The following is a 60,948-nucleotide window of genomic DNA, read 5'->3' as shown; positions in this document are numbered from 1 at the left end:
GTTATACATCCTGTCAGTATCAAAGTACTGACTACTGAGCTGACGATACCTTCGAAGGCTGATAGTCCACAGCAGCAGTACCGATCCAGTGCTGAAAAAACTTAAAACAACTTATAAATTTCATTCGTCCGAAGCGGTTTTCTGGATTTACCTTCATCGGGAACGCTCAAGGTCGAATATTTAAAAACCAAAGGTGTATAAGAGCCGAAACGGTTGAAGAGCTATATGACGAAACAGGACATAAAAAATAATACTAGTAGCCAAAACCACCCCAGGTCAACTTTGCCAGAGGGAGTTGAAACCTTAGTTTCTTTATAGTTTTTAAATTTTTAAACCGACAATTTAAGAAAGGTTTGTTATAAATCCTGTCAGTACCAAAGTACTGATTATTGAGCTGATGATACCTTAGAACTATATGACCAAAAAGGACCAAAAATAATAGCTAAATCCGTCTAAGGTCAACTTTGGTTTCTTTATTATTTTTTTTTATTAATCGTTGGTAACATGTTCATATACGTCATTTTGAATGGCGCAGCATCTCTGACTTATCTCTGGCAAATGAAAACATTGATTTTCATAAGGTGAAGATATAATCTTTCCATCAGTTTAATTGAGGTCTGGAGTTGGCATGTCAGTAACTGCTAGTAGTCCTTTGTTAATTTATGTATCGTTGTCATTTTGCTTAGTTTCTTTTGTTACCTATTCTGACATCGGACTCTGACTTCTTTTAAACTGAGTTTTACTGTGCGTATTGCTGTGTGTTTGTTTATTCTATATTGGCTAGAAGTATAGGGGGAGGGTTGAGATCTCACAAAACATGTTTAACCCCGCCGCATTTTTGCGCCTGTCCCAAGTCAGGAGCCTCTTGCCTTTGTTAGTCTTGTATGGTTTTTTTTTTAATTCTAGTTCATTTATATGTTTTGGAGTTTAGTGTGATGTCCATTTTCATTGAACTAGTACACATTTTTGTTTAGGGGTCAGCTGAAGCCCGCCTTCGGGTGCGGGATTTTCTCGCTGTGCTGAAGACCCATTGTTGGCACTCGGCTGTTTTCTGCTCTTTGGTCGGGTTTTTGTCTCTGACACATTCCCCATTTCCATTCTCAATTTAATTCACGATTAGTCATGTTATACAAAATAGAAAATGAAAAAGTTACAATACACAAGAACAACAAATTAATTCCACAAAAAAGAACAACAAAACATTCAAATCTAACTGTTTCTAACTTCCATTATGCAAAACAAAATACAGAAAAGATTTTCCCCAAAGAACAATAACCGATTAGAACAGACTACCCAAAAACATCATAAGTAGACTTTCTTAAATTTTATATCTAAAAACATATTAATTAAATCTTTTGTACATTTTTTATATTCAATTTTCCTATACTAAAATATATAATTAATCTATGTCTTGCTGTAAGAAACCCTCTTGTTGCATAATCTCCAATCTGCTGATGAACGTTAAGTTACCAACAATCAATTTGCTGAAGTTGGTCTCTAAATAATAGATGTAGTACTTTCGGGTTATATTTCTTTCAACGGCTAACTCGTGTAGAGCGAAATGCCACATTTTCCCGATATTCATTTCAAAATTCCTTCTGCCCCCGACAAATGAATGGTCGCCACCTTATTAATAGTACACCAATTTGTGATATCTAAAGAGAGCATTTGAAGTTAAATGACAAATTTTGCTTTATAACAGGTAATCCATATACAATACATACGGCTGCTGTCTTTGAAGCTGCTGAAATGTAACTACTACAAGTATGCCTTCCTTTATATAAAAGAGGGGCGAAAGATACCAAAGGGATATTCAAACTTATAAGTCGAAAAAAAAACCGCAGATGTCATGACAAAAAACGAATAGACACAACAGTACACTCAACCAGGGGTAATCTCATGTGCGCCGCAAGGGTAAGCAGATCCTGCTCCACTAGTGGCACATATGCACCGTATTGCTCATGCAAGTACGTACCCGGTGCAAAAATCTAACTCCACATGAATATTAATTTTGCATCCCATATAGTCGCATCCTTTCTCATGAAAGGACTTTCTATTTAACGAAAGAAATCCATGTAACCATAATACGAAACCTCTCCTTATCTCTGGACTAAAATTTACCGAAGTGCAAAAATATTCATGTTTATGCTACATAACATTTTATGAACTGGGATAAAAAACAAAAATGTTTTAAAGATCTAATATTTTTTTCAAACCCTAACTGCTGCGCATGGAAAAAGGTATACGGCTATGGTTATTGACGAGAAGCTTTTTCTCAGGGTGATTTTTGGAGTCAACAGCGTTAGATAGAATTCAGTAGTTCTTACATTCGCCTTTTCACCTTCCTGACAAAAGTGACAATAGACAGTCAAGATAAACAAATATTTCAAAATCTGAAATCTCTTAAAAATATTTTTAATCTGGAGTATTTACTGCAAATAGAAGTATTTGTTCTGATTATTTACCCATACATTTTCGTATGACTACAGTAATGACGGAGACTTCATCAGCTTATTAAAGAATATCATTATTATGTAGTATGACTTGTAACAAACTGTGCCAATAGTCTATCTGTCCAGGAATCATTTTCTTTTGCAACTCTGCGCTCCCTCAGTAACATTCTGTCGAAAAATGAGAATAAATTTGTTAATGTGCTATTTCATATATAAGAAAAGAAAGACAATATATACTCATTTTCATTTTAGTAATTTTGGCATTGTACAAAGAGTCGTTCATGCTTGCTTGACAAATATCATAAACTGTGAAAACAACATTTTATTCAAAACGATTAAAATGTGAATAACGACATCTACAATTAAGGTTCATTAAAATATCAAACTCATAAAAGATACCAGGCATATAATTCAGTACGCCAGACACAAGTTCATTGGACCTCCGTCATGATTCTTTATATTATTCATCATACTTCCGACCGAATCAGACATGGATTATCGCTCCGCGGGAGTCCCGATTGATCTTGAGCTGCGTTTCCATTCCTTTTAAATATACAGTTCCTTGGTTTGATACGGCCGTGGGTCAAACCCGTGATATCTGCATTCATCCACCAAAGTGGTTGAACAATTAAGATATCCTTGTCTCCATTAACGGTTTTTGGCATTTTTACCTATTATGTCTGTTTGTTTTGTCCACACATTGTTGTCGGTGTTATGGAATTTTATGCGACTGTCATACAAGTGAGAGGCTTTTGGCCATACAGCCAGGTTCAATCCACCATTTTCTACATAGAGAGGTGCCTGTGCCTGGTCAGGAGTATGACGGTTGTTTTTCCTTTAGTTTGGTGTGTTTGAGCTTTTGATTTTGTCATTTGATAAGGGATTTTCCGATTTGAATTTTCTTTGGAGTTCGGTATTTTTGTTATTTTACTTTTCACCTTACCTGCCTAATCTATTGTGTTCCTGTTTCGGAGACCTTAATGTGGAGTGGATCAATAATTGATAGAAAACATCTCTCTACAATATTTATATCAGTGTTAGTACAGTTCGTGATATAACTAATATAATACTAGTAATAGTTATAACTATAATACCTTCTAATTAGAAAACATACTTTAAACATATAATTTAACGAACGGAGAAGGCCTCACCAACACAGCTAGGTACTACAGATAAGAACTCGTAATAATTGTTAAGAGTCTACTTTAAGGGTTAATTCTTGAATGTAGGATATATATGTAATTTTTTCACTTTCTAAGTTAAGACAATTTTTTATATGCATGTATCATTGTCTGGTTTTAACACGAACCCTTGTTGAAACGAAACAGAATCTCTGGTTTCTTGATGGTAGATTTCAACAAAATAATTTAACGAAACCATATTAATTTATAAATGTTATCATAGACAATTATCTAGTGGTATTGGTCTTTTTGTTTGTTTCTCATATTTATTGTTAAATATCCAAATTTCTTTGATTAGGATTCATCCAACTTCTTTTAAATCGTTCCACTTTTTATTTTCATAATTGGTATAGAAGGATTCTATGAAGACATCGAAGTCTGTTTGAAAATTTACACCACATTATCTTTCAGACCTAGTAAGGTAAATCAAGAGTCATATTTGTTATGTTTCGTTTTGATTTTATAAATAAAGTTTAGTAAATAATTGATAAACAAGTATTCTTCGTCTTGATAATTAACTACTTTACTTGGATGTTACTATAAGAACATCAATAATCAACATTTCTATAAACGCAATAGACGGTACTCAAAAATATATTTAGGATTTTTGTAGATGTAGCCCAGACAATGTTTGATGTATATTATCATATAAGAAATGTGATATCAACCTGTGCATCACTTCCGCCAATCTTTATTATTTCATATCGGATAGGGTAAAGTAAATCAACAGCTTTACTGTAATCGCCATCTTCAAAGGCTAAGATACCCTCACACAGAGGTATTCCTACTTCTGCTACAATCGTCTTACTGTCCCAGTCTTCTGGATCATTCCTATATCATAAAAATCATGGTAGTTTTACATATATTGTATGAACTTAACTTTTAGTAAACAACTTAACCATAGCTTACAAATGCTATGCATTTTAACAGGTAATCACTGCAAATATTCATTTATTTTTTTTCTATTTCAGTCAGATGAAGTGAGAAGACATTAAGAGTGTCTGTGGAAATGGAAAAAAAAAGATTTTTTTTTAAATATCATTGTTACTAGTACATTTACGTTCTAACGATATCTATGAATAACATTTTCTCATGAAATTCAATTTGGATCATGGTCTTTATATTGAAATTGTCTTAATTCTTTTACCTTTTTTCTTTATTCTAATTTGCTTATAATGCTTACTTTCCGTACTGCTTCAGAGACTCAAGGAGTTTGTATCTTTTACTTTTATCCTGATTATGACAACATGAAAGAAGGAGGTTTGCCTCTGTGAACATTCGTCCATGTGCATACATATAAACATCACAAGTTTCGTCTAATACTGACCAACGATTACCAACATCTACACCTACAAGTAGTTGAAAGAAGCTATCAGTTTCGGTTACTTTTTATAATAATTCAAACTATTCATGTCCATATTTGTTTCAGTTCGCATAAAGTTCGCGCCAATTGATGTTTAACAAGAAACAATTTATCAATCCAATATTTATTAAAATGAGATAATTTATAATCGATCAAACTTAAAAGATTGCTTATTAAAGCTTATATTTCATCAAACCAGTCACACCATTGTAGTATTTAAATTTCATTTTTATTAAAAAATTAAGAAAATGTCATTATATTTTGCATACCTTCCAGTTTCAATCTATACAGTAATCCAGTCGCATCAGTCAGGTTGAAATCGCTTTTAGACTTTTTTGTTCTTGGTCCAATCTAAATATTTGAAAAATATAATTCAGTTATCATTTCTTGGTTGCAATTGACTATATTAGAGTATTAATTCGTAAAAAAATACTTCAAACTTTCGCGCTGTTTCTAGATTTACCTTCATCAGGAACACTAAAACAGTTGAAAGCAAGGGATGTATTAAGAGTACTTAGAAACTCAAGTATCAAAATATAATATACATGCTCTAAAAGTGTGACATTGAAGCAAATTAAAGTACATTGACGTATTGTTTAAATATTATACTTATGATTTCATTTCATAAATGAAGAATGTAATGTATTAACTTACCTGAGTATCAAATATCCCAAGAGCTTCACTGAAATCACCCTAATTATAAAGAAATATATAAATAATGGTAATTTTTTGTTAAAAAATGCGGATTTCCATATAATAATAAATAACAAATAAAAATCATTGAGGGTTTTGTAGTTTCCCCCAAATCATAAGAAATGATATTTAGTAATAATATATTTAAAGACATCGTAGCGTTCGATACGTAGCCTGGGATCATTACCTTATCTCTGCTGCGCTGTCGAGCAGTTAGCCAAGATCCCAGACTAGTTAACTACTTTTCACTTTTAATTACAAATTGTTTAAAATTTGGTACACCAAACGCACCTTTCGTCTACATAAGACTACAGTGGACTTCCAATCAAAATAGTTGGAAGACCAAATCTATAAAGAAGTCAGCGAAGTTTGAACATGTGCAAGTTATATATGTAGACGAAACGCGCGCCTAACGTACAAAATATTAGTCCTGGTATCTATGAAGAGTTTATGTATAAACCTTTTTCAATACAAAACTTTTATTTATCCGTATTAAGATATTAAAATGTGAACATGATATCGGTCTTCAACTGAGTGACAGTGACAATGATAATTGTTTGAAAGGAGTTTTTCTCAAAAACTGTCCAGTATATTGGGATATTGAATTTTGAGTCTTCAATTAAGTATACTTGTTATTTGTTATTTACTAGTATATTATAAATCTATTGTATTCAATATATAACTTACTCTCATAATGACTTGGGGAAACATTTATAATTTCAAAAAAGAGGCGAAAGATACCAAAGAGACATTCAAACTCATAAGTCGAAAATAAACTGACAACACCATGGCAAAAAAGAAAAAAAACAAACAATAAACAAAACATAATAAACTAAATACTGAGTAACACGAACCCCACCAAACACCGGGGTAGATTTCGGGTGCTCCTGTAGGGTAAGCAGATCCTGTTCCGCATGTGACACCCGTTGTGTTGTTCATGTAAGTCTAATTCGGTAGGTCACATTCGGGGGGAAAGAGGACGGGACTGTGGCTCGACGAATGGAACATATCCGTCGTCATCTGGGAAACAATTATTCCATATCGGTCAACCAACTCGTAATGGCGTCCGTAAAAGTTTCGAAGGGATGATTTCAACTTCAAAACTTGAAACTCTCGTTTAAATAGCTTCCTTGTGAGCAGCAACCCTTTATCAAGGAAATCATGATAGGGAACGCAAACCTATATATATATTCCATATGCAGGCGCTGCTGGAATGTTGCTTCATAGAAATGGAAAGTTTACAATTGGGATGCTGAAATCATCTAATGATATTCATAATAAACATCAAAATTTAAAATAAGAGGCAACATTAATTTACCGATGTTTAAATCTGACAAATCCGCTTATAAGATACAAATCAAGCAAAAGAAAAACTGATGGATTCGCATGAACGACTAAAGGAGCTAGGCTGGGTGCGTCGACAATGTAAGCGTCTCATGATATGCAAAAATCGACCACCATAACAATCAGCAGTCAAAATGTCACAATCGGTAAATTTACAGATCAGATGGATTTTCTGTTAATTAAATAAAGATCAGTGACCGCGAAACGTATGGAATCTATATCATAAATTCCATTTTATCCGCAAGACTTTAAAATTAATCAAAATTATAGCATGTACTCTACACCGAACAGTAAGATATCACAAATCCAGAAAGGAAAATGAAAGTAATGACTGCAAAATTTTAAATATTGACAAAAATACTTAAACAGCGGTAAAGTTTATAAAAAAAATTGTTATTTGGACAAATTTTCTACAAGGATATGTATGAACCCTCAAGTTTGACATTCATTTATCTCAATGGAAGTGTTTCAAAACTTTCTTTGAGTAGTAAATATTAAATTACTCAAAAATGTCCATTTGTAATAAAAGAAGAGTTCCAATGCCCCCGCGTTGCATGTATTTTATCTGTCCAAGAGCAATTACTAAAAGAAAACAGTTTTCCCCCTTTATAATTTTTATAGATATCTGAGAGAAATGAAGGATTGAGAGTAAAAAGTAAAATAACAGAAATACAGAACTCCTAGGAAAATTCTAATCGGAAAGTCCCTTATCAAATGGCAAAATCCAAAGCTCAAACACATCAAACGAATGGAAAACAACTGTCATATTCCTGACTTGGTACAATGCAATTTCCGATATACTTAATACTTCCAAGGGGCATAAGTCTTTAAAAAATATTTGATTGGCACTGATTTTCTTCTGTGTCCAAGAAATTGCTGATATAAAGCTTTGATAAAAATTTTATAAAAATCTGGCAAGAATTGTACACGTGACAGCGGTAACAAGACCGGACGGACAGACGCACGGATGGATTTGGGGACGGACAGACGGACGGACGGACGCGGTCGGTTTTTCTATGTCCCCTGCAACACGACGTGCGGGGGACATATATAACATCGTAGTGGGTCTCTTAAACCGCAATCTCGTATAATCTGACCATGAAATGTAAAACATCATTACGATTACTAAGGAATTTGTCAAAATTTTACTGAAATGAAAGCAAGTAAAAATCACAAATTGCAGAAGCGCTTCTTTCTAAAAAGTGATCGTCACTTGTCAGTAATTTTTAGGCAGTTGTGTTGTATATCTGTGATGTATGTTTACACAGTTTTGGCTGCTGGATCCCAATTATTGTCACATTAACCTATTACGTCTGTTTGGGATGCTAACCCAATTTTGTCAATATTTTAACGGAGCTAAAAAACAACTGTCATACAAGTGGGATGTTTAGCTAGCTATAAAACCAGGTTTAACCCACCATTTTCTTCGGCAAAAACCTATATCAAGTCAGGAATATGGCAGTTGTTTTTCATTTGTTCAGTTGATTGATAGCGTTTGATTTGTCAGTTTTTATGGACTTCCCTTTTTTAAATTTGCCTTGGCGTTTTGTATTTTTGTTATACTTTTTTGCTTTCATTTAGAATACATTTCAAAAAGCAGCAATTCTTATATTTACAGAGCATCGAATTAATATATGTATGCTATAAGCATTTTAATCTAACAGAAAAAACTTCGACAGAAAGTGTGTACCGATTTGAAAGCAGTATCATATCGCGAGAAATAAATTGTACGTCATATAGGTGAAATTAGCTTAACGAGGATGCCGATTTCAAAGCATACAGCTTATAAAATATTTATCATATATAAATTATTATATATCATTATTTCTTATTGTCACTTTTTGCGGGTAATTGAAGCTAGTGCCTACAATATATGCTGTCAACTGTTTTTTTTTAAATCAAACATTAAACGTTTGCCGCAAGTAAACTAACAATGTGCAATAAAAGTGATTGATTGATTGTTGGTGTTTAACGCCACATTAATCACTACTGCCTTTATCGTTGTGTCCTGCTTTTATTGTTGGAGGAAGCCGGAGTGCCTAGCGAGACCCATCGACCATCGGTGGGAAAACTGGCAATCATAGTCATATAAAAATGGAGTCAAACGCATCTGTCACGTGCGGGGCTCGAACTCAGTGTAAACAGGCTAGTGATACAGTAGATGAACTACTTAAACCACTCGGCCGAGCCCCCTGAACAATTAATGTTGATTACTAACGTGGGTGGAACTCATAATTCTATCTTTGAGTTGCTTCTACATAAGTTGGTAACATAGGATGAAATGAGGTGATTCGTCTTACAGCCAATAAAATATCAGTATCTGTATGAATTGAGCACCTACTATAAATATTTCATACTTAGTTTGCAAAAGTTGTTAAATATTTAATACTTCTAAGTCTCATAGTTGATACAAGCACGCAGTATAATATATTTATAGCTGCAGGTGATAGGTACTATCATGTAATGAAAATCATAAAGGCTTTTGAAAGTAATATAAGACGCTAGGTAACAGTCGCATAACCTAAATAAACCATGGAGAAATAAAACTGATTTTTTAAATAGCATGGCAAGTATTTAAACCATAAATTAGACAGGTAGGTAATCATAGACAAATTAAGGAAAAAGTTGTTTACCGATGTTCAAGTCTCATAAATCGATTAAGAAGAGACATAACATAATAATAATCAAAACCTGAAGGAATCGCATGAACTCCAAAAGCAGCGAGAACGGTTAATTGTGTCGACAGGATAAACGTAACCTGCTATGGCATAATGCATGCATCAACCGCCATGCGAATCCACATTCAGTCAAAATGTAAAAATTGGGAACAGGGCACATACTGTTAAATGACAGATCATTGATACGACAAAACCGGTATCTAAAGATATAAGACTGCAAAACATATTGCTAGTATCCAAGCAGTCAAATAATTCTTGATGGTGCCGTAAAACTTATGTAGTGTCGATTTCAGTCGTTTGTCCTCATAACAAACAGGTTTAAGAGTAAGGATCAAGACAAACGAAAATTCTATAACTGTTGATTCTTGATACAAAATCACCATTTTGAAAGTGATTAATATGAATATAAACAGTATGAACAATACAGAATAAACTTCTGATCAACGATATAAATTCAAATATTTACCTTTTCTGCGTATGCTAAACTGAGATGCCAGTAGTTATGGCAGGCCAAATAACATGCACGCTATAAATATAAAAAAAATATGGACTACTATAGGTTTTAAAGGACACGGTCTTGTAGATATTTTCATTGAAGGTTAAAAACGGTGCTTGCATCTTTTCTATTCCCTCTCCTCTGTTTATGCTGAGACTTCTATATCATATATATGTGTCATTGTATATACGTAGTCTCAGGTTTACGTCAAGAGAAAAAAAAATTTCAGCACTGTTTGCATTTTAAACTTATATACTTTATACATTTTGTAATTTACTCCACATGTAGAAATGAATAAATTGTTGAACAGCATTTATTTTACATATATATCGTTGTTATGGATGCAATGAGATGTACACACCAATTACAACAGATTGAACAAAAAGTCATATATTGCATACACTGATGTGCTTTTATAGTTTATTCTAATGTCTATAGAAACAAAATATTACAAAAGCCAATTGAAAATAAAAACTTTTTTATTGTTTCCCAAACTAAACAAACTGACAGACAATTTTTCTAATCGAAATCATATTTGTTTTCATTTTGGTGTTTGATAACACATAATAAGGATACCAGTAATAACCAAAGATATTTGACAGTACAACAGATCACACAAACTACCAACATCCTACTCGTAATTGATGTACATATACAAACAAAGGTAAACATCCACCACCAACATCCTACTCGTAATTGATGTACATATACAAACAAAGGGAAACACCCACCACCAACATCCTACTCGTAATTGATGTACATATACAAACAAAGGGAAACACCCACCACCAACATCCTACTCGTAATTGATGTACATATACTAACAAAGGTAAACACCCACCACCAAAATCCTACTCGTAATTGATGTACATATACTAACAAAGGGAAACACCCACCACCAACATCCTACTCGTAATTGATGTACATATACAAACAAAGGTAAACACCCACCACCAACATCCTACTCGTAATTGATGTACATATACTAACAAAGGTAAACACCCACCACCAACATCCTACTCGTAACGGATGTACATAAACAAACAAAGGTAAACTCCCACCTCCAACATCCTACTCGTAATTGATGTACATATACTAACAAAGGTAAACACCCACCACCAACATCCTACTCGTAATTGATGTACATAAACAAACAAAGGTAAACACCCACCACCAACATCCTACTCGTAATTGATGTACATATACTAACAAAGGGAAACACCCACCACCAACATCCTACTCGTAATTGATGTACATATACAAACAAAGGGAAACACCCACCACCAACATCCTACTCGTAATTGATGTACATATACAAACAAAGGGAAACACCCACCACCAACATCCTACTCGTTATTGATGTACATATACAAACAAAGGGAAACACCCACCACTAACATCCTACTCGTAATTGATGTACATATACAAACAAAGGGAAACACCCACCACCAACATCCTACTCGTTATTGATGTACATATACAAACAAAGGGAAACACCCACCACCAACATCCTACTCGTAATTGATGTACATATACAAACAAAGGGAAACACCCACCACCAACATCCTACTCGTAATTGGTGTACATATACAAACAAAGGGAAACACCCACCACCAACATCCTACTCGTAATTGATGTACATATACAAACAAAGGGAAACACCCACCACCAACATCCTACTCGTAATTGATGTACATATACTAACAAAGGTAAACACCAACGAACAACAATGGTCTAGATAGCTTGACTTGAAACAAGCACAAACTGTTTTGGAGTTAAACTACTTTTACGTGTGCCCACATCTATCCCCTTTGCCCATCTAGATCAATTGTCGTAAAGTAAAGCTCACAGTGTAGCTATCAACAAGATAACCACTAACTTGAACATGGAAATACAAGACGCTTAATTTTGAGCGCTTCTATAGAAAGGTGGATAAGGTAGCCACAGCTGTTACGGAATACATTCAAGAAACAAAAAGATCTGTCATCAGACATTTTACTTATCACGAAATCTCATCATAAAATTTAATTGAAATCAATAGTATTTGTGAGAGTCCAGTAAGTATTTAAAAACCCCAGGATGTAGAAGATGCGAATTTCGACAATTAATGTATCTTCGGAGATGATCCAGGGCAAAATATTGGAAATTCCAAATCTAAAAACAAACCTTGAAAAGCTGACAAAACCGAAAAGGACCAAAGAAATAGTCAAAACTCTTACAAGGAATCAGAGCTTTGCATTATGGAGATATATTCCTTAATTTAAAATGATTAACAGAATTTAATAACAGAACATTTCAATAAAGAATATCAGTAAACTCATCATTTACAGACAAAGTGCCGTAAACAACTGTAATTTGGTTTGTAAATTCAAAAACTTTTTAACATTCAGACAGGAGAAAATTGTTTTACCTGAACATGCAAATATGTGTGGAAGTATACATATTATTCTCAATTTCATATTATATTTTCAAGAAATAATAGCTTACGCTCCAATCATTTTCTGTTGACAGGATGAACTCTATACCTTTCTCATGTTGACCTTGCATCAGATAGACATGTGACAGTGCATGCGTGGCGTAAGTTTCGTGTCGTTCTATTTCAAGACACTAAAATGACCAAAAAAGTTTCGATAATTGCATTAATTTTGTAATACAATTCAGCATGTTTATGTATCCAATGCTCTAATGTAACTTTCATCCTAATTAATATACGTTAATATGTATGATATGGGTTGCTTTCATATTAGATAAATAAAATACCAAAAATAAGTCCTGTGTCTCTATCTTTACTGGAGAACTTCAAAATTTTCATACCAACTCGTAATTATGAAAAGATTAAAGAGAGCTGAACACAAACAACAGTAAGGGACTATATTCCGTCTCATTCTACATGAAAAAGTATCTTTCTTTTCTAATTTTTCTTTTGACTGAAAAGGGGAATATACAAAATTGTTTTTACCCGCTTTGCTGTTTTCTCGGCAAGATCATAGAAGTTGTTTTCTTCCAAACAAAATGCTTGCCAGCTCAGGATGATGCTAAAATACAAACATAGGGAATTAAAATGTAGAAAATAATTAGGCAATTTACTGACTTTCAACTGATTAGATGTATGTTTCAATGTGTGTATTAATGATTTTACTATATTTAGCATTGGCTTTGTTTTGGCATTTTTTTACCTCTTCGGTGTGTTCGGTTAGAACAATTAACTAAAGGTTATCGTTTTACAAACAAATAAACGAAAGGAAAGACATACGGCCCTACACTGGTATACATGCTATCTAAAAATTTCCTGTCCAATTTTGAATCTGTAATAGTATTATGTTAAAGTATTCAAAGATATTTTAAGTTTGTTTGTTGAAAACTGACCACCTTTATCCTTTACGACTAGACTGCATATAATGCAGATATTAGTAAGTTAAAATTGTCACAATAGTATCGAAGTTTTTGTTCCAATAAACGGTTTTTTCAAAACGAAAAACAATTGTTAGAGCAACCAACGAAACAATTAATGTTTTAGTGTCATTTGAACTCCAATGAAACTGTAAACCCGGTCTTTGAACAAGTCATAATAAGGAATCGAACAAGACGGTGTAAATTCGGAAATGGCGACTTAAAATAAAACTGTTTTACCTATAACCAGGTGTGTCTTTTTTGTAACTGGGAAGTACTCTCGTAGTTATGTCCTTGTTTTCTTTAGGCATTCCCAGGTTAATCATCGCAAGGAAAGCTTGTCTAGATGCCAGCAGATCCGTTGGATAGTCAACCAGAATATCCTCCCACAGTTTAACAGCAGCATAATGTTTTCTTGGGAACAAGTATAAAATCGTGTTTAATAACATGCATCATTCATAAGCGCTTGTGATTAACGGTAACAATTTCAATGCACCAGATGCGCATTTCAACAATTAATGTCTCTTCGGTGATTCTTGAGGCCAATATATTTGAAAATCCAAAACCTAATACTAACGTTGAAGAAATGATAAAACCACAAAAAAGGATCGAAAGTATAAACAAACCCGGGTATGGAATCAGAACTATGCATGGGGAGATACATTCCTTAATTTAAAATGATTTCCAAAATTCTATAACAGCAAATAATCAAACATTATCCGTATTTTCATGCCAGTACCGAAGTACTGGCTACTGGTCTGGTGATACCCTATGGGCCTAATAGTCTAGCAGCAGAGGTAGCAACCCAGTGGTAGTACATGTAATAACATTAACGGTATGCCAATTTCACGACACCAGATTCGCATTTCGACAAAAGTATTGTCTCTTCATTAACTCGACGCCTAAATAATGGAATATTCAAACCTAATATAAACGAATAAAATAGCTGATAAAATAAAATAAAAACTACAAAAGTATAACCAGACCCGGGAAAGGATTAGAGTTATGCATGAAACAGATACATTCCTTAATTTAAAATGATTTCCAAATTTTATAACAGCAAATTTAGATAAAATACTACCTCTTTTTGCGTGCAGGTGTCCAAGTACTGGCCAACTTGCTGATGATACCCTTGGGGACTTATAGTCCCCCAGACAGAGGTATCGGACCAATGATAGTAATAACATTAACGGTACCAATGTCATTGCACCGGATGCGCATTTTGATTATTAATTTCTCTCCAGTGATGCTTGAGGCCAAAATAATTAAACATTCAATACCAAATAGGTACGTTGAAAGACCGAGAATGGATCAAAATTATAGCCAAAAGCAGATTTTCACATACCTATTATATATTAATATAAATATTTGTATGATTGCTTATATAATTATTTCAACAATGCATCGCAATAAATATTCGATTTCCGTCAACTTCATTGTTTATGTGTAATGCGTTGTACGTCTGAAAGAAGCATAATAAAGAAAACTCAAGGAGAAACGTGAATAGATCCCAAAATACTGGAAATATTCCTAGTTGGAAAAATAAAACAGAATAGATCAAGGAAACACTTCTCGGAGCTCCAGATATCATCCCTGTTTTTGGTGGGGTTCGTGTTGCTCGGTATATAGTTTTCTATGTGGTGTTGTGTAGATGTGATTGTCTTTTCGACGTTTTTCGTTTCTGCCATAATTTTGTAGGTCTCTTTTCAACTTATGAGCTTTGATATCTTCCGCCTCTTTTTTTCTCCGAGTGGGCTAGACGAAGCTTTTTTTTCCTCATTCAAACAACGAAACAAGATAGTCATTTTCCTCACTCAGTGAACGAAAAATGTGCGGATCTGACACAAGTATAGATAAATTGACTAATACCACAACTATTCAGCCGGTACATAAACTGCAAACGAATGAAGTCTTCATCCACGAAACGGTAGATTGATAAATAGTTTAATGGGTTGTTGGATGCTTAACTTCATGCGGCAAATAGATCCTATGTGTATTATAAACAAGAAAAAGGTAGCGATGTGATAATGCAGGATCATTAACAATCTTGATTTATACTGGAAAAAGATTAAAGGTTTTAGAACTTTGTCAATTAAAATTTAAAACAAGAGGCTGTCAGAGTGACAGCAAACCGGATTGTCCTGCAGAGTTCGAACCATGAACAGTTGAGCAAGTATGGACAAAACATTTAAGCTTAAAACAGCTCTGAATTTGGATTGTGATTGAATATTTGACACAGCATAGGTTTGTGACACAAAATGAATGTGGTCAAAGAACGGAAAAATTTGAAATCAGACATTTACCTATTATGAACCAATATCTAAAATCTAAGTACATTGTTAGAATCAGCATATCAAAGAACCCCAAGAATTAAATTTTTGATGAAATCAAACAAAAGTTTAATTTAGGACCCTTTAGACCTCAATGTGGTATTATCTAATTAATAATGAAAATAAATACAGGTTTAGAGTCAGCATTTCAAAGAACCTTATATATATTCAATTTATGTTGAAATCAAACATAGTTTTATTTTGGACCCCGATTTGGACCAACTTGAAAACTGGGCCTAAAATCAGAAATCTAAATATATGTTTATTAATATACAATATAAGCTTAGTTTTTAAAGGAGTTCGCTTCATCAAACAAAAATAATAGCATTCAGAAAATTAGTTTATACAGAATAACAAACAATCCTACCACAAAATTCTTCAAACAATTTACCAAAGAAAAGAAGAAGAAAAATCCAAAATTATGTCATTTATCATTAATACATTGTCTTTTAAAAATCTATAAAACTTATCTGTAATTATCTTCAAAATGTCTAATAATGAACAGTACATACTATACTTATACTGTCCTACAGAGCTTATAACAATCAGCACTTAGGAAACAGAAAATTTTCAAATAAACCTGTCACTGCAATTATAATTGTGTGATGGATATTTACCACATGCTAAAGTTATCTGATAACAGGTGAAAATTATTTAAAAACACTTAGTGTAATCAAACTTTATATATATAATTAATAGTTCCCAATATGTTTTCTTTCATTTGTCACAAACTAATATAGATCTGCAAATTATCTATCAATGCAACAACTTTATCTCCACAATGTAATGTAATGAAATATATCCTTTAATAAAAATACATTATTATCTAATTAAAATGATATTTGCCATTTCTGTTCAAAGGGAAATAACTCAATCATATAATAAGTATAACTTTTGGCTACTAAAAGGTCTACAACTCAACAACGAGAATAGCTAAAATCGTGAAATTGAACTTGACCTTCATTTAGTCACAGGAAACAGCGTATCAAAATTTGAAAAAAAATCATCAAAGCGGTTTCATGTTAATGAACGAACGCTGTTTGCAGTCGCCCGCCGTACATCCCCAAATCAATAACCGATTTTTCCTTCTAAAATCCGGTTAAAAATGTATACGCTTTATTACAAATTGTACACTGCATTTTAAAAGCTGGTAAATGGACAATAATAATAATGTATACGTGTTTGGTAATCAACAACAACAAAACAAAATAAACTGCTTCGCTGAGCGCAGCTGGATACGCCCGCAGAGGTCCAACCCTGAACAGTTGGGGCAAAAATTGACACAATATTCAAGCTTGATACAGGTCTGAATTTGGATTGTATTAAATTATTTGACATATTATAGGTTTCTGAATAAATGTAGTCAAAGAACTTGAAATTGGTTATATGAATTGAATTTATATTCAATTAAAGATTTCTTGCTGTTGCGCAATACTTAGTAAATCTGTTGTCAGACTATAAAAAATTAAAGTTCAATTAATTCTCAATGTCATATTAGAAATTTATGAAAATGTAAAGGGAGCTTACATCAATAGATATAAACAATTCACCAAAGTTTCATGAGAATTGCTGAAAGCATTTTTGAGTTATTGTCCAAAAACTGGAAAATCCCCCCTTTTTTAATGAATAAAACCCCATAACTCAGAAATGTAAAATGTAAAATTTATAAAATTCTAAACGGAGCTTACATCAATAGATATAAACAATTCACCAAAGTTTCATAAGAACTGCTGAAAGCATTTTTGGTTTTTTGTCCGAAAACTGGAAAATCCCCCTTTTTTTATGAATAAAACCCTGTAACTCAGAAACGTAAAATCTAAAATATATAAAAATCAAAAGGGAGTTCATGTCAATAGATATAAACAATTCACCACAATTTCTTGCAAGTTGGTGAAAGCATTCTGGAGTTATTGTCTGAAAACTGGAAAATCCCCCTTTTTTTAATGAATAAAACCCCATGACTCGGAAACGTAAAATCTAAAATTTATAAAAAACGAAAGGGAGCTCACGTCAATAGATATAAACAATTCACCAAAAATTTATGCAAATTGGTTAAAGCGTTTTTGAGTTAATGTCCGACATGTTGACGACGGACGGACAGACGGACGGACGGACGGACGGACTGACGGACAGACGGACGGACGGACGGACGGACAGACGGACGGACGGACAGACGGACAGACGGACAACGGTATACCATAATACGTCCCGTAAACGGGCGTATAAAAACCCAATAAAAAACGACGGTTCATTACTAGTAGTTGACAATATATAGAAAATATATTTAAAATAAACCTGATGGTTACAGTTGTGCAACAACAAAAATAAAAAGAATATGAAAAAAAAAATGAAAACAGCACGTTATAAATTTCATGCGTCCGAATCGCTTTTCTGGATTTACCTTCATCAGTAAAGCCCAAAGCCGAATATTTGAAAGCCAATGATGTATAAGAACTGAAACAGTTGAAGAGCTATATATGATCAAAAAGGACCTACAAAAATAGCCAAATCCATCTAAGGTCAACTTTGCCTGAGGGAGTTGAAACCTTAGTTTCTTTATAATTTCAAAGTTTATAAACGGACAATTTTAGAAAGGGTTGTTATGAATAATGTCAGAACCGAAGTACCAACTACTGAGCTGATGATACCCTCGGGGACTGATAGTCCACCAGCAGAGGTTTCGACCCAATGCTGTAAAAAATGAAACTGACACATTATTTTACCTTTCGTTTACTTACCCTTGAGCCTGCACATTTAAAGCATTTACGTGCTTTCTCTCTCTGTCTGTTATTTGTGATTCCTGTACCAATGCATTGAGTGTGTCCATTTTTGTTTTCAGGTCTGTATTCAGGTGTAAAGGTTTTTCTGGTCCTCCCAAACAAAGATTGTTTGCAAACACGTGGCCCATTACTAATTTCAAAAGTAAATATATGTACTATCTGTAACCAATTTAATTCTTATTTAAAAGTTTACTGTTCTTAATCATTTTTCTTTTTTTTTTTTTAGGTTTTTGATTGTTTTTCTTCTTTAGTTTTCAGGATGTTTTAAATCTGTTGCTATGCAAGCTGGCTTTGAAAAGTGCATCATTTAACAATCTGACTTGGATTTTTTTTCCCTATCAGTGTCTTTCGACATTTAAAAAAAATCCAATTTATAATTGATATAATTGATATACCCTACGATATCAAGTCGTCGTTTTGATACCATTTATGGTCTGCAATTTTTATTTTATTTCTCCCTTTTCAACTCTGTGTCTTCAGTTGCTCTTCCGTGATGACACAATATACGTATGACAAGCAGACAAGGCATTATACTTGTCACTATATAATGTTCTCGAGTTAAAGCAGCTTACCAAATTTTGGATCTGCCTCTAGCATTTTCTTCGTACTCTCTTCCAAGCCTCCCACGGATGGTTCATCATACATACCACTTGCCTGTGGACAATTTAATACATTGTACTCTATGTATATCTATACATATCATATACATGATGCGTGTTTACCAATTCACCCGGGACCATTCAATGTAAAATTCTGCAAATACTTACCACAAACTCATTTTTCAAGTATATGTAATCGTTCATAAAAGATATTGAAAAATATTTTTACTGTAAATAAAATCATACAATAAATCAAAGAAAAAATTGATAAAATTCCAAATAAATTTAGAATATCCATGTCTTTCTGTTGAGAGAAAGTATCAGAACAAACTTAAAGGAAAATTAAATATTAAATTTGAACTGACTATGCATAAAATTTAGAACGTCATTTTTAACACTAAAATGTAAAAAAAACCCGACCATGTTGAAACATTTAAAACAAAATATGAATTATACCCTATGTTTTCGTGTTCTTTTTACTTAATAAAAAGCAAAAAAACAATGGAAAAAAAACAACTAACTATGGATAACAACTGACGATGACGCATTAGGCTTATACGGTCGAACGCTTATTGATGACAATAGTTCAAATAAGTCCTTATGGTCAGTGACAAAAAATCTCTAATTTAAGACATGTATTGTTTAAACATCCCCTAATTTTTCATGCATTTTTATCTACTTAATTGGGACTAAGTTCACGACTCAGTTTCTATTCCAAAATGTTAATTACTGACCAAATTCCACCTAAAACTAGTCAGTTTTGTAAATATTCTTAATGTAGTATAGGTGTTAGTGCATCGACAGTCTTGCTAAAGTTATAGATCAAGCAAATATTTTCATCGAACTTCAGTTATACTATGCAAATGCGTCTCGTCGCCTTTACTTGAAAAATGAAAAATGCCAATGTTTTGAGGCATTTTTACAAAACATAATTATGTAAGTTGTTAATTTTTCACTTTCAGGAGCGTTTTATTACGAAAATCGGTCTTATATCAAAAACATGATGAGTTCTACGAACTATGGGGTGTTTCAAGACCTTGACTACTCATGAGGGTCCCGCACGGTCGGTTATACCATGGACGTATTATATTATCAATGGTTATACTCACCGTGTAATCATTTTGTCATTAAGGTAAAAACGAAATGTGTTTGCATTGATGTATACATTTTTTTGATGGATGCGAGAATATAACGTGAGGGTACCCAAATTGCACCTATTTTGACAGTTTTTTCACCTACTTTTATTTATGACCCGGACAAAAGTTTCCATTCCGTGTTTATTTTGTAGATGTATCCTTAATTGCTATATGGTTCAACAAATTTAATTTTAAATCTATATTGAATAATAGAAAAATGGGGTTGAACCGACCTCCAAACGATCCATGATTCTATAATAAGGAGTACCAGATTGCACTCATGCTTACATTTACATCCGTAAAAATTGAGTAACTGATGTTTTGTTTTATTTCTCCAAATATTCAAAGCAATTTGACAATAGTCCCTGCTTACTGTTATTTTTTTTAAAAATGGATACCTGTAACATATTTTAATTGCTCATTTTTAAAAACTTACTTTTTGTGGACGTCGCATGGCGACGTTTTCGTAGATTTTACTTTTCCAGTAAACACTTCATCTGTTTATATATACTGTGAACATTTTGTGAGTATTTAAATATATTTAGCTATGTTGAAAGACGTGCATATAGTCAAATAATAAAAATACAAAGTGTTTGGTCTCTAAGAAAACTTGTAAGATTTCCTCTGCTATTTTTGCTAAATAGATGCAATTTGGGTACTCGGTGCAATTTGGGTACTATGACGTTACACTTTGTTAATTGTCCATATACATTGAACCGATGACAAAACAAAAGTAAAACATAACAATAATAAACAGTATTATACCATGTGAAAAATGATTGCAGTTACAGTAAGCCGACAATGGTTTTGTTTAACAACACACTTAATTTTCCTGATGTTGTTAACATTGTAATTGTTAGAAATGTACAAATTCATTCAGAATCATGTCCCTTTTCATTTTTGTTAACATTTCCCTCGTGTCCTAAAGGTACTTCATACCTGGGTGACGGAAGCATCGTATAGTTTGCATGCTTCATTGCTGGTTGTCGACAGAGGAAGTCCAGCGTCAATCCAAGCCTATAAAATAATAATTCTATTGTAACGTTCATTTTGATTGGAAAACGCTATAAGTTTCATGGCATCCATTCAACGATTGATGGTATGAAAATGTGCGCACTTGCCAGTGTATGCTCTAGTAATGTTTCTTTCAGTTGCATAAGAATGGAGATAACAGTATTGCATTTTTGATTTGGTGGTAGCAAAAAACTGTGTAAGTACCAAGTAAACTCAATTTGTGCCAATCAAATCTCAAATTGATTCCCGCAACTATTCATATGCAATACTGCGATCTCCTAAATGATGAACTTCAGTTCGTAAATATACTTTTTCACTTTTTTGGTCTTTTGGAAAATGTTGTTTGTGCTGTATTTAGACCCCTCTAACAAGAAATTTGTTTTGCATGCACACGTAAAAAAATTGCGGTTTTTATCCATCGCAATCATAGGTTTAAACGTTGTTTTCAATTTAGACTTATTTATATATATATATATATAGAGTCTATAAGAATCTACCAACCAGTAAACTTAATAGGTATTGGATCATCAAGATTGACAATACTACACAAACAGGGAAAATTATATGAGTCTAAAAGATTGTGTAACAATACCGATAAATAGATGGGAAACAAAACACTAAAAAGTGTTAATATCATCGCACAAAGATGGAAAAACTGAACAGATGATATAAATTATACAATAATTGCTAATATTTCGGCTCAACAAATGGCCTTCCTCAGTGTTAAAAGTTTTAACAATACTGATATATAATGTTAAGGTGTAAACATATAGATCAATAATAATACAAGTAAGTTTTGGTCGATTGATTTTAATCCAAAATCCTGAATATCATAATATAAACATTAGACTGTAAATTTAATTATTTCTTTCTATTGATTCCATCTGGATGGAGGACACCCAGTGTTTTTATCCAAAACTTCTCCCGATTCTCTCTTTGCCTATTTTGCCATGTACAATCCTGTTCGATCACAAGGATCTTCATGTGATCAAAATCTTTCAGATTGTGATCTGGTAACCTGAAGTGTTGGCTGACAGGAATATACGGTTTTTTTGTGAGGTCACTCCTGTGGCCATTAAGGCGTTTGTGAAATGGCTGCATAGATTCACCAACATATTGGAGACCACATATAGGACACTCAAGAACGTAAATCACGTTTGATCTTTTGCAGTTGACATTGCAGAAGATCTTGTATGTCTTTTCTGTGGTCTTACTGTGTAATGTTGATGAATGCTGCAATTGGTTGCAACATTTGCAGCGCTTATCCCCACAAGGCTGGCAATTACCTACAGTATGGTTAGGTTTGGAAAGGTCAGCACGGACAAGTATATTTCTCAGGCTGTTAGGTTGTTTGAAGGCAATCATGGGAGGCTCAGGAAAGATTTTGGATAACTTAGAATGTTAGCAGAAGCAGTCTGCTAACTTACAAAGAAAAACAGAAAAGTAAAAGAATCCCATGTGTGTTCACCTACCATCCATGCCTGAGAAATAGTTTCAAGACCATTCGTGATCATTGGACAGCAATCGAGAAACATTCTAAGTTATCCATATATATAAACAAGTCTAAATTGAAAACAACGTTCAAACCTATGATTGCGTTGGATAAAAACCGCAATTTTTATACGTGTGCATGCAAAACAAATTTCTTGTTAGAGGGGTCTAAATACAGCGCAAACAACATTTTCCAAAAGACCAAAAAAGTGAAAAAGTATATTTTAACAAAACGCATTTGACTAACAGGTCGAACAACAAATGTTCTTAAACCCTGCTGACTGCCATTGGCGATTGCCAAATAAACGGATCACCGATGTAATAAATAGATCGTAATTATAAATTTAATACTAAACAGAAAACAATAAATTAGCGGAAAAGATGGTATACCGCAAACAAAAGGTGCAAAGGTTTTTGTACACCATATCCGGATTTCGACAATTAATGTCTCTTCAGTGATGTTAGGAATCGAAACGGTATTTGGAAAGCCATAAAATTTACCTCAATTTTGGATAGACTCTTGAATTTTGAGGAGTCAAAATAGGATGAACGGATCATATAAACCCGAAGGCAAATATAATACAAGCCCAAACGAAAAAATATAAACAAGTCTAAATTGAAAACAACGTTCAAACCTATGATTGCGTTGGATAAAAACCGCAATTTTTATACGTGTGCATGCAAAACAAATTTCTTGTTAGAGGGGTCTAAATACAGCGCAAACAACATTTTCCAAAAGACCAAAAAAGTGAAAAAGTATATTTTAACAAAACGCATTTGACTAACAGGTCGAACAACATATGTTCTTAAACCCTGCTGACTGCCATTGGCGATTGCCAAATAAACGGATCACCGATGTAATAAATAGATCGTAATTATAAATTTAATACTAAACAGAAAACAATAAACTAGCGGAAAAGATGGTATACCGCAAACAAAAGGTGCAAAGGTTTTTGTACACCATATCCGGATTTCGACAATTAATGTCTCTTCAGTGATGTTAGGAATCGAAACGGTATTTGGAAAGCCATAAAATTTACCTCAATTTTGGATAGACTCTTGAATTTTGAGGAGTCAAAATAGGATGAACGGATCATATAAACCCGAAGGCAAATATAATACAAGCCCAAACGAAAAAATATAAACAAGTCTAAATTGAAAACAACGTTCAAACCTATGATTGCGTTGGATAAAAACCGCAATTTTTATACGTGTGCATGCAAAACAAATTTCTTGTTAGAGGGGTCTAAATACAGCGCAAACAACATTTTCCAAAAGACCTCAAAATTCAAGAGTCTATCCAAAATTGAGGTAAATTTTATGGCTTTCCAAATACCGTTTCGATTCCTAACATCACTGAAGAGACATTAATTGTCGAAATCCGGATATGGTGTACAAAAACCTTTGCACCTTTTGTTTGCGGTATACCATCTTTTCCGCTAGTTTATTGTTTTCTGTTTAGTATTAAATTTATAATTACGATCTATTTATTACATCGGTGATCCGTTTATTTGGCAATCGCCAATGGCAGTCAGCAGGGTTTAAGAACATTTGTTGTTCGACCTGTTAGTCAAATGCGTTTTGTTAAAATATACTTTTTCACTTTTTTGGTCTTTTGGAAAATGTTGTTTGCGCTGTATATATATATATATATATATATATATATATACAGTGCAGGCGATTTGGTGTCACGATATCTCAGTAGCATGAGTTCGAATCCCGGCGAGGGAAGAACAAAAAATTTGCGAAAGCAAATTTACAGATCTAACATTGTTGGGCTGATGTTTAGACGAGTTGTATATATATATATATATAAGAAAATTAATATAAGATAATGACGGTTTCAATTCATCACGTTTACTAGCGCTTTCACTGCTTTCACAGATCTTCAGGTAATGTGACTTGCATACATAAATGTTATAAAACAATTGATTGACGTTAACAATAGTTGTATACATAAATGTTATAAAACAATTGATTGACGTTAACAATAGTGTTAACAACTATTGTTAACGTCAATCAATTGTTTTATAACATTTATGTATACAAGTCACATTACCTGAAGATCTGTGAAAGCAGTGAAAGCGCTAGTAAAAGTGATGAATTGAAATCGTCATTATCTTATATTCATTTTCTTATATGTTACCAGCATACGGATTCTATTTGACTTTTTTCTATATATATAATTGATTGACGTTAACAATAGTATGACGTTAACAAATACAAGGGAGACTACTAATGTCATTTTAAAATTGGAGTAAAGTCTTTAAAATGTTTCGTAAAAATTAAAATATTATTTATCATTTAATCCCGGGTTGAGAATGTTTATGAATAATTCTTCTTTCTTCTTCCGGAGAAAATCATTTTGACGATTGACCATATACAACGGAAATATATTAAATCGTCCATTAGAACAACGATGGAAATGGTCGTTAGCCCTGATGATTGTTAAATCTTCATGGTTGGTTTGCTGTCTATGTACAGTCATTCTAGTCCGCAGTTCTGTTTTTGTCTCTCCAATATAGAATTCCTCACAATTTGCACATATGAGAGAATAAATGACGTTTGAACTTTTACAAGACATATTTTGTTTAACTGTGAAATGCTTTCCATTTTTGAAATAAATTGAACTTTCTTCTATTAAATCTGGACATGTCATACATCGTTTATCGGTACATTTTCTAACAATAGGCGAAGTTTCATTAAAGTCGAATTTTGAAGATGTTAAATATCGTTTTAGACTTTTTGACTGTCTTTTACTGCTGATAATCTTCTTTTTTTGTAATACTTTGTCCATTTTTTCACTTTTGTGTAAATTATTTTCAATTTGTCGCATGAAACTAAATATATCATAATCTCGTGGGTTATATGTTGTGACAAACGGGATAATTTTGTCTAAACTTTTTGATGATTCTTCGGTTGTTTCGGATCGCCGTGATTCTGTAATGATTGGTCCTTTTATCAGTGCCTTTTGAATTCCGTAATCTATCACTTGTTCCGGATATTGCTGCTTTTTTAAATACACTTTTAATTCTTCCAATCTTTTATTGCGTAATAGTTCTGTACTCAATACATCTTTTATTGAGTAATAGTTCTGTACTCAATACATCTTTTATTGCGTAATAGTTCTGTACGCAATATTTGTCAACACGATTTAATAACAACATCTTCGTATAATACCATCTTATATAAGTATCGTTGTGCAAATCTCTAGACTTATATAATTTTTTCCTTATCTGCACAGTATCGTCTATTCTAGACGATCCTGTACATAGTAAATTTGCTGGTTGGTCCTTTTTATAGACTTCTAGAAAATTACCTTTTTGATCCATAAAACAAAGGGGCCACATGACATTCTTTATTCTTCAGTAATAATTTCTATCGGTCTTTAACAGAAAAAAATGGACCGGAAAACCGGTCGTTAACAGACTTTTACATGTTAATGACCGGTGGGGCGTGGTTTCTCTGTTTAGAGAGATGTCCCTTTAATAAAAGGATTTTAATTTCATATTGAAGTTGTTGAATTGTTTACCATATATTTTTGTTAATAATAAAATTATAGAAAAATTTATTTTGTTTTCATATATTGAAAAAAATTATTTAAATGAATGGTAGTGACTTATAGTTATCACTATGACTGGTCTTCACTCTTTCCTATAGAAATCGTACAATGACTCGAATTTGTTTTGAACAATTTGAATTTATGAGAATTTTTAAAAACATGGTTCCTCAATGAAATAAACATAATAGTTATTGAAGAACTGGTCATTATCGTGATACAAGGACTGCCCGTCGGACAGTGATATTGACTGCGACAGCGATAATATATACCTTCAGACCGATACTATTAATAAAGCAAATACTAGTATCAAAAAGACTGAAAGTTAGTCTAAAGCCAAATTCCAACTATCTTCTCAGACAAAAATATCAATCAGTCCACCTTAAACGGATTTAGTATAAAAACGTCATAAGCAGTCTAGCTGAGGAAAGCATACATGACCTTGTGCAATGCGAAAATGTAAGTATCGCAATATAAGACCAGTGTTAAACCAGCTAACTGAGCTGAACAATCAATCATAGCAAACAAATATAGCTGAATAATTTGCAAAATGGTTCCAACGGTGTAGGTAACTGGATAGCAATTCATATATGTTAAAATAATATGTATCAATAAATAAAATCGATGTTAGTATACCGATAAAGAAAATACTATAACTCTGAGTGTATTCAAATTAAGAAACAACAAATTAACATGGATCGTATCGTGATCTTTAATGTGTGTATATGACCGCATATATTGTGCACATTATCATGTGTTTTGCTTCCTGTTTGGGATAGTTGGCGATGAACAAGCGGAACGGTTTGAAAAAGAAGTGATTAAGATTCCAGGTTTTAAGCGTTTAAATAATGTTTTTGTAAATCTACCTGACTTTTTTAAGTGACAAGTATAAATGGCTTTACCTTGCAGTCTCTCCAATTTGTTCTCATGTCGACTCGCTTTTATGTAAACAATGTATGGTGGTCCGTAAGGTCTATATATAGACACTAGACTATGAACAATATTTATTTGCATAAACCAGAGACATATATATGTCTCTGCATAAACACATTTTACATTAATGGTTATGGCATGATAAAATACAATGAAAAAGACAGTCGTCAATATTATATAATAAGGTAGTGACATAGGCTTTCATATAAGAATTAAAAAAATAGATAATAATAAATGACTACAACTATACATGTATTTTTTAAAGGGGCATTATCTGTTAAATTCATGTTCACCGATTTGACTCAAATTCTCGTATTTGATTTGTAACATACTAAAACGTATATCCAAATTAAAAAAAGTCTAAATTAACCAATTAACAATACATGGACTCGATAATATGTATCAGCATTTTGTGTGTATTTGAGTCTAGACGCAAACTTATTAACCATCGAGATGACCATAATGACATCCGAAGACTGCCAACGGTCATGCAACCCGATATACATAAATATAAATATAAATAGATAGCGAGCAGGTGCAATTGGATTTTTTTTTAGGTCTGTTTGATTTCATATTATAGGTTAAAAGATATGTTTATCATCGTTTTTACCTATATAAGAATGATTTTTTATGGATCGAATCAGTCAACTAAAATTGTTCACTCTTGTTTCATTTTCAATGTTGACATTATTTTCCTTTTAACAGCTGTCGCCTAGTACATGCGTAACTCATTTCTAACCAAGGTGTTAACTTGAAGGTCACGGGAATACGGATTCATCATTGAGGTTAAATTATTGACTTGCAAATTTGGGTCAAACTGACTGCTTATAACGAAATTTTACTTCAAAATTTAATCTTTTATTAATATTGAAACAAAATGGATCGTATTTTTTTTCTAAATCATATATAATGCTCTTTAAATGTACATACAAATTTTAACACTTTTTCTTTATGAGAGACTATCATTAATGTCTTTTGTAATTTTGAGGACCAGTTATCGCCAGTTTCCAGTTACCGTCAGCTGTCATTTTATTAAATAACGGAAGCGTTGGATAAAAACAACAGACTGCTGATAAATTCGGACAAAAAATTTTGCTTCATTTGTAAAAACTCCGTTTTGTTTCAACCCATTTTAAGATAGGAAAATACATAATTTTCTGTAAATTGAACTTGCCGTTGGGAGATACAAGTGTAGGGACATGCCTTCATCGCTTTGTCACGTCCTCGATTATGGAAAACTAAATCCTTACCGTTTTGAGACAAAGCAATATTTAACTTGTTTTAGAATATTTAATTTTCTTTCAAAAGAATTTAAAAAGATTTATAAATTTCAAAATTAAAATCTATAGTCTTTCAATACAGTGTATACGCTACCCCAGTGGTTTGTTTCAAATGACACATAACAGTTAATTTTCAGTGCAGGAAGGAGACCTTCCAAATTAATGGTCAGAATGGCGATGTGTTTGGTTCAATTGACATACGTTCTTCTCTTCTTTCGACGCAAACGCAAAATGTTACATTAATGTCCCGATTATAAATGTAAATTCTGTCATTTAATGGCAAGATTCAAAAGTGACAGTAACTGGTCATCATATCTATAAAATTTCCCGCAAAAATCGGTATACTTGTTTAGGCTTGGGACTATTATACTAATAATATATTATGTTCCAGTTTAGGCCTGCGACTTTTTTTTACTAATAATATTATTTCCCAGCTTAGGCCTATAAGAGAAATTAAAGTCCGGGTCTAAGGTGCTAAAAGTAACTTTTGGTAACCCTTTTTATGTTAAAAGAATATTTCCCTAAAGTGTTCCTGATAAAGTTTACTGATTTTGATTTATAACATACTTAAACGTATATTCACAGTGTGGGAACGGAACTGTACGGTTTTTTAATTGTTTGGTCATTCGCCATTCGGGAGACTGTCAAGCGGGTCTCCGACACTCGCATGACTTAAAAAACGGTACAGTTCCGTTTGCACACTGTGATATTAAAATACAAAAAGTAAAAAAGAAACAAATAGCAATGCATGGACTTGTTATAATGTTTCAGTATTTCGTGCGTATTTTAGACTAGACGCCATCTAAGATGACCTCCAACTCTGAGACTACCCAAGGATTTATATAGTTACTATATAAGACGTCATATAAATCCTTGGACTACCGAAATTAGATTTTTACTTGGCAATAAAATACGCGATTGTCTAAAAGTTTTGTTGTTGTTGAAAACTTATATATACCTTGAAATTACGCCCCAGTTCCTCTATCACGAGTTTCCAACGTATAAAACAATATACATAGATTTAACCTTTGTGTTCTGTTCACTTTACACCCACCGTCACCCCCCCCCCCTCCCCCCCCCCCCCCCAAAAAAAAAAAAAAAAAACACAAGAAAAACACCGTACACAGAAAGAAATTTGACTCAGATGACTTAATGAATAGTCATCTGCTGAAATATCATTTTTGATTCAAGTAGGCGTTCTAGTTCTGCATGTAAATCATATCAAATGATTGGTTGTTGATTGCTTAACGTCCAGTGGCAAATATTTCATGCATATTCAGGACCATATCCAACTATCGCGGTCATCACGTGACTTTTACAATTCAGTAATGGCCGATTGATTATCAATGAAAATGAACGGGCTACATAGATTAAACGATAATAACTTTTTTGTTACATTGTGTATTTTACCTTCCAACCCCGCGTTTTATAGTATTTTCATTTTTACAATTAAAAATGTTTTAAGTTTCAGTTCAGAAATATGATTTCTTGCTTCAAATTAAGTTTGAAAATGGAGGTGACATAACCACACAGCCTCCGTTGACTTCTTCGTTAAAACTCAATAAAATTGCAATGGGACCTTCTTATATGATCAATTTTCTCAACTTATTATTTGTTAATAGTATCCTTCCAACCCCTAAAAAGATCGACAACACATTCATTTAAATGAAATCGAAACCCAAATCAGTTTAGGTAACTAACTTTTTGCTTCAAAATTTGATTGAAAAGTTTACATTTTGACATTCGTTAACAATATTTTGAAAATGGCGGCCGATGTCGGAAGTGAACAAAGACACGACATGTATTCATTTAGCAATTAATCAAAAAAGTAATTTGTGAAATATTTATTAAAGGGTGTCTTATTGTTTATAGAAATTTCTTATTTCACCTTTAAATCAATATATTTATTAGAAACAGTCTCTTGCACTCAAAACAAAGATTTATATGCATCAACCATGCATTGTTTACATTGACCATGTTGACAGCGTAGGTCGACTTGTGAAAATATATATTGTAATATTTTTACGATGAAAATAAAAAAACTGTTGGATGCATGCGTTTTCAGTTTTTGTCTTACCTTAAAGCAGCATAGAATCAAATATTTTGTCTTTTTGATAAAGTAGATACATGCTTTTTGTTTTGATAAAATTTCGAAGTTACGAAAAAAATGGCGACCAAACAATTTTCAAACGTAGACGATGTTCGACACTAATTTTGCCCATGCAAATAACACAATTTAATTTCACTGTTTATATTGCAATTAAATATGACACGATATTGTCACTCTAATAATACCCAAGGACATAGCTTGATTAAGGAGATATTAAGTCATCAACGTGATCAAAGAAAACAAACACGGCACCTAATCACGATGTAAGATCATGTAAGTTTTGACAAGACTTATGTAGATTAGTATGGTCCGATTCTTATAGAAATTATTTTATGGTATTATTTTATATTAATAAAAAAAACCTCGAAACCCCGAGGTGAAATATCTATATTTTTCAATTTTCTAAATCTTTCATCACACGGGTTACCAGTGAATTTTTCATAATCCTAATTAAACCAGTAACATGCAGAGTTATCGAACGTAATTATGACTGGTATAGTTGCATATGGGTCATTGTATTTATATCAAAGGAAAAGGTAAGTCTTAATGATGTCGCCGATTTCGGATAATGACTGATTTCATTGAGGACGAAAGGTTAGAAAAAAAATAGTTAAAAATTTAGTTACAATGCATTTTTGCTAAATCAAAAAAGAAAAGAAAAAGGAAATGTTTCCCTTTAGTACCCCTTTTGGATAACCGGAAGTTATGTTATCTGAGGCGTTCCGAGCGGAATGTTTATTTTCGTTGCTGGTGGTTGTGAAATTTACCACATAATTTTACCTTTTTTCTGTCATTAAACTAAAGAAATGTGATAGAAAGTACAGAAGCAGACAGAAAGTAGGCAATATCTTTATTTCGTGCTGGTATTTTTTTTTACTGCATAGGTTTTGCATTTATTTTTAGATAAATCTGGACACACAATTAATGAAAACGAAAGTACATTTTTTTTTACATTTATGTACGATAGATCTTATTGAAAATTCTTTACACATTTGTGCATGTGCTTTCCTATGTGCCTTAAAGAAGATTCTGGACCAGTACCATCACAAAATACACTATACAATAAGATTTTCAGACAAATAAAATTATAAATTAAAAATTAAGTCCATATAATCAGAGACATATATATATCCAGAGATTGGCAACTACGTGAAATCACGTTATTTCATGCAGACTGGAATGAGAATATCGCCGATTTATTACTCTACAAATTGGGGAAGAATAACCTTCGATAGCTAACCAAAATAAACAAAAACAAAAAACCAATGGGAACACTTACCTCAGATAAAATAATTTCTTTTCTAAAAAGCTACATGTAACTGAAATCGTAATTATTATCTTTATGTTTTTATTCAGAAATTTTTTTTCTGCTTTTCAGCATTTCTAATTATTTTAAAATTAAAATCTGGCAGAGATTATTATATTGATAATGCATTAGAAACATTTCTGTACTAATCATTTATTTGCTAAAGTTTGTTCCTAAATTACACAGTGAAATTATGTCCAGGTTCGATTCTCCTTTAGATAATTCCTTAGAGTTGTGATTGTGGATTGTGGATTCACAGGTGTGCTATTACGTAATTTATTGCCCTCCTCTATAAAAAACCTAAGTCAACATAGCTGACAGCTATAATACTGATTTTTATACGACCGCAAACAAATTTTTGTGGTCTTATATTGGTATGACGTTGGTGTCGTCGTCGTCCGAAGACACATTAGTTTTCACACTCTAACTTTAGTTTAAGTGAATGGATCTCAATGAAATTTTACCATAAGGTTCAATACCACAAAAGGAAGGTGGGGGTTATGGTACCAACAGTTAAGGAATTAGGGGCCAAAAATAAGCATTTTTGTAACTTCCAGACATAACTTGTGTGTAAGTGTATGGATCTCTCTGACATTGTACCACAAGGTTCCATATCACAAAGGGAATGCTGGGATTGATTTTCGGGGTAATTGCCTCCAAATTTTAGGAATTAGGGGCCAAAAAGGGGAAAAAACAAGCATTTTTCTAGATTCATGACAATAACTTGTGTGTAAGTGTATGGATCTCTCTGACATTGTACCACAAGGTTCCATATCACAAAGGGAATGCTGGGATTGATTTTCGGGGTAATTGCCTCCAAATTTTAGGAATTAGGGACCAAAAAGGGGAAAAAACAAGCATTTTTCTAGATTCATGACAATAACTTGTGTGTAAGTGTATGGATCTTTATGAAATTGTACTACAAGGTTCCATATCACAAAGGGAAAACTGGAATTGAGTTTGGGGGTAATTGCCCAAAAATTTTAGGAATAAGGGGCCATAAATGGGCCAAAAATAAGCATTTTTCTAGTTTCCAGACAATAACTTGTGTTCAAGTGTATGGATCTCTCTGAAATTGTACTGCAAGGTACCATACCTCAAAGGATAGGCTGGGATTGATTTTGGGGGTAATTCCCTCAAAATTTTAGTAATTAGGGGCTATAAACATGATAAAAGGGCAAAAAAACAAGCATTTTTCTAGTTTCAGGACAATAACTTGTGTGTAAGTGTATGGATCTTTATGAAATTGTACTGCAAGGTTCCATATCACAAAGGGAAAGCTGGGTTTGAGTTTGGGGGTAATTGCCCTAAACATTTAGGAATTTGGGGCCAACAAGGGGCCAAAAAACAATCATTTTTCTAGTTTCCAGACAATAACTTGTGTTCAAGTGTGTGGATCTCTCTGAAATTGTACTGCAAGGTACCATACCACAAAGGGAAGGCTGGGATTGAGTTTGGGGGTGATGAATCATAATTAAGGGGGTTCAAAAAATTGGGGGGGGGGGATTTTTTTTTCCTTTTTTTTCTTTAAAATTTTCCATTTTAAATTGGTTATTTCTGATTTATATATAAAAGCAAATAATAATGATATGGTTTCAATAGGTAAATTAAAAAATTTTAAGTTCTTAGACCACTTTCATTCTGTGTGAGAAACCTATGCTGTGTCAAATATTTAATTACAATCCAAATTCAGTGCTGTATCAAGCTTGAATGTTGTGTCCATACTTGCCCCAACTGTTCAGGGTTCGACCTCTGCGGTCGTATCAAGCTGCGCCCCAGCAGAGCATTTTATTTTTTATTGTAATTGCATCAAAGTGAATGAAATATTTGAAAAATCAACCTGTATAGACAGATCCTGTATGTCTTAGGAAAGTAATTCATGCAATAAGTACAACAATTCTTTAAAGATGAACCAGTTTTAAAACCAAGGACTAGTACAGAGGTCTGTCTATATAAATAATCAAATCAACTGACAGCCATACTGATTTTATTAGTGTAAATTGCATTAAAGTGGGTGAGAATTTTCAAAATTCAACTGATATAGATAGAGCCTGAATGTATTAGGAAGCTATTTCATCTGACAAATATTTTTCTTTCTTTTAGAGAGAAAAAGTTTTAACCAAGAAATATGACCTTGTTACAAATTTTCGTAACGTCCATGTTGACCCAGCTTTCTCCTTATTTATGACTGGAATAAAACGTTAATCGTCACAATATTTTCACGCTACAAACTGAATAAGAGAAAGTAAATAATATAAGAAATTGAAAAATATACTTACATTATGCTGTTTTGAAATGCTTGATGTAAAATAACAATCGTAAGTCACTTGCAATCTTGTCTGTTAGTAGTTACAAAATGGCAGTACCCACGCTATCGTTAAAGTCACGCCGCCTGCATGATTTAACTTGGATTTCGCTGACCACTGTTGAAGTTGCCAATCTCTGTATATATATGTCTCTGATATAATACATGTACATGTATATACATAACTTTATGTATTGCATTTGGAACAAATGAAAAATGTGAAACAATTTAAATAAGAAAAATATGGGCCTAATTTATAACAAAACAATTTATGAAAAAACAAATATGACAGACTTGAACCAACGACAACCACTAAATTACAGGCTCCTGACTTGGGACAAACATGAAAATAATGTGGCAGTGTTAAAGGTACATTGTAACTTGGGACAGTGGTGTTACAGCACAACATGAGAACAAACTGTAAATATCAGTAACAATTACATGTAGCTAAACTCAAAAGATTGGTACAAGGCTAATCAGTATGTATTTTCTATAGGAATTGAAAGAGTGTCTTAGGATTGCAAGATTGTGATTGCAATTTATTAATTTTAATACTTAACATGTATCATATTTTCTTCTGCTTCTATGCAAGTACATACAAAATCAATGTGTTTGTATGGTTCCCCCAGTATGTACATTTGTATAAATTTACACTAGTCTAGATGAATATGATAACATATTTATGCCCTCGCCATAGCAGAGGGCGCATTAAGTTTTACCCTTGTCTGTACGTATGAACATACGTCCGTACGTCCCAAAATTGGTTTCCGTTCTCTAACTTGAGTTTGCCTCAACCAAATGTTATGAAACTTATAAACAATGCTTATTATCACAAAACACAGATCAACTTTGAATTTTGGTGGCGTCACTTTAACCGTTCTAGAGTTATGCATCTTTATTAATGGAAAAATTGCAAAATTTTTAGTTTCCGTTCTCTAACTTGTTTGCCTCAACCAAATGTTATGAAACTTATACACAATGCTTATTACCACATAATACAGATCAAGTATGAATTTTGGTAGCGTCATTATAACCGTTCTAGAGTTATGCCTCTTTATAAATGAAAAAATTACAAAATTTTTAAGTTTCCGTTCTTTAACCATTCTCGAGTTATGCCCCTTTATAAATGGGAAAAAAAATGCCAAATTTTTTGTTTCCGTTCTCTAACATAAGATGCCTCAACCAAATGTTATGAGACTTATACACAATGCTCATTAACACAAAACACAGATCAAGTTGAATTTTGGTGGCGTCAGTTTAACCATTATCAAGTAATGCCCCTTTATAAGTCGAAAAATTGCTAAATTTTTAGTTTCCATTCTGTAACTTAAGTTTGCCCCAACCAAACATTATGAAACCTATACACAATACTTATTACCACAAAACTCAGATCAAGTACAAATTTGGGTAGTGTCACTTTTATCGTTTTTGAGTTATGTTCCTTTATAATGTTGTATGCAAGCGGTGGCATCATCTGTGTCCATGGGGACACATTCTCCATTTATTTGGTTTTTAATGTGCTTCAACTTCATGAAATGATTTGGCCTTCCAACTGTTTTGATTCACCGATGTTGATGTAACATGGGTCTGGTGTTGATGAAACATGGGTCTGATGTTGATGAAACATGGGTCTCTGGTGTTGATGAAACATGGGTCTGATGTTGATGAAACATGGGTCTGATGTTGATGAAACATGGGTCTGGTGTTGATGAAACATGGGTCTGATGTTGATGAAACATGGGTCTCTGGTGTTGATGAAACATGGGTCTGATGTTGATAAAACATGGGTCTGATGTTGATGAAACATGGGTCTGATGTTGATGAAACATGGGTCTGATGTTGATGAAACATGGGTCTGATGTTGATGAAACATGAGTCTGATGTTGATGAAACATGAGTCTGATGTTGATGAAACATGAGTCTGATGTTGATGAAACGTGGTTCTGATGTTGATGAAACATGAGTCTGATGTTGATGAAACATGGGTCTGATATTGATGAAACATGGGTCTAAAGTTGATGAAACATGGGACTGGTGTACTACAAAATCATAAGCCTGGTATTTTTGATAAGTTATACATATCCTAGGCCCAAAAATATGCATGTACAGGGGTGAAACTTAACTTTGTAAGGCCAGTAGCCAGCTGGGCTACTAGACTTGAAAATCAGTTAGCCCAGACAAAAAGTTAAAAGCCCGCGAAGTGGGCTGAACTTGCCAGGGGGGTTTGGGGAAATTTTGAAATTTTAGACTCAAAACCCTGCATTCTGAGCATACCTGGAGGTGATTTAGATGCTTGGGAAAATGTAAATTTTGTCTTATTTTTATATGACCGCAAAAAAAATTTTGTGGTCGTATATTGGTATGACGTTGGCGTCGTCGTCGTTGTCGTCCGAAGACACATTGGTTTTCGCACTCTTAACTTTAATTTAAGTGAATGGATCTCTATGAAATTTTACCACAAGGTTCAATACCACAAAAGGAAGGTTGGGATTGATTTTGGGGGTTATGTTACCAATAGTAAAGGAATTAGGGGCCAAAAAGGGGCCAAAAATAAACATTTGTGTAACTTCCAGACATAACTTGTGTGTTAGTGTATGGATCTCTCTGACATTGTACCACAAGGTTCCATATCACAAAAGGGATGCTGGGATTGATTTTGGGGGTAATTGCCTCAAAATTTTAGGAATTAGGGGCCAAAAAAGGGGCAAAAAACAAGCATTTTTCTAGTTTCATGACAATAACTTGTGTGTAAGTGTATGGATCTTTCTGAAATTGTACTACAAGGTTCCATATCACAAAGGGAAAGCTGGAATTGAGTTTGGGGGTAATTGCCGAAACGTTTAGGAATTGGGGGCCAAAAAGGAGCCAAAAATAAGCATTTTTTTAGTTTCAGGACAATAACTTGTGTGTAAGGGTATGGATCTTTCTGAAATTGTACTACAAGGTTCCATGTCACAAAGGGAAAGCTGGGTTTGACTTTTGGGGTAATTGCCCTAAATGTTTAGGAATTTGGGGCCAAAAAGGGTCCAAAAATCACATTTTTCTAGTTTCCAGACAATAACTTGTGTTCAAGTGTATGGATCTCTCTGAAATTGTACTGCATGGTACCATACCACAAAGGGAAGGCTGGGATTGAGTTTGGGGGTGATGAATCATAAGGGGGTTCAAAAAATTTGGGGGGGGGGGGTTTTTTTTTTCCTTTTTTCCTTTTTTTTTTCTTTTAAAATTTTCCATTTTAAGTTGGTTATTTCTGATTTATATTTAAAAGCAAATAATAATGATATGGTAGGAGATACACACCAAACAGGATGTGTAAATTATTATATAATAAGTATTGTGCAATAGCAAGAAATTTTCAATTGCACAGTATTGCACAATAGCAAGAAATCTTCAATTGCACAGTATTGCGCAATAGCAAGAAATCTTCAATTGCACAGTATTGGGCAATAGCAAGAAATATCCAATAGCACAATATTGCGCAATAGCAAGAAATTGTCAATTGTACAGTATTGCGCAATAGCAAGAAATATTTAATTGCACTGTATTGTGCAAAAGAAGATACTTCATATAAATTGCTTATTTCTTGACCAATTTCAATGGGGTTTTATTCTTGAATTCTTGGGGTTCTTTAATATGCTGAATCTAACCGTGTATTTAGTTTTTGGATTTTGGGCCCTGTTTTTAAATTGGTCCACATTGAGGTCCAAAGGGTCCAAAATTAAACTTTGTTTGATTTCATCAAAAATTGAAATATTGGGATTCTTTGATATGCCGAATCTAACTGTGTATTTAGATTCTTAATTTTTGGTTCCGTTTTCAAATTGGTCTACATTAAGGTCCAAAGGGTCCAAAATTAAAATTAGTTTGATTTTAACAAAAATTGAATTCTTAGGGTTCTTTGATATTCTGAATCTAACCGTTATTTAGTTTTTGGATTTTGGGCCCTGTTTTTAAATTGGTCCACATTGAGGTCCAAAGGGTCCAAAATTAAACTTTGTTTGATTTCATCAAAAATTGAAATATTGGGATTCTTTGATATGCCGAATCTAACTGTGTATTTAGATTCTTAATTTTTGGTTCCGTTTTCAAATTGGTCTACATTAAGGTCCAAAGGGTCCAAAATTAAAATTAGTTTGATTTTAACAAAAATTGAATTCTTAGGGTTCTTTGATATTCTGAATCTAACCGTTATTTAGTTTTTGGATTTTGGGCCCTGTTTTTAAATTGGTCCACATTGAGGTCCAAAGGGTCCAAAATTAAACTTTGTTTGATTTCATCAAAAATTGAATTATTGGGGTTCTTTGATATGCTGAATCTAACAGTGTATTTAGATTCTTAATTTTTGGTTCCGTTTTCAAATTGGTCTACATTAAGGTCCAAAGGGTCCAAAATTAAACTTAGTTTGATTTTAACAAAAATTGAAATATTAGGGTTCTTTGATATGCTGAATCTAAACATGTATTTAGATTTTTGATGATGGGCCCAGTTTTCAAGTTGGTCCAAATCGGGGTCATTAAGTTTTACCCTTGTCCGTCTGTACGTACGTACATACGTCCCGAAATTGGTTTCCGTTCTCTAACTTGAGTTTGCCTCAACCAAATGTTATGAAACTTATACACAATGCTTATTACCACAAAACACAGATCAGGTTTGAATTTTGGTGGCGTCACTTTAACCGTTCTAGAGTTATGCCCCTTTATAAATGGAAAAATTGTAAAATTTTTAGTTTCCGTTCTCTTACTTAAGTTTGCCTCAACTAAATGTTATGAAACTTATACACAATGCTCATTACCACAAAACTCAGATCAAGTTTAAATTTGGGTAGCGTCACTTTTACTGTTCTTCAGTTATGTCCATTTAAAACTATATGATATGCAAGCGGGGGCATCATCTGTGTCCACATGTGGACACTATCCACATTTATTTTAATATCTTTTTAAGACAACTAAAGAATTCTCTGTCCTTAAATACATGTAGATGATCAATGAAATATTTATTGTACATGTATCTGTTAAAAAGTACAATTATTAAAGAAGAAAAATTTTGAACATGCACTGTTGAAATACCAAAGAATAATATCATAGAAACTACATGTAAATGTATTTATGTATCCCTATGAACTTTGTCATTTATTAACAAAAGTCTAACTTACTTTTTGTTTCACATAATTCATTCATCTATTAGAAACAATGCAAATTTTAATTCTCTTTTTCAGTTGCAAATAATCATGGAAGAACCAGAGGCAATGGAAGTTGATGACAATACATATAATGGTGTACAGCATTCACAAAGTGCACCAGAGTTACAAAGAGTACTTTCAGAGGAGGAAAAACGGTGCTCTATATGTCTTGACGATTTTATAGACAAGAAAATTTTAGATAAATGTACTCATCCTTTCTGTAAAGGATGTATAGAGTTACATTTCACATACAAACCAACTTGTCCTGTGTGTGGGACAGTATATGGTAAAGTTATTGGTACTCAGCCAGATGGAACAATGACTATATCAAGTTCAAAAAGGCGATCCTTGCCTGGACATGAACCACATGGATATATATCTGTGTCCTATGATTTTCCAGATGGCACGCAAACAGTAAGCTATCTCAGTTTAGTCAGTTAATAGATCATGGTATAAATGGTTAAAATATGAAATATACACAAATGTGTTCAGTTAAATAAAACCACAGTACAGAGATTTTTTTCAGGGCACTAAAGTACTTATATCATTGTAAAATATAGACATATGTGAAATTGTATACAAAATGCTGAAACATATACTGGATTATGTCATGTAAACAAAACTTTACACTCAAAACTGTGTTGTTCACAGTACTGATTGATAATAGAATACAAATGTAACAAGACTCTGATAAATATAAAACATGACAAAAGCTTAAGGTATTTTGTAAATAGAATATCTTCTATTGTAGAACACAAAAGTAAATATACATGTACATTTGTACACCTATTTGTGTCTAAAGATACAATATTTATTTTGTATGATGTTTTAGGATGTACATCCAAAACCTGGAAAACCATATTACGGAACCAGTAGAACTGGATATCTACCAGATTGTCCAAAAGGTAGAATAGTAACCAGGCTTTTGAAAGTTGCATTTGATAGACGGTTGGTATTTACAGTTGGTAGGTCAAGAACAACTGGAATGGATGATTGTGTAACATGGAATGATGTGCACCATAAGACTACGTTGGCAGGAGGTCCACAAAAGTAAGTTTATATATCATCTCCATCAACTGTATTTCAAAGGAGAGATCTAGACACATCAGGAAATAAATAATTCTTCTGAAGCCTTTTTGCAGTAAACATCATTACATGGCATATGAAATGCAGTCAAAACCCTTATAAATGTCACTGGTTCAATAGCTATATCTTCCAAGCTTCATCTATACCTTCGAGGGTTCAACCAACATGGTGCAGTGAGGTGAAGAATTTTAGATCAGATCAATGCCCATGTAAAGCAATTGATTAATAAAGTATACTCAGATTATCAAGTTACAAAATGATGTCACCATGTGTATTTGAATAACCATACTTGTCAACAAAACTGTGTTATGAAAAATTACATAAGTTGTGCATGGTGTATGAGTCTCTGTTCTACATATATATAAAAAAGGTTCATTGTTCAACTACAAGTATGGACAAGGGAAGATAACTCTCAATACTCTAGTTCAGGGAAAGCTTGTTCGCGACCTAGAATTCTGAGTGGGTCAAGCGTTTAATTAAAATTCATGCGAGAATATGCAAGATTTGGATGAACTGGGGGCAAAGTCATTTGGTACAAATCAATATTCGATGTTAAGGATGTCCGCCGCTTTCCCGTTTACCTGTGAAGTCGTTGAGTGTCATCTGTTTTTTGGTTTATGTTTATGTTTAATAAAGTAAAAAAAATATTGTATAGAATTTCAAGACCTAGTGTATGAAAATTACGGGAGAAAATTGGGAAAGAAATTTGAAGGAAACTTGAAATTTACCTTGCAAATAACCAAAACGAAATGTTTGATAAAGAAGGAACGAGGGCCTACAAGTCCCTGGAAGCTTCCAAGAACTTCGAGAAAGTTTATGTGCAAAAATATCATCTTTGGAGATTGAGAATAATTTCCTGATACATGCTGACGTAATGGCATTAATTGCCAAAACAGTATATCATTCAACAGTGACACTACATAATTTATTCTCTTTGGCTTGTGTCGGTCAGATATAGATAAACAATTTAAACCATATGATTGTCATGTAAAACGGAGCTTTTTGAAAAGTTGTTTCTTGTCATAACACAACTTGAAGCTAGTCGATATCATGAATGATATTATGCGAAGTATTCAATAAACTATAACCATGGCTTCATAAATGTTATGTTTTCAATATTGTATAAATAGTCTGATCGTTTAACCTTGGAATAGTATATACGTTCCTTGTTCAACCCATAATAAAAAAAGTTCCCTTAAAAACAAACAGCTATGTACAGTTCATCGTATGGAATTAAACTCTTAGCAAAAAAGCCACACCCACTAATAAGCTATACAATGTCTTTACTCGGACTGTTGCATTTTGAACAAACAAGTGAAAAGTCCAGCGCAATGTAGAACAAAACAGTTTCAACATTCATATATCATTATCATGATCTTGACCTGCATGGATATGCATTTAACTTGCAACTGGACGATTAAACAAAACGGTTATTGATGACTGTATGAACAACTTTAACCTTAGACAAAACCTGAATTTAACTGTTAAGGAAAAACGAAGTCCATTTAGAAATAAAATACGGAAAAATGAAAATAAATATTTGCAAAATTTTGTCCTGGATACTGTATTTTGGTCATAAAGAAGCTTCTGTCCCAATTTCTCGAAATTCCATTATGTTTGACAAAGATTTTGATGTAAAACAAAGCTTTAACCACAGACTGAACCTAAATGCTGACGCAGCCAGCGTTAACGCTGACGACGGAATCACATTTATTATCATTTTTCTACCTATTAACGTGAATTTTCTGACAGAAAAATAAATATACAACAGAACTGTTCTTTAAAAGTATGTAATCAAATGCCAAACTATATATATATGTGTGAAAATTTACTTTCTGAAGATATAAAAAATATATAAAGTATCTTTTATTCTGTTTAAGATCTTATAAAATCTCATTAAAATTAATTAGATATTCTGCATACTATATTATGTATGCTTCATGATAAGACAAGATAAAATGCTGAACGACCCAGATCCCCCTCCTTTCAAAATTGTCAATATCTGATGCATTTGAATTAAGCACGATACCTTTATGTAAATTTAATACACTCATGCAATCAGGGCTAGTATTTTGAACATATGTTTTAACGGTAACTGTCAGAACATGATTATAATTATTAAGGGTACATTAATTTTGTCCAACTGTCGCCTGGTGAGATACATAGTTTAAGGTAAAACTTCATGATACCATATGGCCTAGGTGTTGATTGACTTTTATTTTTATGACCTAAGATATGGTAATGAAATAGCACCCGTAACTTGTTGAATATATCTGCTAAGTGAACATCACGTCATGAATCTGTCCATTTTTGCGTGAAGGTGACACGCAAAGTCAGGTGACATATCAAACCGTTTCTTTTGTAATTAAGATTAATTAACATATAACAGTCAAAATAGTCTGTTTTAATCTGTCAGTGTAATCAATCACTTTTCATAAATAATCTGATTACAGTAATAACGATGCCGATCTGATAAATCAATAAACTGATAATGCCCCCAGTTCATCAAATCTCGTATCTAATCAGTCGATAACGCAAAATCACAACCGATCTTGCACATGCGCATTGTTTCCCTGAACTAGAGTATTCAATATATTGTTAACATGGTTAAAATGTGTTCCATTGCATTAAGTTCACATTGCAAATGAAAACAAGCTTTACCCTTAAGTGCTCACAAGCCCTTTGATTAATTTCATCATGAGTCTGTTAATTAAAATTATGAAATATAAGGGAGAGTCCATAAGATTCAGGTACATACAGCTCGAAGTTGTTTTGACAGTAGTTATTAATAATAGAATTTAATTTAATTCAAGTTAAGTTTGTCTGTGACCACTGCATTACCAAAACCAATACAATAGAAAACAGTTCCTTCTCCCCATTTCATTTAGCGGCTGACACTTTTAAACATCAGGGTTATTATTACAATGTATTATGGTAAATGTTAAATCAGTTATAGAGTAAAAACATTTACAAACAATGTGAGATTATTGTCCACCTATTAAATGTACGAGTAGATCATAGTTAGGCATTTAAATCACATGTTAAGGATATATAGCAAATTTTGCATGAAAACCACTACCATTGCATTCTTAAGATAAAATTCAAACCCTATTTATAAGCTATCTTTTGAATTAGCATATTAAAATTCTGAATCAGCAGATTCAATTCATATAATATTTTAAAACATACATTTGTTATCTTGATTATGCATATGATAATTGCTAAAGAAACTAGTGACATTGTGACAGAAATAAAATTTACATTAGAGAATATTTATAATTTGCACTTCCTGTTAATAGTTTTAAAATAAAGCAGAGTTGGAGGTGCTGTCTGCTGTTGTACAATGTATTTATTTTTATTTTCAGCTTTGGCTATCCAGATCCAACATATTTGGATCGTGTACTGGAAGAATTAGCAGCAAAGGGTGTAACAGAAGCAGACTTACATGAGGCTCCAGAAAATGTGATAAAATGACGCTCGGTTTTCAGTCTTCATAGGAAAATTATTTTAATGACTATGTCTCATGACTATATTTTTATAACAACTTGGAAAGTGAATTTCGATACATGTTTATGAATCATATTGAAATTCAAAAGCCTCATCGAGAGCCTGTTAAAATTGTGACAATGCATATATGAAGTTTATAGAATGTGATAGATATTGTTTTTTTTGCATTGTGTTTTAATACATGTATCATGTATCTCACTGTAAATTTGTGATTGTTTCATTATTTTTGAAAAGTTTTATGAATTTTATTTACTGTATGACCATTTGCAAAATTAAAATTGTTTTAGCTATTTTTATTACAAATGCCTTTAAATATTTTCCTAGAATGTTTTCTTTAAATTCTGATGTTTAATATATAATATAAAAACAAGAAGATGTGGTATGATTGCCAATGAGACAACTATCCACCAAAGTTCAAATGAAGTGGATGTAAGCAATTATAGGCAACCATATGGCCTTCAAGAATGACAAAATTTCATACCATATAGTCGGCTATAAAAAGCCCTGACATGAAAAATATGTTAATTTCCTGAAAACAATAATTTATAGGTCCCTTCAGTTTTAAATTTAAAGTTCTTTGCATATTTTGAAAACTAGATTGTTAACTACTGGTATTTGTTTATCTTCATAGACCAAAGCAACCAATTTTAGATGGTTTAGGGTTTTGATTGTTAAAAGATTAACTAGGTTTTAAAAGGGTAAAATAACGACCTCAGAAGTTCATGGCACAGAAAGTATGGTATTATTCCAAATTAGTGTCGCCTGCAACAAAAAACGCATCGAGACATATAGATTACAATGTTGTGATGGCGTAAACTATTTGTATTTAGCTTTATATTTCAGAGGGAAGAACACAGGAAGGCTTCTTACCTTGTATACAGATGTCTTATGTTACGAAGTTTCGGTCTGTCATTTGTCCATGGGCTTAGTTTTTTTATACGCCCGTTTACGGGACGTATTATGGTATACCGTTAACCGTCTGTCTGTCCGTCCGTCTGTCCGTTGTCAACATGTCGGACATTATCTCAAAAAAACTTTAACCAATATGCATGAAACTTTGGTGAATTGTTTATATCTATTGACATGAGCTCCCTTTCGTTTTTTATAAATTTCAGATTTACCGTTTCCGAGTTTTGGGATTTTATTCATTAAAAAGGGGGAATTTTCCAGTTTTCCGACAATAATTCAAGAATGCTTTCACCAACTTGCAAGGAATTTTGGTGAATTGTTTATATCTATTGACATGAGCTCCCTTTTGATTTTTATAAATTTTAGATTTTACGTTTCCGAGTTATAGGGTTTTATTCATAAAAAAAGGGGGATTTTCCAGTTTTCAGACAATAACTAAAAAATGCTTTCAGCAGTTCTCATGAAACTTTGATGAATTGTTTATATCTGTTGATGTAAGCTCCCTTTAGAATTTTATAAATTTTAGATTTAACTTTTATTCATTAAAAAAGGGGGGATTTTCCAGTTTTTGGACAATAACTCAAAAATGCTTTCAGCAGTTCTCATGAAACTTTGGTGAATTATTTATAGCTATTGATGTAATCTCCCTATTGATTTTCATAAATTTCAAATATGATATTGAGAAAAAATTGAACTTTATTTGTTTATAGTCTGACAACAGATTTACTAAGTATTGCACAACAGCAAGAAATCTTTAGTTGAAGATAAATTCAATTCATATAACCAATTTCAAGTTCTTTGACTACATTTATTCAGAAACCTATAATATGTCAAATATTTAATTACAATCCAAATTCAGACCTGTATCAAGCTTGAATATTGTGTCCATTTTTGCCCCAACTGTTCAGGGTTGGACCTCTGCGGGGGTATCCAGCTGCGCTCAACGAAGCAGTTTATTGTCATAAGAATTTCTCACTTATTTTGAACAATAGGAAAAATTATATTTGGTATATGGGTTCCTTACAAGGTCTACATGTCCGTCAGACCGGGTTTACCTGACCTCTACCTCATTCATGGATCAGTGATCAAGTTAATGTTATGTGATTAGGTCTATTTCTCAGATACTGTAAGCAGTAGGTCAATTATATTTTGTGTAGGAATGATTGAAAGGTGTACATGTCAGTCTGACAGGTTTCATCTAACCTTGACCTCATTTTCATGGTTCATTGGTCAATGTTAAGTTACAGTAGATAGGTCTTCTTCCAAGATACCATAAGGAATAGATCAACTATAATTGGTGTATGGAACGATTGCAAGGTTAATCTAACCTTGACCTCATGTTCATGGTTCATTGGTCAATATTAAGATTTCATTGTTTGGTCTGTTTCTTGTATACCATAAGCAATAGGTCAACTATATTTTTTGTATGAAATGATTGAAAGGTTTTTATGTCTGTCTGCCTTGGTTTATCTGACCATTACCTCATTTTCGTGAATCATTGATAATGCTACGATTTTGTGGTACTTGCATTAGGACTTTTAAAATGAAATCAATCATGGTTAGTAAAGCAGGTGAGATATTTCAGTCTGTGCACTATTACCCAGATTTGCTGTTTAAATACATTTCACAAGTGTACATCCTCTCAAAAAACAATGATATAGTGAAAATGAGGTCAACACATAATGTCAGATGGATGTCTTTTACTGAAAACACAATATTGTTGATCTGCCATGCCTTGTTATTGAGGGACCTATTGAGAAAGCTTAGTCTCATCACATAAGTTAAGAAAGGTTATGGCCATGTGTCACATAGGCATATACTGTTTATAAAAAGTCCATATACCAAATAATTTTAGAGTGGGTGTATTGGTTAATCCCTGCTCATCCTTCTGTCACACCTTTCCCGAAATAGATACATAATGTATTTTAGCAACTGTTCATGAAAAAGATTTAAATTGGCACTTAGCATATTATTTGGGATTTGTGTGTATATAGCATTTTAGTCGGTTTAGCCAACCTGGTTATAAACTCGTTACAATAATCACAAACATTAAAACTTATACAAGTTTTAACTAACTCCTTACAACTAGTTAGTTCAATTAGAATTTCACTGTGATTTATTCAAATATTTGTCAGGTATTAAAATAAATATTGCTTTAGTGAATTTAAGTTAAAATCACAGTTCTACCTTAGGGAAGGTTTTTTTTAAATTGTTGGTTTACAGATCCGGCGACCCAAATTTTCCAATTTTCAGAAAAAAAATCTAAATTAAAATTTCATGCTTTATTCCCCAGTCTACTCTGCCAAATTCATTATCCATAAAATATAGATGACTAAAGGCTCTTAAGAGCCTGTGATGCTAAACTAGGTCCATGTGCATCTTCATCAATGTGCAAAAACACAAAAAAAAATGGTTAAAATTCACCATTAAAGGGCAATAACTCCAATTCAAAATTAAAAAAAGACCAGATTGACAGATTGATCAGCACTGATTTTAGGAATTGTCCAGGCCATGGTATAATCTATGATATAAGTTTTATAAAAATAGAATTGTACACTTGAAAGCGCTAACAAGACCAGACAGACAGATGGACAGATGTCCGATATATTTATGACACCTGCTACAAATCGCGTGGGGGACAATAAAGCTGAAATCCACAGTGATTCTTTACTTATTTATAACTTGTGAAATATTTGATTTGATTTTATTTGTCTTGAATGATCGACCTAAATCTTTTACATAAAACTTCTGTCACCCAACAAATTAAAAAACCGTGGCTGTAGCACTTTTTTTCCTATTCTGATATTTTTTTCAAACAGCTCTTTAAAAACTACAATAGAATTACCAGTGTGCTGGTACTTTTTTCCACAGAGCAGTTGTATTGGTCTAGTGTATTTGTTTTTATTGAAGCAGCTGCCACTGGCTAGCCTACATATTTAAGCATAGAGAGAGGCGAGTGAGCAAGTCTCTCCAGCCAGTACATAGCCTCTATACTGTCAAGACTTCCATAGTGCCTTCCCGCGACAATGCATGGTAACTGGGATCTAGTATCTCAGGCTTCACTGATGGGGATCTTGGAGCAGCATTGTGTGGGACTATATAATCACCATAGAAAAGAGACTTGCAAATGCTAATATTATTGACTTAACATTAGCGGTTCCTCTCAAACTGATCTAATCACAAACTAATACATGTAAACTATGCAAAACATTTATGAAGTCAATAAACCATGACTGAGGGGGAAGAACCAAATAATTACAATGGAAATGAGATGTGCCAATGCTAATGCATCTACATACCAAATATCATTGACCTACCACTAGTGTTTCCTCTTAAACTGACCTAATCACAAACTAATACATTGTTGACGCCGCCATTGGAAACAGCATACCTAAGTCTTGCTTTTTGACTAATACAATCCAAAAAACATGAATAAGGTCAAAGTTAGAAGAACCATGTAAGACATGTACACTTCACAATCATTCTATCCATTGAATATAGTTGATAAATTACTTATAATTTGGGAGAAACTTTTACGCAATCGAAACCTGAACATGACATGATGCCACTATCTGGTGATCCCTGTCTGAAGGACATGTATACCTTGCAATGAATCTATATACCACATATAGTTGTCCTTTATACACGCAAATTTTTCAAATTCAATTAAAAAACTTTTGTAAGTGGTTATCGAACCTTAAAAATGGGGTCAAGACAATGGTCACATGCCAAATGAAAACCGCAAGACCATAAGCCAAGGCATCTGCATACCAGATATGGAATATCTCTACCAGATTTGTATCCCTGTGTTTTGCATGTGACAGGCAAGACAAGAAATTAGATCATTTTAGCATTTCTTGTCTATTCAAAGCATATGCAGCTAGGCAGGTAATCTGCAAGCCCAATGGACAATTCTGTAAGGTAATGACTAAAACATCATATGTCCAAAGTCTTGTTCAAACTAGCCAAAAAATTCATGAACATGGAGAGTTTGTCTCATTGGCAATCATACCACATCTTCTTATTTTTATATTTAATAAAATATGAGATAGGTTTTCTCAAATGAATTTTATTTACCAATAAATTATATTATCATGCATCATAATACAAAATACCCAAACAAAACAAGACACAATCTGCTTCATCAGGTGTGTATCACCACAGTAATTACCTTGTTGTCACTGTTGTACATTATCCTGACAATCAAAAGGAGGAAAAGGATCTCAATCATGGGTTAGGAATCAGTAAGAAAATATCAAAATTATTCAAAATAACTGACAGTTCTGTGGATTCTTCATAATTTCCTGGATACCAGTTCTCTTTTTTTAATGAAAATCAATTCTGTTTTGAGATACATGTACTTAATTTTATTATTAGTTTCTATCAAAGTGACTATTGTTTTGCTTAATATATAAACTTAAGGCTTTCCGTTACTTATTACCAAACTTATAAAAATTTACAGAACTCGATGAAATATATGAATCCTCAGTTTGTCTCAAAAACTGCATTTCAAAAATACATGCATAACAATTTTTATACAAAGAAAAACTGTGGTAAAAACTACAATAAAAAGAGGTTTAAAAATACATGCATCAAATTCATTTTTGAGGTGTACTCAACTTGTTTACTGGGTAATTAAAATAAACTAAATATCTTGATCTGTGCAAAAATGATTAAATCACCAAGAAATTCCTCACTTTTAACCCCAAGCTGTTTTATTATATAAATTTTCTTTACTTCAACCCAATTTCTAAGCAAAGTAAATTTTTTTTATATCAAAGTGGTATACATTTATATATTTTTTTTAGCCCCCTCACCTGTCTTCCTGTATTTAGTACGAGGCAAGGTTATCCCTCTTACATATACAGCCTTTGTAAAAATGCTAAAACAGAACTTATCTAGGTTGGGTTATGACAGCAGCAAATATTCGGGACATAGTTTTCGCAGAGGAGGGGCCTCCTTTGCCTTAGAATGTGGGGTTCCAGCTGATCTCATACAATCACAGGGTGATTGGAAATCTAATGCATACAAATCATACTTGGATCCTTCTTTTGCACACAGACAGGAAGTCATGAACAAATTTGCAGTTGCCCTGGGGAAATAATAAACCATTTAACCTACCTTCTACTGGTTACACCACACATGTTTGGGAAGTTTGGAATACCACAGATTATTAATTAATTAATTTGTGTATTGTTTTCAAACTGTACTGTTGTTTGTGTTTTATTAATATGAAATTTAAGCATTAAACTGTGGTTCTTTTCCCAAACATGTCTTTGTTTTACACTAGTAACCATCTGGATTCACAGGTTTCCTGACTGGATTCCGATCAGAGTTAGACATTAACATGCATCTGATCTGAGACTGGTCTAGATTCCAACAGCATATATACACATACACAGGGGGGAGGGAAATGGGTGGGGCCGTTTTCAAAGTGATGTGGATTAATCAAGTTATTACTTCATAACCCTTACAGAAATGAAAAGTTTGCTGCAATATTGCAACAATATAGCGGCAATATTGCAGCAAACAAATTTGTTTGCAAGAAGTGTTTGCAAGAAAGTTGCAGGTTGTCGCAGCTACCTGCAACATTCTCGCAATGTTACTGCAACAAAATTTGTTTGCAAGAAAATTGCAGCAAGTTTGCTGCAATGTTGCAAGAAAGAATTTATTTGCTAGAAAGTTGCAGGAACCTTTTCTTTTATTATTTAAGGAATGACTTTTTGCAACAACTTTGCAAGAAAAGTTTCTTTAATAATGTCAGACAATCAGATAGTTTGCACCAATATTTCAAGCATTTTAAAATATTACATATGATTATTTGTTTTTAGATTTAAGGTTAAAATAATACACAACATATTGTTTCTTTGAATATTTGGTTATGGATACTTCTAACTATCTAAATTTGTTGTCGTCATACTTTATTTTACTCAGAAATATCTGGATATTTGAATAATTTATTTTAAATAAATCTTCAAATAACAATGCTTATATTTTTAGAATTCCTAAACTGTACATCACATTTATATGATATTTTGTAAGGAAAGAATTTCAAGAATACTTTGGTATTTATTTCAACAAGTTTAATCTAAATAATTGAGTCATAATAATTTTTGTTCTACATGTATTATTATGCCTTTTTGTCACTTTTTTGTGACATTTTTCTATGAACAATATTTTTAATTCTAATATTTTCCATCAAATGAATTTAGCCTCACCTGCAGGTTGCATTTTGTTTAATTTCTAGTATCATTATTTTAAAACTATGTATACACAAATTACCTTTCTCATCTCAATTAGTAATATGAGCTGGTGATAGAAATGTAATGTGCCATCTGGTTTCAATTTATCTCTGTGTAGTGGTAAAGACAGGAAGTACCATAAATTAATGTACACAGAGTTTGAGGCCAAATTAAGGGTAGAGCATTTCTTCTTTGTATATATTTCCATTATAACTTATAACATCAAAGATAAACAAAAATATATATATATAATTATTTTTTTATTATAATATATAACAAATATTCAAGATTTAGGCAATTGATATTTATAATTAGGGGCAAATTTCAAAGGGATCACACTGTCACAATACCCTAAGCAACCTTGATCAACATATTCAAAATTTGAACTGGACATGAACATGCATACAACAAACAAAGATGTCTTCTATCATGAACAAAGTAATACGAATTTTACAATGGATTTAGATCCAAAAGTTCCAATTAATTCTATTGACACTGGATAGTGCATATGATAGCCTTCAGTTGACATGACTCTTGGATTTAGGAAGATTGGTGTTTACACATAATTTGGATAACATCTTTTGGTAAGTACAATGGAGTTGAATGTCCACCATTTTGAATAAGTGCTTGCTCTTACAGTTCAAAATAGTGATATTCAAAGAGTTTTCTTAACTTAATAGAGTTGACAAAAGTATAAGACAATAGATTTATGCACATGAATATTATTAAAATTGTGTAAGACAGGAGATATTTTTTTAAATCTATTTAAGACTATATGTTTTAGAAAGTACATTACTTAAATTGAAACAAGAAATCTTCTAATAAAAGCAGTTTGGTATTAAATTAGAGATCTGTGATTTGACTGCCAATAAGAGGTCTTTCAACAAATGGCAACAATATTTAGCTTTTATATATACACAACTAATCACAAAAATTTTAAAGAATAGACAAGACCAATTATGTTATAGTTCAATGAAAAACAAATATTCAAAAAAGCAATAACAACCTAGTACTGGCATAAGGTTAAATGTATAGTAATATGCAATTTCTAGAAGGACTTGATAACTTTTAGACATATTGACCCTTTAAGTCAAACAAATGCTGGAAAAATTGGTCTGTAATCATCTCTTTATAAAGAGTTATTTTCATTTTACAAGTCCAGAATTTACAATATATAGTAGTAACTTATATCTTTATATCTTTATAATGTTTAGTTATTCTTTTAATGTATGCTAAATTCTTCAACTTTTATTTTGCAGTATTTGAAATCAGAAAATTCAACTTTAAGGACAGTTAGTACAGAGAAACAGAACTAAAGGATACACAGATATGTAACACAACAACCTATAGAGGACAGAGAAAATTTTGTTTTATTATTAAATCATACTTTTTTAAATGCTGTTTTTAATTCCTGTTTTTTCAACTGAAATTGTTGAAAGATTTGCTGCAATATTGCTGCAATATTGCAAGAAATTAATTTTCCTGCAATATTGCTGCAACATTGCAGCTAATGAATTTGCCGCAATATTGCTGCAACAATCATAGCTACTGATTTTCCCGCAAACATTTGCTGCAATATTGCCGCAAATTGTTGCGGCAATATTGCAGCAACTGTTTGCAAGAAAACTAATTTGCATACGAAAAATGAATATTTGCAGCAATATTGCCGCAAATAGTTGCAGCAACATTGCCGCAAATATTTGCAAGAAGCCTTATTTTTCCATAAGGGAATCTGATCGATCCATTAGATGTGCAATAGTGAGAAAGTGTTTCAACGGTTTGCTCATTCATCTACAACTTTAACCCACATTTAAAGGATAAAATCGACTTTTCTTAAACTTTCAAATAACCTTAAGTATCTTTCGACATTGAGTATCATTTTTTAAATTTCTTAAGTTTCTCCAATTGAAGAATGGATTTTAACATTTCTCATTATATTACTGCTAATAAGATTTAATTGTAGCTGAACTTGCATCAATGAATCTTGCAATTTGGTCAATATTCAAGGACTCAGCATCAGTAAAATGCATTCATTTTCTTTTTTTAACCTTTAAGAAATAAAGTTAAAAGCATACAAATGTCAGATCTCATTATGTAAATAAATATATTGTATTATAAGCAAAATTTTCCTCATCAACTTTGTTTAAGGTTTGGTACAACAAGATTTGACAATAAAAACAAATAAAACACATAAAAACCACTAAAATAATATAAAACCAAATAAAATACAAATCTTGTTATAGCAAAGCCTTATAAAATTTACTTGAATGCTACAGTGGTAATATATTATAGTCTTAAAGTAGAATTTATTCTGAATTCTTGTTAATGTTATGAAAATTTTGTCATAATGAAATCCAACTATTAAAATCAACATTAAAAACAGATTAAAAAAAATAAAAAATATTCAAACCAACCTATCCTTCACAATTGTTGTATGAGATGCTTCCCAAGTTAATCAAAATGTTTAGAGAAGGTCCATTCATTTCAATTTGGAATCCAAAAATTTCATTATAATAAAAAGAAATACACACTGCCATTAGTTACAGAAAATAATCTGAAAGTTTCAATGAAAACCTTCCAACAGTATATAAGCTGTGTGTGAGAGATGATGATGAACAAACAGACAGACAGACAAATCTTCTTTAACAGCCCATAACATGCTCCTCTCGAGTGTACAAGGTCATGGGATTTGATACCCAGCTGGGTCAAACAAAAGAATTGATAATTAGTATTTGATGCTTCTCTGCAAAGCATGCAGCATTTAGGAGTAAGAGCAGAGACTGGTCAGCTCGAAGTCAGAATAAAGTGTCCTGGTATTGTGACATGTCTTCCTGTGGACTATTACATTAAAAAAATCCAGATCAGCGTGCTGGTCTAGTACAAAGCAGGGTCTATACTCTATATTCATATCACACTATCATGTTATCCTGAATATTCATTTAGCCATCTATCCTTCAAAATGAAAGAAAAACTTATTTAACAGGTTCCTGAATAATCTTCTTAATTTTTAAGAAGTTGAGCACAATCCTCAAAATCAAACCTTAAAATATGTCCTTGAAATATAAATAATGATGAATGAGAAAAAAGATAAAAATCAATCACATAAAAATGAAATATTAATAATTACTGCAAAAACTAATTATTTTCACTTGAGTGGCCCCAGATGTTGAATAATACATTAATAGTATATGAACAAAACCAATAAATAAAACTGATAGCCATCAATTTGAATAAATGTACAGAAAGTGGAGTCAAACCACACCAACCAATGGTTTAACCAAACTCAGTACTTAAATTGTATAATAGGGGATTTTTTTTTATATTCCCTTTAGACATGTTAGAATTTGGCCATCAAAGTCCTACTTTATTGGTTTCTAACAGACAAAATTAATTTCACAAAGCACTTGTAAGACTAAGATGTACATAACTTCAAAAATATACCAATATGTAAACTGATGCAAGTCTTATGAGTACTTTGTGAAAACATATATGGCATACCTTTGGGACCCCTCAAATAACAATAATTTCACAGTTTTATATTTCATCAATCACAATACAATAATTGAATGCAAGTAAAAATAATGAAAAATTTGGATCACTCAATACAGAATAAAAAACAAAATTTGTTAACAATTCATTCTTCTGCTTACAAGACTATATATACTGTCTACGGGTTCTACTAAAAAGATAGCAACAGTTCATCAGATGGTTAGCAGGAATAACGTCTGAGGATTTTACCATACCAGGCAGCAACAGTAACACTTTCAACTGAAAAAGAAATAAAGTTAAATTTCAATTGTCAATTCTTAATACTAAAATGATTTTAAGGGGATATAATCAAATTTAAGTGACAATTTTAAAATCGAATTGACAGGCAGGGGTAAATCCAGGATTTTTGAAAAGGGGTACAATTTTCTAAAACTGTATATAATTTTTTGGATGATTTTATTCTAAAAAAAAATCATATAAATCATGAGAAACATGAGATTTTAAGAAAATTTATGACATAGCCCATTTACTGTAACTTGACCTTAACAATCACTTGAAATGTCTAACAAATTCAGAAGCTGCTGAAAAATTGATTACCTCTACCATCTTCATACTCACATAATGAAAACATAAAATTAATATCTATTTTGTTGATTGGATGTTGTTTTATAGACACTTACTCCAAAATTTGTTTTCTCTATGATAAATTGTAGGAATAAATTCTTAAGAAACTTGTAATAAAAAAAAATGCAAGACTGAATGAAATAAATTCTCATCCAATTTTTTTTTTATGACACTGGTTTACCCCAACAATGGAAAGCTAGGTTATCTCCCCTTCCTGATGGGTAAAACATTTATCAATGAGAAATGAGGCAAAGATTTAACATAGGAAGCTGATTGAGAAAGGATATATAAACCTGCTGAACTATAAATGGATCTGATTTACTCTAAAAGTAGAAGAAAAAAAATCTAGTATTGAAATCTATGATTGATATATAAATATTAAGGGTCATTCACCACAAGATAACTTAAATAAATTTTAGTTGTTTGTTGATGAATAAATTCTCACCTTAAAACAGCTCTAATTACTACCCATCAAGTAACCATATGGAAACGTGATGCTAACCTGGAATAAAAAGTTAACGAATTCAAAATAGTACTAGGATAACAAAAAATGTTCATGGAAAAAAATATTTGGTATTAGGAACATAAATTTATAGCTTAAAATTTTAAATGTATTTCATCATATTGGATCACTTCAAAAATCCAGAGCAATCGGTACTAAAGAAAATATACTCATTTTACATTATATATAATGTTTTAGTACTTAACAAGAGGCTGTCAGAGTGACAGCAAACCCGATTTTCCTGCATGAAAATGATATTTGCAAATCTGTACCCTTTAAACAGGATCAAGAAAAAAAAAATAAATGTATTTTTGTAGGGTTCAGAAATGGAAATACCAAAATCAATCTAAGTATCACTTTTCCCTACATAAAGGTGTACAACTCAACAAGGATAAAAGCTAAAATCGTGAAAATCAATTTAGACCTTCATTTAGTCACAGGAAACAACATATCTAAATTTGAAAAGATTTCGTCAAAGAGTTTTCAAGTTATTGCACAGACAACAGTTTAAGTACCACTTTTCGCTACTTAAAGGTCTACAACTCAACAATGATAAAAGCTAAAATCATGAAAATCAATTTAGACCTTCATTTAGTCACAGCGAACAACATATCTAGATTTGAAAAGATTTGGTCAAAATGTTATCAAGTTATTGCACGGACAACACTCTTAAGTATCACTTTTCGCATCTGAAAGGTCTACAAATCAATAACGATAAAAGCTTAAATCGTGAAAATTGACCTTGACCTTCATTTAGTCACAGGAAGCAACATATCTAAATTTTAAAAGATTTCGTCAAAGCGTTTTCAAGTTAATGAACAGACACTGTTTGGCAGCCGCCTGTCCGTCAGACATCCCCAAACCAATAACAGATTTTTCCTTCGCAAATCCAGTTAATAAAATTGATGTCAAAGACTATTATTCCAAAAAGTTTGAATACCTACCAACATGTTAACAGTATCAGATATCCAAGTCTTACTCCTAACACCATGAAAACATTGTCATTACAACCTAAAAAAAAAAAAAAAAAATATATATATATTATTTAAAGAAACTTTAACATAGTCATGCTGTGTTTTATTTCATACAAAATCATTGTATATTATCATCTCCAATATATAAACTTCATACCAAAGGTAGAAAACAAAAAACACATCTAATACAAACGATTATGGTTAATATACTAAAATCAAAAATATGTGATGGATGATGTAGATACCACAAAATCATACACTGATAGAAAAGAACCCTTAAGAAAAAGATAATTTTAAATGCCTATAATAATATGATTACAATAAATTTGGTGGAATTTTTAAACTTACCACATAGTTTTCGTGGTAGAGCCTCAGACCTGGTTAAAGATTTAATTGACCATCTTCCTTAGAGCTGCTTTCCTGGCTGCCAAGGTGGCTTTCCTCATTGCCTTAATGTCTATCATTATTTTTCCCTATTGTTTTAGAAGTTAAGTTACATATATATACAAAATATCAGATGCACTTTCAATTAATCAACTTTTTTGAAAATTTCACCGAATAATTTGTAGTGACCCATGATTTCTCCCACCCTACATATCTATTATCTAGAGCTCTGCTTACATTTTTTTTTTATTTACAGAGCTCTAAATAACAGTCAATATTAGCTAGTGTACATCTGATATTTAAAAAAAAAACTCATACAAATGTGAATATTCAAGTAAATAAAGTTATATATTCCCTAACAATGAGGAAATTTTAAGAATGTGGAGTTAAAACAGGGGTATAATAAATTACCTCCCTTTGACATAAATTTCACCCTGTTACTACTCAACATCAATGCTATATCTAACAAAAAATACAATAAATGGTATAATAAAAATTAAAAAATAATATGATAAATAAGTAGTTCAACTACTGTATTAGTAACCTGTCAAAACTGAGGTTGAGAGTTCAAACCCAGCATGTGGTAGGTGTGTTTGACTCAAATCTTAATCGACTAGGATAGCCATTTTTCTGTCTGAATTTGGTGGTTCTCTCCCGTTTCCCCAACTTCCTCAACCAATAATAAAATTGCCACCAAGATATAACAAATCAGACTGAAAGTGGTGTTTCACACCAACAATCAATCAATCAATTTTTTTTCACCAAGATGTTCCTGTACTATGCTTCTATTGAAATAATCTTAAATTTTTATAGCTTAAAAATCAACTAAAAATAACAAAAAATTGGAAAAAATATATATCTAACAATTCACGAAACATAAAAAATACATTTCTATAAAATATTTTTTTTTTTTTTCTTTTCTTCTTTTTTTTTTTTAGTTTCTCCATTCTAAACCTACTGGAAGTGTTTTAGGAAAAGAAATAGAAATTTTGAAACTTAAAAAAAAAGTTAACCTACAACTTCCATTCTGGTTGAAAATGGAGAATCTTTACACATTTTGTTTTTGTAAAAAATTATAAACATTTTCTCAATAATACACAAAAATTGTGTGAATTACATTACTGTTACAGTTATATCACACAATCATTTTAGGCAGCCACAGTAAAAGTTACCTGTAAAAGAAATATACTTTCTTAAACATATGTCAAAACTATACAAAAAATGAAACAATTTTTAATGCAAAAGAATAATTAACTGGGCATTATAATTCTCATACATATAACATTTATTTTACTTTGTTTTAAATTAATGTTGTTATAAATTTTAAACTACCTGTCTTCATTAGCAAAAAAGGATAAAAAAACAAGTCATTGGTTGATTTCTGATATATTTTTTTTCCTTCATTGTTTTATCATAAATCAGGATGTTGGTTTTCTCATTTGAATTGTTTCACATTTTGTCATGTAGTAGACTTTTATAGTTAACTGTACAGTATAGGTTTTGCTCATAAAAAGGCAAATGAAGGCCATACGGTGACCTTTTGTTGCTTACATCCACATCAATTGGTCTCTGGTTGATAGTTGTCCCATTGGCAATCATACACCATCTCTTTATTTTTAAATATATATATATACAATTATAAACTTAAGAAAACATTAAAATGTAAGATGTACATCCGTGCATAATAAATATTTAAACCATTTACATGCTCTTGGATGAAGTTCATTATATAAAACTAAGCATTGGTTCTTACCATAAAAGTCAGCTCCAAATACCATTCCCAGCCTCTTTCCTTATGGACAAGCTGTGATGCTAACCTGAAATATAAAACACTTAGTGACTAACATTCAAAATTGTTTAAAAGGATCAGTGTTGGTTTACTGTATCAGAGGCGGATTTAGGGGGGGCCAGGGCCCCCCCTTTTTTGGGAAAAATTTGGTTGATTATATAGGTAATCACTGAAGCATGACTGGAGCGGTCCCCCTCTTAGGCAGTCAGTGGGCCACCTACTTATGAAAATTTCTGGATCCGCCACTGTGTATGCATGTATATCATGAGGAAAATGGGTTATATATATGTAATAGATGTTGAGAATATATCAAAAAGACTGCAACCAAATAGCCCAACAAAATTTTACATAATTCAGATCCTTTAATTTACTCATATAAGAGGGTAGCAATGCCCTTTCTGTCATTTTTGCCTACCTTTAGCGTCAAATTGGTTAAAATTTTACTGTGATTCGTCAAAATATCCTTATCGTGATTCGTCAGATTTGTCAGAGGTCTCAAATTATTATTGTTACCGTTGTTTTTGGAAAAAAAATTTAACGTGATTTGTCAAAATCCGTCGATTTTTTTATCGTCTATAAGAAAGTGTACATTTTATCGTCATGCACCAAAAATTACCATTAACGTCATTTGGCAAGAATTTTTACCGTTATTCGTCATGAGATACCCCCATTATGACCCTCATATAATGGTACTGATAAAAGAGTAAGACTTCTGACCAAACTCGTATAAACCTTCAAGCCTTAAGCACATACTATGTCCAAATAATAATATAATAATTGGGTTTTTTTTCAAAATAGGAAAACAATACTGGTACCTACCTATATATTAGCTGTGTAAGACCACCAAGTCTTATTCCCACACCATGAAAACATGTCACAGAATTAACCTAAAAAAGAATCAAAATTATAACATTTTATATTTTACAAAAGTAATCCATTTCTCTGTCAACAAAAAAAAATACTAAATATTGTTCTGATTTCTTAAAACATTGACAGAATAGTATAACATCAACACCAGTCTGTGAAATCAATATAAAAGATGGAAAAACATAATTTTATGATTTGAATTTCAACTGCACAAAAATCATCTGCATATTTAACAAGAAGTTATCTCCCATTGAATAAAAAAATACACTAGTAATGTATTAGTTTTCCCTTGAAGTTTAATTTACTATTGCTATTTTGATGGAAAATCTTTTCATGTACCTGGTATCTTAAAATATCAAACTGGTAAGTTCTGTCAATCTGATTTAAAATCAGGCAGTGGTGAAAACATGACAAACAAAAACCCACTCAAATTAACATTATTTGAAGTTCAAAATGTATAATGGTGCATGAATATAACATTCGATTGCTTCTGTTCTGGTGTTTCAAGATATTTGGTAGAAATGCACTAGAAATTAACAATTAAGGGAAGCTAACTCGGTAATTTGCGATCATTCTAACAAAAGTTAACTAGAGAATTCTCGAATTACCAGACATGCAGAAATGAATTACCTACCATTTCTAACTCAGGACAAGGATAACTTCAAAATGGGATGGTTAGGTCAGCAGGTTTTTTCCGGCTAAGTTTTGAAATTCTCCTCTTAAAAGACTGACACTTAGTCAATGGTGTTTTGCATGCAGAAAATAAGGATGCTGTTTGTCGTCTTAATTTGCACTTTTTATCACATAAAGGTATAGATGGAGAGTTATCTTATTGGCACTCATACCACATCATCTTATTTCTATAGACATTGTTTGGCCGAAATAAACTTGCCTTTTTATTTTCTTGGTACAGCCTCAGACTTGGTTGAAGACTTAATTGGCCATCTTCCTTGGA

The 60,948-nt window shown here is 32.4% G+C and overlaps 2 protein-coding genes and 2 long non-coding RNA genes across 4 annotated transcripts; 2 read left to right on the top strand and 2 right to left on the bottom strand.

Moving 5' to 3' along the window:
- Positions 1–2,399: 2,399 nt before the first annotated feature.
- Positions 2,400–27,485, bottom strand: LOC127735400 (tetratricopeptide repeat protein 38-like). Its single transcript, XM_052245577.1, has 14 exons — positions 27,410–27,485; positions 21,383–21,460; positions 19,281–19,362; positions 18,667–18,838; positions 13,839–14,012; positions 13,168–13,243; positions 12,696–12,815; positions 10,179–10,238; positions 5,652–5,690; positions 5,267–5,348; positions 4,818–4,983; positions 4,303–4,465; positions 3,397–3,470; positions 2,400–2,621 (listed from the first exon to the last, which is right to left on the bottom strand). The coding sequence occupies exons 1-14, from the start codon at positions 27,434–27,436 to the stop codon at positions 2,531–2,533; spliced, it is 1,404 nt and encodes a 467-aa protein (XP_052101537.1). The 5' UTR covers positions 27,437–27,485; the 3' UTR covers positions 2,400–2,530.
- On the top strand, positions 27,269–44,503 carry LOC127735404 (probable E3 ubiquitin-protein ligase DTX3). Its single transcript, XM_052245583.1, has 4 exons — positions 27,269–27,321; positions 39,657–40,034; positions 40,453–40,670; positions 44,072–44,503. Exons 2-4 carry the CDS (start codon positions 39,669–39,671, stop codon positions 44,178–44,180), a joined length of 693 nt encoding a protein of 230 aa, XP_052101543.1. The 5' UTR covers positions 27,269–27,321; positions 39,657–39,668; the 3' UTR covers positions 44,181–44,503.
- A 6,500-nt stretch (positions 44,504–51,003) lies between these two features.
- LOC127735416 (uncharacterized) lies at positions 51,004–52,760 on the top strand. The gene is made up of 2 exons (XR_007998406.1): positions 51,004–51,948; positions 52,624–52,760. It is a non-coding gene; the product is annotated as an uncharacterized LOC127735416 (long non-coding RNA).
- Positions 52,761–54,868: 2,108 nt separating this feature from the next.
- On the bottom strand, positions 54,869–56,991 carry LOC127735421 (uncharacterized). The gene is made up of 3 exons (XR_007998410.1): positions 56,924–56,991; positions 55,923–55,979; positions 54,869–55,132 (listed from the first exon to the last, which is right to left on the bottom strand). It is a non-coding gene; the product is annotated as an uncharacterized LOC127735421 (long non-coding RNA).
- Positions 56,992–60,948: the final 3,957 nt, after the last annotated feature.

This window comes from Mytilus californianus, unplaced genomic scaffold (assembly GCF_021869535.1).
Source record: "Mytilus californianus isolate M0D057914Y unplaced genomic scaffold, xbMytCali1.0.p SCAF_3, whole genome shotgun sequence".
NCBI lineage: Eukaryota > Metazoa > Mollusca > Bivalvia > Mytilida > Mytilidae > Mytilus > Mytilus californianus.
This window is presented reverse-complemented; position numbering and strand designations above follow the sequence as displayed.

Excerpts from the sequence above, each read along its gene's own strand:
- LOC127735400 (XM_052245577.1), bottom strand. The coding sequence starts at position 27,436 with ATGAGAACAAATTGGAGAGACTGCAAG. Across the intron at positions 5,691-10,178 it reads GTTTAGCATACGCAGAAAAG|GGTGATTTCAGTGAAGCTCT; the intron begins GTAAATATTTGA and ends CTTTATAATTAG. Across the intron at positions 5,349-5,651 it reads TTGGGATATTTGATACTCAG|ATTGGACCAAGAACAAAAAA; the intron begins GTAAGTTAATAC and ends TCAAATATTTAG.
- LOC127735404 (XM_052245583.1), top strand. The coding sequence starts at position 39,669 with ATGGAAGAACCAGAGGCAATGGAAGTTGATGACAATACATATAATGGT. Across the intron at positions 40,035-40,452 it reads TTCCAGATGGCACGCAAACA|GATGTACATCCAAAACCTGG; the intron begins GTAAGCTATCTC and ends ATGATGTTTTAG. Across the intron at positions 40,671-44,071 it reads TTGGCAGGAGGTCCACAAAA|CTTTGGCTATCCAGATCCAA; the intron begins GTAAGTTTATAT and ends TTTTATTTTCAG.